General features: G+C 46.0%; 2 protein-coding genes across 2 annotated transcripts; one reads left to right on the top strand and one right to left on the bottom strand.

The window, feature by feature from the left end:
• Positions 1-7,910: 7,910 nt before the first annotated feature.
• lima1a (LIM domain and actin binding 1a) lies at positions 7,911-19,278 on the top strand (the record flags this gene model as incomplete). The annotated part of the gene is made up of 11 exons (XM_080534422.1): positions 7,911-8,032; positions 8,948-8,993; positions 11,767-12,144; positions 15,930-15,996; positions 16,568-16,662; positions 17,112-17,189; positions 17,309-17,360; positions 17,578-17,645; positions 17,820-17,953; positions 18,207-18,859; positions 19,109-19,278. The coding sequence occupies 11 exons, from the start codon at positions 7,911-7,913 to the stop codon at positions 19,276-19,278; spliced, it is 1,863 nt and encodes a 620-aa protein (XP_080390548.1).
• A 3,187-nt stretch (positions 19,279-22,465) lies between these two features.
• On the bottom strand, positions 22,466-62,509 carry spryd3 (SPRY domain containing 3). Its single transcript, XM_080535205.1, has 11 exons — positions 62,394-62,509; positions 61,570-61,697; positions 60,237-60,312; positions 56,019-56,143; positions 51,745-51,880; positions 51,220-51,408; positions 38,001-38,150; positions 31,430-31,487; positions 27,330-27,449; positions 25,157-25,293; positions 22,466-23,115 (listed from the first exon to the last, which is right to left on the bottom strand). Exons 2-11 carry the CDS (start codon positions 61,695-61,697, stop codon positions 22,981-22,983), a joined length of 1,254 nt encoding a protein of 417 aa, XP_080391331.1. The 5' UTR covers positions 62,394-62,509; the 3' UTR covers positions 22,466-22,980.
• Between the last annotated feature and the right edge of the window lie 4,278 nt (positions 62,510-66,787).

Below are 66,787 nucleotides of genomic sequence, written 5' to 3'. Positions count from 1 at the left end.
CTACGTGTCTTGCCTTAGTCTGACTGGTCCGACTATGGTATCCGCTTAAGCAGATCCCTGTATGGTCAGCAAATTGAATTAGAAGCGTATTAGCAGAGGGTAGTGAAGCTCATGTCCTACTGAGCCCTGCAACCTGCTGTATAGGTTTACGTAGACACAGAAAACACTGTCACTTTCCTATTCACCCAACATGAGACCATTTCATGAAACAAGTAATTTAGTATAGCTGGTATTTGTGACATTTGTGTTGAATTACTATTAGACAATGTAAGGGTGCTATCTCTGATATACTGTACATATACTATTAGGTGTTATCAAACTTATAGGCCTTACAAGCAACATCATTCGTTACCTCTTGAACAATTTGTTGTATTGATTAGAAATACACTTCTTGCTAGACTTCTTTCAATAACAATAACCTTGAACTAATCTAGCGGTGATGAATGTACATAATGGTCATAATAAAGGACACTATTACATTTTTTTACAGGCTGCAGGTGTAGCTATGGGTTGTATGACCACTTCACATCAGGTTATAGAATAAAACAAACAAACACATACATAAACAAACAAAAAGCCCAATCATAATCAATAAATAACACAGGACAATTAGTGATCCCATTAATTTGATAATTGTTTGGCCTACTCAGAACATCACAGGTTTTTGATACCAATGTTTTTGTAAATGTTTTGCCATAATTGGTTAGGCTACTATTTATATACCACACACATTGCTGCGATATTGATGGTGCACATAGACTACTGGTCATCAATTTTGAGAAGAAAAAAAAACGTACCTGAAATGAGGGGTATATCCTAGTTAGAATTACAAACACATGTAAAGAAAAACCGAATACTATTATACAATTTATGTTGAATTCAATAAGCGGTTGAATTATACAACATAATTTAAATTGAAAGTTGTATGTTGTTCGTTCTGTTATCTGGTGCAACAGCCTCAGCACCCGATGCTCATCTGCGCCCCTCTCATTAGTACGCCTCCCGGACACTGGAAGGAGCCTACGTAGGCTACTTAACAGGTATTTGCACAGCATGTGTTTGTGTCTGTGTGTTCCTAGCATGAGATTTAAACCAATCAGGAGTCACCTATGCGTCACATGCCCAGCAATACAACAGAAGCCTGAGAAAAGCATGCCCAGCTTCAGACAGCTCTATCTCAAAAAAGTATAAGTGTCACAACTTAGATATTCACACCGTAGGAAGCCTGGGAACCAGATGCACATCTGTCTATAATATGTTTTGTGTACCTTAAAAACTGTTGTCGCGGTTACAAGTTAGAAATAGGGTTTGAAATGGAAATTACCATTTAAATTCCGTTTTATATTAATTCAGAATAAATCATTTGAAAATAACAATTCACAAACAAAATCACCCCAGTTAAACATAATGGGAATTATTTATATAAATGATTATTATTAATGTTTAATTACATAGTATTGTGTGTATCAAAATAAAGTAGTTTGGCTCTTATCACTGTAATCATCGGAATTCAACTTCCCAATACAGCAATGATGTCATAATGCCCACTGTGACAACTTCATTACAACCCTCCAAACGAACACAACTCAACTGTCTCTCTTCGAGTGCAGCTGCTTTTTCAAGTTACTGGATGATTTTAGCTCTTTTTAAATATGACTAGGAAGTGTGCTACTATAGGTTTATTATTGGTTATTGGTGTTTTGGTGGCCCTCCACACTCTGGAGCTCCCGCATGGTGAGGTCCTTCTGGACACACTTACACCCCCCATGGTGCTCCGGCATTGGGCCAGCACCCCTCATCTCCAGGCGGACACCCACACAGCCAAGAGTGACCTGGTCAACCGCCGGCCAAGCTGGACGACCGAACTCACTACGGTACAGGCTCACCAGAGGACCAGGGTGGCTAAGGCTACTAGACCCACCATCAGTGCCTCGCGTAGCCAAGAACAACAACAACAACAACAACAACAACAACTACAACAACAACAACAACAACAGAAACAGCTATCTGTGTGGAGGAAGGATGGAGAGGTTAATGGCAGGCCAGAGTGGACCAACCTGGCCACCACAGAGCACATTGCTAACGCTCACCAGAGGACCAGGGTGGCTAAGGATCCAGACACGGTCGGTGTATCTGACCTCACAATTGGGGAGAGAGAGAAAGCCAACGGGGCTTGCTGGATGAGGAAGTTTGGAGAGATCCTTCTGCAGGTACAGTGATGTGATGAGGCTAGTGGGGGTCTGAGAGGGGTGGAGGAGGGCTAGGACAGAACACCACGTTTGTTATAATTCACATAGTAGATGGACAGTATTTGTAGTAGTGCATCTAAGTGTTCATCGATATGTGTGTGCCACAACACTCTTCACAAAAAAGAAAAGAAAAAACAACACCATTGAAAAGTCACCATTGACTACAGAGTCAATAATATTAAAGTGAAGAGAAGGAATTATTATTATATAACTACAGTTGATGAAGGGAAATCTTACACAGCTATGAGGGGTCATTTGAGTAACATTTTGTATACCGGTAGCTATCTTTGCACTCGATCAAATTTCAAGTATTCTTACATTTTCAAAATCACATCAGGATAAGCTAATATAAAGCTATTTTGCCGTTTTTCTGTGTAGGAAGCAGGCTAATTTACAAGCGGCCAACTAGTGGTCGTTGTGTGTAAATAGCAGTTTAGCATTGTAAAAAGTACAAGTGTCACAACTTCTCACGTCTCAACTTATTCCCGTGCTCCGGCAGTGGGCTCCTCATCTCCAGGTGGACACCCACACGTCTCCAGGTCTCCAGGTGGACACCCACACGTCTCCAGGTCTCCAGGTGGACACCCACACGGCCCAGAGTGACGACCTGTTCAACCGTTGGGGAAGCGAGATGACCGAATTGACGACGGAACAGGCTCACCAGAGGACCAGGGTCCCTCGTAGCCATGTACGGACACCCAATATGGTGTACAACAACAACAACTGCTACAACTTTTTTTAGTTATTCCTATTTGGATTACTTTGGATGGACAGACAAGCAAGACAACTGTTTTAATGTTCACAACAGACAAGGAGTGCGAAGTGTGCGTTCATTATCCAACCAAACCAACTATTTTCATGCCGTGGTCGAACGGTCTTTACATAGAGTCTTCTCTTACTTTTCACACACTGCCCAGAGAAATAGAGAAGGTCCAAAAACATTGGTAGATCTATTTCAGTGTAATACTTTAAATAATATCGATATCACATATTAGGGATCCCTTGATTGGATTTTTTATATGCAGTTTCAAAAAGAGCAATTGCAAATCATTTGGCATGGCTTTTTGTATTGAATAAAAACATATATTACAAAATGAACATATAGAAAACTCGTGAACTATCCCATCCTCTGACATGTTAATCAAGATATCACATGAATATATAAAAAGCTCATTAGCTTGTGAAAAATAGACAAGATAAGAAAAGATATTCCTCCAGTTGAATATAAATTGAATTCTAACATTGACCGTAACTGTAGAGTTTATGATCCACTAGCGCCATCTAGTGGAATTGTATTCACATTGCATTCTGAATGCAATCCACATGTCCACTAGGGGGGTCTCAGATGATTCGACCTACTGTTTTGATTGATTGATTGAAAACTTTATTAGAATGTTTGCAGAAGTAGGTACATGAAAGTACATATTACATACAAGGTCAAACTAATAGGATAAAAACCCAAGAAAGCCACTGGCTTATTTCAATTGGGGTCCTTGATTGACTTGACTGTCGAATGAATTGCCACTTATCTGTCTCCAAACTGTTCTCCATTCATTCATTCATCTAACTTTTGAAAAAATATAATTGATAGAAATTTACGCAGCTCAGTAGGGCGCCCTTGAAGAAATGGATCCAGTAAAGTTCATTAACAAGGATCTGCGATCACTCCTTCCTTCATCATACATCAACATGTATCATTCCACCAGGGCTTCACCGCCGCCTGCTGGACAGTAGGGGGAACCGCATCGTGTTGGGAAAGACTCAGCAACCGGGTGGTGGAGCGACAGCCTGATCATGGTCATAGCTAATTAACAGCAATTCAATTGTTTTAGCAATGCATTGAACTAATAGCTAACTCGTTTATAGCTGATGGTTAATGTGCATCTGTTCATGTCCATCCAGCCAGACAAACGTCACGAGTGAGTGAGTAGTTGTGAGTTACTACTACCCATGACATGAGTGTTGACTTGTTGGTGACCACCTTGAAGTTGTTTCTCAAGTGTAAATGTATGGGATAACTATATGCATATTGCTGAAGGACTCCATGAATGCTGTGTCTATTCCTATTCTCTGAAACAGAGGGGGGAAACCTTCTCTCACTCCCCATGTTGTCAATAATAACACAGATTGCTGCTGATGTATGCAGGCTGCAGCTTGTTCTGGCCGTCATCAATTAGTTGAGTAATTTTGAGACTCAGCTCCAAAGAGACAGTAGGCCTACTGTCTTGTTCATGGGAATTGGTTGGCAGCCAGCTAAGAACACAATCTACACCATACTCATTATTGTGTGTCACTGAAGTGACATAAACTGCCTCTAATGCAGGACTGAAATGGCTCTGGCTACATTCATAGCTAATTGGATGCCCAGTACTGGGGCATTATTACTTATGCCAGTTCTTTGCCCATCAGTAGGCTAAGATATGTTGATTTATTTTGACTTGATTTCATGAGCTGGTATATGTGACATCAGGCGAAGGCTTACGTTCCCCTGTACTCAATGTGTGTTGGTTTGTTTGGCTTTGTTTAGTTTCGTATTAGTTAAGGCTCTGATGTCTCTGTCTAAATAGGTCAATCTGTGAATTGGATTTGAGAATCTCTTCCACAGAGATATCATATGTTGATGGTATTTCCTGTCAACGGATCACTGTAGGCTACATCACAAAGGCAGACAGTTGTCCTGTTATGATGATCTGGGCTGATGTCATGTTGAGATTGAGAGGAACGTGCCCCAGCCTGCATGAAGGCATGCATGCAGCTTATTGTTGAGCATAGAGCCTGCATGGACCACAGATCATGTCAATGATAGTCATGTTATCTACCATGTTGAGTCATGTTAGATAAGGATGATGTCATGTATTTGTTCATACAGTGGCCTAGTAGCAGTGCCATATAAGGATAAAGTGAAAGAAAGGTTTCACTGTTGGAATTATATGGGAAACATGATCAGGGTATACTTTCCTTCTCTTCCCAAAACTTTCAGTTTTCCTTTGTAGTGCTTGGATCATCTTTCGAGATTTCAGGGAAACTCACCTCTGCTCTGCCCAGTCAAAGGAAATGGCCTCTAGGCCTATTCTGTTCTTCTGACACAAGGGTTTTGCTGTTACCCAACACTCCAAATGAAACCACAGCCTGTACCTTATTTTCTCTGAAATTCCCTGTGCCATTGTTAAGTGGACATAGCTACGTGTCTGGAACATTTAGCTTAAGGAACGCCAAGCAGCAAGCCCTCCCCTGCACCACTGAATCATGTGGTTGGGATTAGAGTCATTGTGATGTGACACTGATGTAGACCCTGGCAGCCCAGCTATCTCAGCCTCAAACTCCTAATCTAGAGGGCAAAGTACCTGAAATGTCTTCGATGAAAGGAATTGTTTTGGCCATGGGTTATTGAGGATGATCGGCAGTCATTGGACTTGTGATGGAGGCTAGATATCTCTCCTGAGGGGAGCCTTGACAAGGTGGGTTTTGGCCTCACCATACACTCCAACATTTAGTTTTTCTTCCTTTTACTACCCTCACTGCTTTTGGACTTTAAAACAAAAGTAATTGTCTTATGTCTTAAACTCATCAATCCTCCCCCTTTACATAGTCTACTGTCCTGAGTCAGAATGGTGAATGACTCACATCCTCTCAGCCTTTAACCTTGTGGGAAAGAGGAGGCGGGGCCCGCCGCTCCAGTTCCAGGAATTGTGTGGGATTCCCCGCCTGCCAGTCTAGCTCTCTGTCATATTATTTACTGCACCACACTCACCTGGTAGCCCACAGATGGTGCACTCACTCACAGACAAACACATAGTGGTTTGGAATGGGAGGAGGTCTGCTTTTACCTGCCAGGTGGAAGTGAATTCTGCATCTTGATTGGTTGAGAGGAACCTCATAGTGTTGATTTGACCCCTCCCATTTCCTTAGGCGCACTATAAGACCTCAGTTGCAGTGTAAACTGAGGAGAGTGGGAGAGAAGACTAAGAGGGAACTGTACACCTGAGACTGTGGAATAGAAACTTACATCAAGAACTAAGAGAGGAAGGAGAAGAGAATCTCAAAGGTATGTAGCCTATTTAAAGAGGGTTGGGGGGGAGATAGAGCTTGTAATTCCATTCCAAGCCAGTGAGTTTGTCTGAGCTCTTTGGATATAGGCTACAATGGGAAGAGGATTGGATTGGGTATTCTTCAAAAGCCTGTTGTGGTGTACAACTGTTTGTCTGCTGATTTTTTCTCTCTGGAAAGGCTACAGTTTTTTTTGTCTCTTACTCTCTTTGTTTGTACCCATTAGACTGTTATGGAGAGTGGTGTTTAACTGCTGCTAGCTACTTCTTCTTTTTTATTGAGTAAGCTATGTTTAACTCTGTTTAATGCTGTCCATACAGATTTGTTTATGCCATATCCCCTTTGGAAATGACGTGCCTTCTGGCCGTATAGATATAGGCCTAGGCTGTTTACACGTTAAACTGCTGTTTGCTTTCGTAGCTATAGCTTGTCTGACACACAATATGAGGGAAAAAAGGATGTTCTATGCCAGGAGATATGTAAAATAGGCTTTGCATACCTTTTGAATAGCCTAGAGTCATTGTCCGAGATGCAGGTATCTCGATTTAACTTCTGCTGCGTGTATGAGCAGCGGACAAACCAGACCACCTGTCTAAGGCATCTATGAAAGAGTTGTTCCCCCCCAACCATACCTGCCAAATATGCCATTCACCCTGTCTCTCGTGTTGGGATTGATGTTATGAATCAACACAGAGGAAATGAAGTAGTGCAGTGCATCCACACGTCCTCCTAAGGGTGAGCCACTCATCTCACTCTGGGGGGATGAATGGATGGTGTGTCTAATCAGTCTTTCTCCTGTAGAAAAGAGGAGAAAGGACAACCCAGATGACTCAGTACTGTACAGGCTTGGTTCATTAACTGTGCAAACCCCCCAGAGGCTGCCCTGTCACTGGCCTCCTCATCGAGCCGCCTAGCTACACATTGTTTACGTCCGCTGGAGCAGATGTAATCCTCAGATGACAGTTACAGTGACGCTGACCCTGTGGGTGCGTGTCGCTGCTTGCCCGGCCTTCCAGACAGTGACTGCGATGATGCAGCATCCTGGCATGGAGACTGGTGGAGAAGAGACCTCCCTGTAGGTCGGAGATATGGCAGCCTGGGGGGCGCCACGAGGCCACTATCTGGCCGGGTTTGGCTGAGAGGCCTGGCTGAGAGGCCTGGCTGAGAGGCCTGGTTGAGAGTTCTGGCTGAGAGGCCCGGCTGAGAGGCCCGGCTGAGAGGCCCGGCTGAGAGGCCCGGCTGAGAGGCCCGGCTGAGAGGCCCGGCTGAGAGGCCTGGGATGAAACAGCTGGTGTGTGGAACAACTCCCACTACTGAGTCATCTACAGAACTGCACTCACATTTCCCTCCAGGGACAATAAAGGGCTAATACAGTATTGCTCTAGTCTAATGGCTGTAAAATGACAGTCACTCTTTGGTTTGCCTTGGGGTTAGCCTAATAGGATGACATATACACAGTTAAACATAGCTAAACAGAACTGTACCATGAATGACACAGTATGTTTGCTTGGCAACTTTTCTTTATGCTTTTCTGTTTGTGGTTAAACATTCTCTTCTCTTCATCCCTCCAGCCATTTCCTGAGAGACAGACAGACAGACAGACAGACAGGACAGATGGCAGTAGCTCCGTTCAGTCGCAGGCCGTGGGCGTCTCAGTCCCTGAGGGTCACAGCCAAGGAGATGTCCATAGTCGGCTCCAGAGGCCAGAACAACGCCATCGCAGAACGCTTCTCCAAGTAAGTGTCTCTGCCCAGTCACCTTATTACTGTACCTACGTAACATAGGTAGCATTTCATTTTGTAACATTGCTGATAAGTTATTTGAGCAAATCTGGCAAATAGCCCAGGTTATTACAGTGATGGATGCTGGATGCCCCCCCCCCCCCCCCCCCCGGCACACACATACACACACACACACACACACACACACACACACACACTCACCTGTCTAACTTTTTGTTTCGCTTTACCGTTGAATCTTGTTTATCTATAACATCAGCACAAACCTGTTATTCTAGTAACGTCTGTAGGCCATGTTTATTTTAGTAACTCTGAAACTCTGAAATACCCCTCAATTCCCAAACATACTCATTCTTCATTGTAAAGTACACATTTACAAATGACAAATAACATTTTTAAGTTACGTCTTAACTGTCTCCTCTTCCTTGGTACGTTCGTCATTCTACCTCTGACCACTTGGGGGCAGTGTTGAGTGCATGGATTTTGAGGGACAACTTGAGAAACTCCACAGTGGTCCAGACGTGTACTCTCCAAAGTCTTTCCCTGATTCCCCACTTCCTCTCTCCTCACCGCTTTCTTAAAAGACACATTGAAGGAGAAGGTCCTATAGGAGGAACCTCAGACCTTCTCCACCAATGTGTTTTAAGGAGGCGGCGAGGACAGAGGACGTCAGGGCTCAAGGAAAGACGTTTGAGATTTGGTTTCCCCTCAAGGCAACTCATGGGTTGACATAACAACACATGCACGGATCTAGGATCAGATTGCTCTCTCCCCAATCATAACTTAGACATTATGGCCAAGGGGGAAGAACAAGATGTCTGTTCCAGTGTCAAGTGGTTGGGGCCCAAATCATCCTAGTCCAGAGAGTCTGACGTGTCTCTGCCTCCCCTCACACCTCTCTCCTCTCCTCAGGTATCAGATGGCTGCAGAGGAGGGGAACGTGGAGAGGAAGAAAGCAGTGAGTCTCACACACACACACACACACACACACACACACACAGTAGATCCCAACCATGCCCGTCCACATGTTGCACTTGGAGGCCGGTAAAGCTTTAATCCTTATTTAGACATCTTAATCTGTAGGTAATACTGCTGATGGTGAACAGAGAGCAGCTCTTAATGCCTTACATGTCTAGTGCTGCCCAGGGACTAATAAATGAACTACTAATGTATCCTAGCATAGACGGCTACAATGTAAGACCTCTCCCCCCCAGCCTACGGTTCCACTCTGCTCAGTGGTCAGCAGGCTGGGACAGAAAATTGACCCTAACCCTATACCCAAGAGGATTTAAAACTACAGGGAATTGAATTGTTTATAAAGCTTCAGTCTCAGGTACGTCTCTCTAACTGTTAGATAAGTGCTGTACTTGTGTGATCTGTATTTAGATATATACCTTTTGGTTACAAAGGGAGTCATCGGGTTTCGAGTCTAGCCCTAAGCAGAAGAGTAGAATAGAATTTATTCTTCTTCTTCTTATTATTATTATTATTATTATTATTAAGGAATGTTCGCAACTCTGGTATGCTCCCATGGTAGTTTAATTCAGACATACAAAAAGCTTTGTGGATCCAAACGTTGTCTGTAAAGAAATGGTACTGGTGCTATTACTGGTGCTACCTAAAGACCCCCTGCTGTCTGGACCAGGTGAACCATGGAGGAATCCTGGCGGTGTAGGTCATGTGATCTGTAAGCTCCTGTTTTGGCATAGCCTAAGGACTTCATTACATTACATCACATTAACTATCTCCAGCACCTTACCACTACTGTGAAAATAGCTTTCTACTATACGTTCTCTAGTCACAAAGATAAGCTCCTAAAAAGGTCCTAAGGAAATTGCCCCTTGTGTTGTCATTAGGATTAAAATGAGTTTCCAGCCAGGTGGATTGTGGCTGTTGTTTTTGAAAATCTATGTAATTTCCATAGGACCTTTTCTCTTATCTTTTTGACTACAGACCGTACAAAATCCCAGTTTTCACATAATGTAGACAAAGGTATGGGGGTAGTAATAATGTGAATGAATGTGTTAAAAATGTGTCCCTTTAACTGCAGTGTAAGGCTAGCTTTACATTTAGTGTAAAAACATAAACAATTTTGGAATATATATCATTATATTTTAATAGAAATTATGGCACATTTATTGTCAGCCATTTTAGCACACTAATTTGATTTGATTAAGAACCGAAAGTGAGGAAATCACGTAAGTCCTTTCCAGTTAGGGAAAGAGGCGTGGTACCACTGCTCTGTATCAAATTATTGTTTCCTTGATTTTTCCCCCCTTCTTTCACTGGCCGTCTCTTTCTGTTTCTGATTTTCCCTCTCCCTCTCTTTCACCCTCCCTTCCTCTATGTGTTTCTCTCTCTCTCTCTCTCTCTCTCTCTCTCTCTCTCTCTCTCTCTCTCTCTCTCTCTCTCTCTCTCTCTCTCTCTCTCTCTCTCTCTCTCTCTATCTGGCATAGGGGGGTGGGCTATAGCTCCTATCCTTCATACTGATCTGTTCTAAAGGCTCACATCTGGAGAACTTTTATCATTTCCACCCGGCAGACACAGCCAGGCAGACACAGCCAACTGGATCTCCAGGTCACCAGGCTTTCCAAGGTTTTTATCCTTCTCTTTGACAAAGGGAGACAGAAGTTTAGTCTGACTAAGTTCTCTTTGTTTTCTGTACATCTTTCCTCTCCTGTCTGTCCTTCTGTTGTTTCTTCTTGTTTTAAGGGTTGAGATGACATTATACTGACAATGAGTCAATTGTTTACTTGAAAGAAGGTCGACTGACAGTGCTGGCAGGATTGTTCCACTTCTCAGGAAATATGTTTTCCATACTCTACAATTTCAATCAAATCCATGTTTGACAGTGGTCATAGTGACGTTACTAGTGTGTTATCTGATATGGTCCTGGCAGTTTAACGGGCATGAGAAACTGCCATGTCATGACCCCAGGTAGTGGGGCTTTAGCCAGGAATGCTACATTTTAACTGTGGTTGCCAATCTGAATGCTACAATATGACGGTCTCCTGTGGCTATTTCAGTGACTGGGTCTAAGAGTGTTCTTGGCCCTGGCCCTGGGAGTCCTTACCTCCTCCTCATTCTGCTAACGTCATTGCGGCATCACTCCTCTATCTAGCATTCTACAGAGTTTCTATTCCAGAGCACACTGCTGGACTGAAAAAAAAATCAGGTGTAGTGCTGAGGCACAAATATGTACATTTCTAGCCTGCAAACTGCGACACTTCAAATGAATGTGCAATAACACTATGTGCAATATGACAACCCTAGTCGTCTATCTGTACAGTATAGTATAGTGGATAGTGTACATAGCCTTTATTTATGTAAACCAGCTCCTTCCCTTCTTGTTTTTTTTCTTTTCTTTCCTAGCACCAGGGGAGCCACCCCTCCTAAATTTCGTTGTTTGGTACCTGTACTATAGCAATGACAATAAAGACCATTCATTCATTCATTCATTCATTCATTCACACACAGCAAAGGAGTCATCCTTGTCTTTGACTGTGACCAATTATGCTGATCTGGGCAACCCTTGTTTCAAACCACGTTTCTCGGAATTGCTGAAAAGAAGTGTTGTCTCATATTTAAAATTAGTCTGACTCTCTCTCTCTCTCTCTCTCTCTCTCTCTCTCTCCCCTCCTTTCTCTCTCTCTCTCTCTCTCTCTCTCTCTCTCTCTCTCTCTCTCTCTCTCTCTCTCTCTCCCCCCTCCTCTCTCTCCCTCTCCACCTAGGTAGCCGAGCCGACCGTCCGCAGTGGCAACCTGAGTGTGTTGAAGAAGCGCTGGGAGCAGCCCGTTCCCCGAGACCAGCCGCTAGACACGCCTTGCGCCCCGCTACCCTGCGCTCGCCTCGCACACCCACGGGGCCTTAAACCCAAACCCACAGCCCAGCCCCAGACTCCTCTCCCGGAAGAGCACGGAGACGCCCCCAGCGCAGCTCGGCACCCCCCCAGCCCTGAGGCCCAGACCCAGGCAACCATGGACGGGAGGCAGCAGCAGGGAGACCCTGAGAGGCTGGAGGCAGCAGAAGTGCCTTGTGTCTCCATAGAGAAGCCCGACGTCCCCCTCAACAGCCTGAAGATGATGTTCGAGAAGGGCGAGAACAACAAAGTAAGTACAACTTCAGTCCCATCTTGCTTGTCAGGTCCATCAATGCCTCAATGCCCTGTGACTCAGCTGGTAGGCCTTTCTGTTTAATCGTATGCAGTGAGAGTGACTTATGTGTTTGCCGAAGCAGGCCCCGTAAGAAGGGCCAACAGTTTCTTCTCACTAGGGAACACTCTGGGCCCTAGTGATGAGGCACACGTGGAAGCCTTGGGGACTCTCAAAGGGCTATGGTTTTGTTCTGGTTCATGCAGCATGACATCCATCATCTTCTCACAAACTGAAGAGTCTGTTTGTTCTGTGGTGGTGGTGGGGGGGGGTCAGAAACCCCCCAGGCTCCAGTCATGCTGCTAGTCACATGGACTGGCCTCATTTCAGTCATTTGACTGAACACTGAGGACATAAACATTCCCACGTTTATGAACACTGAAATGAGAGCGGAAAAGAGAAGACGGGAAGGCATTCTGAAGCATGCTAATCATATTAGGCCGTGCGTTCCAGAACAGTCGACCAACCTGCGTCCCTAAACCACGGTGACACTGTGTTTCATGCATTCCAGAACCGTCGACCGACCTCCATCGCTTACTAGAGTCATCTTTTATTTTTATTTTTTATTAATTAATTTATTTATTTTAAGGGCATAAACCAATACAATATGTACTGAAAACAAAAACCTACTAGCACCATCTATTGTTGCCTGAAGTGTTTCTGTCTGTGTAAACCTGTTATACCTGTGTATAAGCACTAACACGCTCAAGGGTGTTCTATATCTAGGATATCGGTGCGGCTGTGATGGTCAACGGTACTCAGCCGCGCCTCGCGCCTATAACCCGCGTCACAGCCGTCCCAAATCAATATCCCCGATATAGCACACTTGGGGGGTTATTGCTTGATGCGTCCAGACCCGACCCTCCCTGGCTACGTCCAGAACCTCCCTGGCTTTTGAGATGACCCAGTCTTGCCCAACCTTGAGCCTATCAGAGAAGCTTCTTGAAGACTCCACACCCTCGCTAGTTTTCCTAACCTAAGCAGCACACAGAGCAGGCCTCTCCCAGCTGACAGGAAGTGCCCTGGCCCCAGCACTGCGGCTGACCTGCCTGTGTGCCTGATCCCCTTCTCTCCTCCAGCTTCAGGGATGATGTCATGGGGTAGGCATGCACATGACTGGAGACCGAAAGCTGAGACAATGACCCTCCTCTGATCCCCCCACCCCCCGCAAACCTCAAAAACAGGCCTACCCCCTCTCCTTCTCCCTTACTGGAGGAGCCAGTCATGAGGCTGAGCCACTGTGAAATGAATTGACCTGATCTCACTCACACACACACACACACACACACACACACACACACACACACACACACACACACACGCCTCCCTCCCTAGTCCCCCTCCCCAGCCTCCCTCCTTAACCCCCCACCCTAGCCCCCCTCCACTAGCCCCCCTCCACTAGCTCCCCTCTGAAGGCCTGCCCTCTGCACCTCTCTCTCTCTCTCTCTCTCTCTCTCTCTCTCTCTCTCTGTGTCTCTCTCTGTCTCTCTAGATAGAGCAGGGATTCAGGGAAGCGGCAGGCTCCACGTCGGCTGTCCCTACCTCTGCCATCGCAGCCAGAGATCTAATGAGTAGGATTGAGTTAGTTAGCTGTCGGTTAGGAGCTCTTCCAAGAAAACCATGAGCGCTCCAGTGTAGGGCTCTCCTCCCCTCAGTCTCCACGTCCTCTCTTCAGGTCCTGGCGTTTGGAAGAGGTAGATATGCGCTTATTAATTTTTCTTTGTTTGCTCTCTATGCCCGCCTGCCTTAAGCCCAGTTTGATTACTCGCGTCTCTTAAACACTCTTCGCTTTATAGTGTATTTGCTTACCTTGCCTAGCTGGGTTGCTGTCGGATTAGTGGGTTGCTGTTTTTATTAGGTTATTTACTGCCACCACGCTTTGAATTAAATCCTTTGATGGGCGGGCTTCTATACTTGACTCAACTGTAGGTAGCCTATGTGGAAATCCCCCCCCTGCCCCTCTCTTATTTAATGGGTTTCTCTAGGACTTTTTATAATGTTTTTTTGAAAGGTTTTTGACTGTGGAGCTCACTGTGATATTCTGTTCGAAATAGCCTTCTTGTTGTTTTAGCTTTATCAGTGCACCAGGGAGGGGGGGCGGTGGCGGGGCCTCTAGGGAGCGGGGGAGAGATGGGAGGGGAGGGATGGACAGGAGGGCTAGGGAGGGGGTTCAGCGGGGGCTCAGGAGGGGGGGGGGGGGGCCTGTGGGTTTAATTGTATCTGGGATTAGCAGCAGAGCCTTTGTCTGGTCACCATCTGATCAGCTGCTCTGAGGCTGGCAGCTGCTGCTGTTTATTTACCTCCTGCCCCCCCCCCCCACGACCCAACCCCCCCCCCCTCCCCAGGGGGAGCCCCATCCCTTCTCCAGTCTGGAGACAGAGAGAGGAGGGGAGACTGTTCCCCCGCTGCTCTCTAGGCTAGATAATCCTGTACTGTCTGCCGGATGGAACTGGGCCGCTTTATTTGTCTCCTTTTTCTGTATTGACAGGCTGTAGTGGCGAAATACTCCTCCTCCTCCTCCTCCTCTTCCTCCTGTTCCTCCCATCTCCCCCACTGACTGTCTGTGTGTTTGTGTGACTCTACTCTGCCCCCCCAACCCCCCCCCAACAACCCAACCCAACCCAACCCAACCCACACCCCACATCCGCCCCCTATCTCCCTGGCACCCTCCCTGGCACAGTTAATCTCTGATACCGATCATCATCATTCCCCTGTCAGCTTATACGCCTTCGTAGGCTGTTCCCGTGCCTGCGTCGTCTTGGGCTTGTGACCTTTTGTGAAATCCTCTCGTCAGGGATTTGGATCCTCTCGTCAGGGATGTGGATCCTCTGGTCGCGGGGCGGCAGTGCAGGCAGGTCCGTCTCTGGGTGTGGTGTCTGTCTGTCTGGGTCACTGATGCGCGATGGAGTCGCTCGAACTGGATCAGTTCAGTTAGCCAGTGTCTGTGGCTGGAGGAGGACCATATGATTTTTTTCGGAGGGGGTGGGGAGGGGAGGGGGGGGGGGGGCAGGGGGGGTTACATTGGAGAATGTGTTGAGATTAGATGGAAGTGACCTAATCCTCAACTCCTCGGAACATAGTGGGAAGTCTGCAAGGTAATACTACTAGATGGTTCGGTGGTGTCGGATGTGTGTTTGTGTGGCTGACTGGCTGGAATTGTGTGTGTGTGTGTGTGTGTGTGTGTGTGTGTGTACTGTAGACTGGTGAGTTGAGTGTGTGAGTGTGTGAGTGCATGCGTGCGTGTGGCAGGTGTGTACATGTCCTGGCTGAGCGGTGTGGACAGACGGCGACATCTGCCTCAGTCTTGCTGAGCTCATAAGGGGATTAGAACACACTGGACGGGACAAACACACCTCTCCTCCCCTCCCCTCCCCTCCTCTCCACCCCTCCACCCCTCCTCTCCTCCCCTCTCCTCCCCTCCTCTCCACCCCTCTCCTCCCCTCCTCTCCACCCCTCCACCCCTCCTCTCTACCCCTCCTCTCCTCTCCCCAGCTGTCTGATACAGCCCTGTAGGCCTCTCTCACCCGTGTCCTTGTGCTCAAGCTGCTAACATTGTGATGAGCATCGTCACTAAGGCTTTGTGTGCAAGCCATGAGAAAAGCCACGGGCTGACAAAGCCCCTGGCTCTGTCAGTATGATATGTTAGCCTCAGTAAGTACATTTGTGGAAATCTCAAATTCGTCATTTGACCCGTGAAGAGGACCCCCCCAGGTGGTGACCAGCGTCTGTGTCTTTGTGTCCAGGTGTCCAGAGAGGCGGTGAGGAGTGGAGGGAACGGAGGCGTCGCTGACGACATGGAGGCTCTGGGAGGTAGTTACACACTCACACTACTGACGACATGGAGGCTCTGGGAGGTAGTTACACACTCACACTACTGACAACATGGAGGGCCCTTTCCCGCGGGCCCTTTCTCAATTGTTAGAAACTCTGTCTGCGTCCTCCACTCACTTCCTCCTCAACACGCATTGGGAAGTGAGTAGCGAGGACCTGAGGAATCAAGTTTCATAACAATTGAGAGAAAGGGACACAGTCAGCAGAACGGTGCTGGGGCTGCAGGAAGTGACCCCCCCCCCCCCCCACACACACACACACACACCTTACAAATGCATGCTTCCTTCCTCTCTTCCTCTGAGCCACTACTGATCTACTTCAAATGGATTGGTGACAGCGACATGTAGAGGAGCATTGGCTTCAAATAATCATGTCAAAACAAGCAGCATTTTCAAAGGGCCTCTGTCTGTCTACACACTATGGTGAACGGATACAGTACCGTCTCTAATCTCTGTAGTCTGTGACTAGGGCCTGGGCTTTTTCCTGACCATGTGACCTGACCAGGATAACTCCTGACTGTGTGTGTGTGTGTGTGTGTGTGTGTGTATAGACGGCGGGCTGCAGGATAGCACCCCTCTGAGAGACAGGATGGCCCTGTACCAGGCAGCTGTGTCCAAGCAGGAAGTCCTCACAACCTCTGTCAGTGTGAGTAGCTACAGTGAACACCCCCGGACACCACAGGTCACTATACAGCTGTGCCTGTTAGAGATGTGTGTACTGTGTGTACTGTATGTGTATACTACATTTACATTTAGGGAATTTAGCAGATTTATTTCAAAGCGACTTACAATCGATACATTTGACTAAGCAAGTGAATCATCAATTCACCAGTCGTAGCAGGAAGAGTAATCTAGCTCAGGCCAGGGGCCATTGGCAGTCGTCGTGATATTTTAAAAAATAGACACTGGAGAAACAGTACAAGGGGGGAAGTAGAAATCTTAGGATATATATACTGTATATATGTATACTGTAGGTATTATATGTGTATACTATACTGTATGTCTATACTATGTACTTTGGCTCACTTTTGAGCTGGGTGCCATGTTGTTTTTCTCTGAACATTCCAGTCATCTGTCTCTCTGTGTGTCTGTCAGATGGATCAAATGGACACAGAGCTACGCAGCTACGGTGGGAAACAGAAGGAGAATGTACCCCCAAGTAGTATGGACATGGTGAGAACCTGTGTGTGTGTGTGTGGGTGTGTGTCTGCGTGCGTGCGTGAGTGCGTGCGTGTGCGTGTGTGTCTGTGTTGCCCCTCACTCACCTCTTCATCGTCTTCTTCTTTTCTCAGGGTCCGGACTCTGAGCCCAACAGTTGGAAAAGTTCCACCACTGACGGCAATGGTACCTCAGTCTTAATGTTCTCTTTTCATATCTTTGGGATCATAAACGGCATTTGACTCATTTCACTCGAATCCCTGTTTTGTTCAACCGCCGTTATTTGCATGTCATGTTTGTGACGTCTACACTGTAGGCTGTGCACCTTTTCTGCTTTTCCTTGGGCAACAGCTCCCTCTAGCTGTGCCATTGTCGTTTTTTCATGCTAGTCTCGTATCACCAGCAGGGTCCAGTACTGGTACCTCTGTGTCCTCCACTCAGAAGGACCCCTCCCAGCCCAAGACCACCAGGGTAAGTCTACTGGATCTGCACTCTGAAAATCACTTACTGCATTCACTACGTCTATAGAGAAATGACAAAGGCGTTCACTGACCGTGTGACATCCCAACCTAGTAGTGTGATGAGTATGATGCATCTATTTGTATGTCTGTTTATGTTTGTTTGTTTGTTTGCGTGTGTGTTCAGGGTTTCCGCCCCCCCGTGCGAGAGAGCTGTGTGTCCTGTCAGAAGACTGTGTATCCTCTGGAGCGGCTGGTGGCTAACCAACAGGTGTACCACACAACCTGCTTCCGCTGTTCCCACTGCAACACCAAGCTCAGGTGAGGGGGAGAGTACACATGCACACACACACACACACACACACACACACACACACACACACAATAAATAGATGCAGACCAGGTGGGTATTCCATCAACTCTTTAGAGTCTCGCGAAACGTATCAAAATAAGCCTGGATTTTCCTTTAGCGACGTTGATGGAATACCCCCCAGTTCTCTGGGTATTATGCTGTCTCATTGTAAATTATTCTTGCTTTCTTACTGTATTTTTTCTGTCTCCCTCTGCTGGTCAGCCTGGGGAACTACGCCTCCCTGCACAGCCACGTCTACTGCAAGCCCCACTTCTGCCAGCTGTTCAAGGCCAAGGGCAACTATGACGAGGGCTTCGGCATGCGGCCTCACAAGGAGCTGTGGGAGACCAGAGGGGAGGCTGGGGAGGAGCAGGGGTCCGTGCCGGCCCAGACCCCGGTGAAGACCCCCACGGAGCAGCTCGCCAGCCCCAACGTCGAGGAGTCTCCTCTGGCCAAGGTCACTGATGTGACGGCCTCCCTGGAGACCCTCGGCCAGAGCTCGGCAGACAAGGCGGAGAAGCCTGTGGAGACTCGCAGGCTGAAGATCTCCTGGCCCCCCAGCGCCGAGGCAGAGGAGGGCCACGCGGCGAGCAGCCCCGTCTCCGAGGAGGGCGCCTCCAGGCCTGTCCGGGCCAAGTGGCCCCCCGAGGAGGACGTACCCTCCCCAGACCAGAGCCTCGCCGGCCCCGAGTGCAGCGAACTCTCCAGCCTGCGCAGGTCCGCCTCCCTCAAGGAGCGCAGCCGGCCCTTCTCGTTGGCCGGCCAGGCCCATCACCCCGCCCCTGTGGCCAGAGAGGCGCCCCTGCCTGAGGAGAGACCGCTCAACCCTGAGCCCCAGAGCATGGAGCTAGAGCCTGATACCCACACGCCTACTGGTGATGACGTGGATATACAGGGGAGCTCAGAAGAGGAGAAGGAAGAGGAGGAGAAGGACAAGGAGGAAGAGGAAGAGAGAGATGCTAGTCTGCAAGAAGATGACTCTCTAGGAGGGGGAGACCAAGAGGAAGCAACAGAGGAGGACAAAGAGGAGGAGGAAGAAGAAGAAGAGGAGGAAGGGGAGGAGATGGAGAGAGAGGATGGAGGAGAGGACATGCTCCCTCTAAAACCCCAGACTGCCTCCCCAGAGGCCACGCCCCCCTCGTCTCCTGAAGCGGAGGCCAAGCCTAACCGGCAGTCCCAGGATGTGGGGTTCTGGGACGGCGCGGAGGAGGGCCGAGGGGAAGCGTCTGTCGAGGACATGATCAAGAGGAACCGTTACTATGACGACGATGAGGAAGAGGACGAGGGGAACTGAACGGCCCTGTCGTCTGCCATGAACGTAATAGCCATAAACATCAGACTGTTTCCTTTTCCTTCTCCTTCCTCTTCTTTTGAACTTTTTAGATTCGGTCTCTTACGTACCTAAAGAAAAGTCTGTTTGTTTTTGTGAAGTGACAGGTCAGGCGTGTGCTCACCGAGTGTTTTTATTTGTGCCTCTGGACTATGACTGTATTTGGAAATTGTTCATGTGTAAGTCTTCTGAATGATTGACATGAAACGCAGAGCAGTGTGGTGCGTACCATTATAATGCTAATTTTAAACAAGAATATCCCATTTTTATAAAATATTGGAATGTTTTGGAATGTGTCATGAAAGAACTAAATGTAACTATTCATCTTTGTTTCACCTGCATCTCTGAATGAGAGAAGACAGAGTCACATGATCATCTGAGATGGTTTGTTTTATAAGAAAAAAGCAGGAATACTGGTCATGTCCTGTCAGGTCAGAGATTATGGAGAAAAGAAAGAGGACACCATTGAGACAACAGTCTGCTGTTGCACATATGACTGTACTGTTCAACTTGTTTGATGTCAAGTCTTCCTGTGGGGTATGTTTGACACACACGTTCTTTGTGAAACTGGAAACAACATTCACAACTAAGTGTAATTTAGTTTTCTTTCATTGTCACTGAAACATTGGGACAAATGGTCACTGCTTGTACACATTAGGTGAAACTAAGAGGGTCATTCCATGTCTCTGAATGTTATCGGAGGGTTTGTAATCGTACGTTTTACACTTTATTTTCAAGGGACCAAATCTGGATTGTTATTGTTCATATGAATAAAGAATTGTTGTACACAAAATCCCGATATTTAGGCCTCTCATTTAACCCTACGCTGGCACAGTTTAGTTAGAAGACGGAAGGTCTAGGAAAACAATTCCAACAACAAAACGACACACATGGAAATAACCATTTTTATTATCAAGGTATTTACATACAATTGGCAAGACCATCATTACATGCTGCACATAAGCAAGGTGCTAGATAACATAACATTACATTAAGAGCCCAGTTAAACAAGGGGCTGTATGTGACCATTCATCATGCACAAGTGGTTGCATTCATCCTTCCATAAGCTAGGAGCACAGAGGCCAGTTCATAGCCCTAGACATGCACTACGACAAATGCCAGACAGAATGTTGTTGAGGTATGTGATTGTATTGATACCAGTGAGTGAAATAAATGCACACGCTCATCAGCATCAATAAGTTATTCTTATCCAGCTAGTAATATCATTGCAATTAACATTATGGACATGGAAAGACAGCCAACCTACAGTTTGTCAATAAGGAAAACATTTCCATGAAACTTGATGCTTTTAACTAGGTGATAGTTGCTGTATCCATGCATGGATGGATGGATGGATGGATGAATTCATGAATGAATGAATGAATGAATGAATGAAAACAAGGCTCGAGGTCTGGGATTGTATAAACATGATTCAAGGAAGGTCAGACATGACAAGGTGAAATGAACATCATCATTCATTGTTGGGTTAAATCATCCAAAAGAGATATGATATGTCATGTTAGTTAATCAGATTCCCTTTAGCATGATTGTGGGAAATACAGTACATGACACATATAAGCTGCCAAATCAGACACATTTGGCATAGAACCGAAACAAGCTTCTCTCATCCTTTACGAACATGTACGTTTAATTTACTGTGAACACATACAGACACCCCTGTCCCACCCTCTCTGTGAACACATACAGACACCCCTGTCCCACCCTCTCTGTGAACAGTTACAGACACCCCTGTCCCACCCTCTCTGTGAACACATACAGACACCCCCGTCCCACCCTCTCTGTGAACACATACAGACACCCCTGTCCCACCCTCTCTGTGAACACATACAGACACCCCTGTCCCACCCTCTCTGTGAACAGTTACAGACACCCCTGTCCCACCCTCTCTGTGAACAGTTACAGACACCCCTGTCCCACCCTCTCTGTGAACACATACAGACACCCCTGTCCCACCCTCTCTGTGAACAGTTACAGACACCCCTGTCCCACCCTCTCTGTGAACACATACAGACACCCCTGTCCCACCCTCTCTGTGAACACATACAGACACCCCCGTCCCATCATCTCTGACCAAGCAGCAAAGATGCGCCCCCTGCTGGTGCTGCTGTGTACTATTCTCACCCCTAATCATTATCACACACGTCTAAAGTGCTTGTGACAACAATATATCGTATCTTTTCACCATTGCAGCAGACATTGGACACAATGTCATTGTCATTCAACAGAATAACAGTCTCTTATTCTTGACTAAAATATGGAACTTAGCTGTGGTTGCAATATACAACACATACTTACAAGAGAAATACATCTGAACGTGATATCATAATTTAGCCCTCGTATATTGATAAACCGTGAGACTAAAATGCTCCCTGAATCAGAAGGGGCATTTTAATCTATGTATGTCTAAAGCTTTTCCTCTGATTGAAAATGGAGTCGTTGTCTTTTCGACAGCTCAAGCAGTCTGAGGAGGTATCACTGCCATTTTAGTTGGAACAGCATTTCTTAACTCCCATACGTTGTTTTTTTTTGTCATTATCAAAATGGCACTTAATTGGGATACGTCTCTGACAAAATAACCAGTAAGATAATCCTCCATAGGGAGAGCAAACAATCACTTACAAAGTGCTCTGGCATAATGAGTTACACCTTAACCCTCCGACTATCTCTCTCCGTTGGAGAAAGCCTAACATGCCAACAGTCTTCCCTTACATGTGACCAGCTACATGTTTTTTTATTCCATGTACAGAGAACCCTAAGAAATGAACATATTATTGGGGAGAGATATACAAATCTGTACATTCAAAAATATACAGTATATGGTCATTTACAGTATTGATTTTACATGTGTATTCACAGACATTTCAGACTCTGGACTCTTGGGTAAGGGCTTAGAAGTTAGTACAGAGATGCCATTCTTTTTGCTGTGCAGAAGAACACTATGTTCACCTCCAGCCAGCCCGAGGGGGGGGGGGCAGGGTACAGAGCACCCTCACAGGAGGGCTCCCCCCCCCCCGCCCCCCGCCCCCTCCACCCGTCCCCCCGCCCCCTCCACACAGAGATATGGGTCAAATCTCAAGACTCCTCCATTCCTCATGTCCTCTCCTTTCCTCCATTCCTCATTGGAGGAGGAGATTAGAGGGACACAACCTCAGACCCTCTCCTCCAATGAGTTGGAGAGGAGACGGGGGGATAGCGGACGCGAGGGTTCTAGGAAAGACATTTGAGATTGGAGAGTACGTAACTTAGTGCCTTGCGAGAGGAACTACCGGCAGGCTTTCTGACTCTGCACAAATGCTGGCCGTGCATTGCTATGTTTGGGTTGGTGACAGATGAAATAAACCAAGCGTGCCAGACCTCATGAGGGGAATTTAAGGGCTCACTGTTATAGAGCCCCTGGACTGGGCTGTTTGCTTAACAGAGAGGGGAAAAGGGAGTTTTGAGGAGAAATGATAAAACAACAAATTGCATAGAACTATCCAACTCTATGTCTCTGAGGAGGTTTTCTGCCAAGTACTTTACAGTATGCCTGACTGATTGCCACAGATCCTGCTGGTTCAGGTTTGGTTCTTCTTCTTGTACCCGGCCTCGTGTCGCTACTTGGCCAGGCCATAACATGTACATTGTGGGACAGTGGAGGTACAGAGGTTATCCACTCAGGGGGTGCAGGTCCACCTTGACCTTCTCTCCGCTGCTCAGCATCCCGATGGTGGGGTAGAACCCCCCCACCGGCACCCCCACCTCGCGACGCCCCATCAGCTTCCCATTCCGAGTGAAGAACACCTGCACGGCCACAGGGGGGCGACAAGTCAGTCTCCACTCATCCACAAACATTCACTACTTTCTAGTACACGTACCTCACAGACTCAGTCATATGACGCCACATATCAAACACGAACCAACCACTCTAAAGATTACGCTTCACATGTATTCAACTTCATATCTTGATGACTTCTATCTACAAATGCAAACAGCCGTTAATTTTGAACACCGCCGCCTTTCTATGCTCTGATGGCATGCAGCCTTAAGACTCCAACTGACACGTATTATGCTTTGTGGGTAAGGTGTCCTGCTGGATAAATATTGACAAATCCGGGGATTACGACTTGGCCTATTGTATTCTCACCCTTGAGTGTTTCAACAGCGCACACATGCACGAGTGTTAGACACACACACACACACACACACACACACACAAACACACAAACGCACGTGCAAAACAGCAATGTGAGACGCGAGGTCTGTAACTTCACTGCCCTTATATCAATCTAGCAACTACAGCGTATCAAAGTAACAACAAACAAACAAACGACAACTCAATCCCTTATTGGATGCTTTGAATGAGGTCGATACACAGGTGGTTTATTATCTGGGCCTTGTGTATATTGTCTTGTGTATATTGTCTTGTGTATATTGTCTTGTATATATTGTCTTGTGTATATTGTCTTGTGTATATTGTCTTGTGTATTTTGTCTTGTGGGGAATTTGTATCTACTGTACTGTACAGTGGCATTCACGACTTCAGTGTCAGTATAGCCCTGTCCGGATGGCATATAAATTACCTGAGGACCTCGGTAATATTTTTTTACCCTAGGACCCCAGTGATTTTAATGACCGATCCGGATGGAATAAAACATATCCATGCATGTTTGCGTTTCGGGTGCAAGCTGCCATTTAACATCACAGAAGAAGAAGCTGTTCCCGCCGGATGTTTTGTCAGACCCACAACACAACGCACGTGTAGCAACAACAAGTCATTTGATTACTTGATCAGAGGCATTCCATGACTGCTGATCAGATTTCCAGAACGAATTTACGAACGCAGCCGAAACCACTCGTAGACTCGGTTTTTTTCATAACATGAAACTTTACGTTTTAAAGTACCCACTCGATATAATAAACAGCAGTTTAACGATCACAAAATACTCATAATTTGTTGATTGGATTTACTATTCTCCTTTGCCATAGGCTACTGGTAAGGGAGACTTTTGTAAATACGTTCGTTTTGGGATGTGTTCGCGTTTGGGGCTGTGTGATCATCTAATTATGTGTAGTTATGTGTTTCTAGCATGTCGATGTTCTATCAGAATGTTGTGATGTTATAAAAATTAAGAAGATGAATGGCTGAAATGGCGCAAAGCGGGGAAAAACAGATACGACATCTCAAGTCTGGAACGATTATATTTCAAAACAAGGCTTCCCTTTAACTCGGGTACGGGGGGCAAAATATTGTACGGTTATCAATACGTGAGTTACCTTGCGATTCCCACCCCTAACTTCATCCCTGTGTGTTGTCAGACACCGTGATTTATAGAGTGCCAGACCATACAAACTGCACAGTTTACAAGCTAATGTTAGGTAAATTCGCTAGAATTAACCTTTTAGGTGGTTTGGTTATCCGATAGTGGAGATTCAAGGGAGTCAATAATGTCATCCACATCCATTGTTTGCACAGAGCTCACCTAATACCTTAGATCTCACAGCCCGGTCAAAGCGGTAAATTCTAGTATTAATATCACGCAAAATCATGCAATGCGTACCAAATACTGACATGTCAATCCGGACGGTAATATAATTATCAGAGGACCTCAGGGTTTGCTGAAAAACAGTAGGTAATTCCAGCCGGAATAATTACTGGGGTCCCCGGAGTAAATCACTGACATGGTCGGTCCGGACGGGATAAAAATGACCGAATTACCCCAGGTAAAACATATATTACCGAGGTCCTCAGGACATTTATATGCCGTCCGGACAGGGCTTATGTCAGTGTTTGTGCATGGAGACTTTAACAGGGGTGGACTTGGGGTTAAAGAGAGCCGCTCACCATGACCTTCCTGCCGTCGTTCTCCTGTTCCATGTCGTCACCCTCTTCCTCCTCCTCTTCGTCGTTTAAGTACAGGACATTCTGAATGCGCCCCTGCTTTGGCCGAACCTCCAGCCGGTCCCAGTCATCAAAGTCATCTGAGGACAGGACAGGACACACACACACACACACACACACACACACAGCTGAATAATCTCTCAAGCGGATGATAAGCGCAACAGCGGCATTGCACCATTGTTTTTCAACGGAGGACCCGGTTGCACTTCCTAATCAGCTGTTTCCTAAGTGGGCCGCGAAGGTTTGAGGTCGCCGCAAGCTGCGCCCAAGAGTTCAAATGTAAACGCTGCACCGTACCTTGACCTTGAGCCCAGATGCCCTGCAGACACTTGTCTTTCATGTGTATTTCTATCTTTTGTATTTGTACAGTCTGTACCTCCCAGCTTTGCCTTCTTGCAAAGGTTTTTTCGAACCTCAATAGCTTAAATACTGTCACATACGAGAGAAGCGCTTTATTTAGTTTGTGTGGAACAGTGGGACTAATGGAATTGCCTGAAAAGTGAAAATTCCAAGCTAAATCAAGCACAATAAGTATTGAACATAATGTAGTGGATTTGACCCAGGTCTGCCTCAGATAGCAACACATCATCATTATTGATTGATTGATTGATTGTACTTTATTGTCCCCGAGGGGAAATTTGTCTTGGGCATGGTACTTTCATGCTTCAAGTGCAACAGTGACGATACAACATACAGTAGACAAAGTAAACAACAGGACAGCAACAAACATTGAGTGACATTGGCAGCAGTTTCCACCTGGACATGGCATCATTTGGTATAAATATATATTGCACATAACCCTTCAAGTGGTGTTTTCGAATATTGCACATGGCCCTTCAAGTGGTGTCTAAGATAAAGTGCAGGTGCTGGTGATCATGTCCTAATCATCGTTTCTGCTTGAGAGAATTGATTAGTTTAATGGAGAATGGGACAAATGATAGTTTTAAGAGCTTATAGTTACATCTTGGCATGCGAAGCCTTCTACCTAGGGGGAGAACTTCGTATTCTGTGGAGAGCGGATGTTGGGGGTCTGCGATTATCTTGTTAGCCTTGTCCAGGACAGCTTTTTCATATAGTTTATTTAGGATCACATAGTCTCTTTCACCTACAATTTTCATAGCTGTTTTGTGAATGCTGACTAGTCTGTTTTTTTGTTGTACAGTTAAGTTGCCAAACCACACAATTATTCCATATCTGATTACACTTTCAACAATGGACTGATAGAAAATTCTCATGATCTGCTTTCTCACCCCATAAAGTCTGAGTCGCCTCAGGTGATAAAGCCTCTGCTGTAGTTTGTTACATAAGCTGTCTAAGTGTGTATTCCAGCAGAGATGGTTGTCTAATTGAATACCTAAGTACTTGTAAGAGGGCACCTGGATGATTGTTTGGTCTTTAACGACCACAGGCTCATGGTCAGTTACCTGCCTTGGGTCTAACACAACCTCCTGAGTTTTGGTGGGGTTTAAGATGAGATGGTTGCTGTCGCACCATTTAGTGAATATATTAATCTCATCATGGAGCACCGAGGGGTCTGTATCTTTATCAAGGAGACTTAGAATTGCAGTGTCGTCAGCATATTTTATAATATGGTTGCTTGGGTGGTTACTTTTACAGTCGTTGGTGTATACTGAGAAAAGATATGGAGACAGAACGCAACCTTGGGGGACACCTGTACTGCAGTGTTTAGTCACTGACAGTGTTCCATTGACTTTCACTTGCTGTTCTCTTTCTAACATGAAGGAATGGATCCATTTGATTAAAGTACTATTGACACCCATGTCTTTGAGCTTTCCTAAGAGTACGTGGGGTTGTACCGTATTAAAGGCGGAACTAAAGTCAACAAACATAATTCGGGCATAGGCCTTTTTGTTCTCGAGGTGCTTGGATACAGAATGTGTGATACAGAATGTTATGTCATTTATGGGGGTGACTGACCCGCCCTCACCTTCACCTGCCCTCACCTTCACCTGCCCTCACCGTCCAGTATGTAGTCACCTGACCTGCCCTCACCTTCACCTGCCCTCACCTTCACCGTCCAGTATGTAGTCACCTGACCTGCCCTCACCTTCACCTGCCCTCACCTTCACCCGCCCTCACCTTCACCTGCCCTCACCTTCACCGTCCAGTATGTAGTCCCGCGGGAACATGATGCCACAACCCATGATGTCACCCTCAAGGCAGCGAGGACCAAAGGGGTCCCCAACCCCACTGCCATGGAAGATCTTCCCATCATCTGTCACACAGAGAGATAGAGGGAGAGGGAGAGAGAGAGAGAGAGAGAGAGAGAGAGAGAGACAGAGAGAGGGACAGAGAGAGAGACAGAGAGAAGAGAGAGAGAGAAGATGCAAAGAGAAGAGTCAGAAGACACTGTTCATGTGGCTTTCATAAGCCTCTTAAAGTAGACTGGTGTTTCAGATAAACAACTTCACTAATGGGATGTTAAACATCATTCAATATAAATGACTGGACTAACTGGTATATCAAGGATGAATTAAAAACAATGAGTTCAGGTCCCTTCTTGCCTTTCACCTCACTGTTTTAACATAATTAACCTAAAAAGCCCTGTGAAGACTTAACCGCATCCTGAAAGTTCTCTGTACTATGTGGTTGAAGTTTCACTCCCATGTGATCTCAACAGGCCAGTGCCGTACTCCGGAAAAACACTCTGCTGGAAAACAACAAAACAACAAACGCAAAGTAAAAGAGAGAGACAACAATAAAAAATAAAAATAAAAAAAAGAGAGAAAAAGAAAGAAAAACATTGCAGAGGGTAGCCTGCAGACAGAATCCTCTAGCACGGCGTGGCTGGTAAATATTTGTGGAGTTGTCATGGGACCCGTCCCCGGCCCAGGATACTGTTTAAACAATCTCTATCGGATCACGGGGCGGGAGACGGAGACACTGTATCATTACGGCTCCCATGCGGGCCCTGTCACAACACCACACACTCTGCTAGCCCTGGAGCCACGCCGGCACAGGAGCGCTGCTAAAAATAGTGGAGTGGATTGTGGAGAGTGGAGGGGGGGGGGGGAGGGGGAGGTCGGGTCCTGGGGCTGGGTGGTAGCTGGAGCCGAGGCTGGGGTGGACTTGAGGCTGGGGGGGACTTGAGGCTGGGGGGGACTTGAGGCTGGGGGGGACTTGAGGCTGGGTGGTACTTGAGGCTGGGGCTGGGGGGTACTTGAGGCTGGGGGGGACTTGAGGCTGGGGGGGACTTGAGGCTGGGGAGGACTTGAGGCTGCAGGGGACTTGAGGCTGGGGGGGACTTGAGGCTGCAGGGGACTTGAGGCTGGGGGGGACTTGAGGCTGGGGAGGACTTGAGGCTGCAGGGGACTTGAGGCTGGGGGGGACTTGAGGCTGGGGGGGACTTGAGGCTGGGGGGGACTTGAGGCTGGGGGGGACTTGAGGCTGGGGGGGACTTGAGGCTGCAGGGGACTTGAGGCTGGGGAGGACTTGAGGCTGGGGAGGACTTGAGGCTGGGGAGGACTTGAGGCTGGGGAGGACTTGAGGCTGGGGGGGACTTGAGGCTGGGGAGGACTTGAGGCTGGGGGGGACTTGAGGCTGGGGGGGACTTGAGGCTGGGGGGGACTTGAGGCTGGGGGGGACCTGGGGCAGGGCTGGGCAGGGCAGGCAGCCTCTCTGGCACCTAAGAAGCCAGGAAACCTGGCGATAGAGAGCTGGGAACGGGGAAACAGGGCCGGCAAGATTTCATAATATGCCAGTTTGTCTGGAAAAGACCGGGCTTCCCTGTTGAGGAAACTTTGACTCGAACAGGTTCCTAAAACATGAAAAATCCAGGTTTTTTTGTTAACATCACAGTCGCGTAGAGGCATTAGGGTTTCACCCTAAGAATTTACTCTAAAAGGTCTAAGTCAGGTTCAGCTAGGCTGAGTGGAAGTGGTGGTGGTGGTGGTGGTGGTTAGGGCTGTATGGGGGTTGGGCTGGGGGGCTACGTTGTGGAGCTGGTCCATGTCATGGCTAGACTGGGCAAAGCGGTGTGGAGTAACGAGTGGATTAGGGTTACTGCCGCCTGAGTGGGGCGGGCTAGGCTAGGCTAGGTAGAGCTATGTGGTAACCAGGCCCTGTGCCAGTGAGGTTAAGCTAGCAAGACTGGGTGGTGTTGGCGGTTTAGAGCAGCATGGTGGTTGGGCTGGGTCCTGGTGCGGGTGTTGAGTCACAGCGCGTGTTAGTCACTGATGAGGAGCTACGATAGGGCGCCGTGCCAGCGCCACAGGGTTAATGAGGCTTGCTGAGTGCTGTTGCTGCTGCCTCGCTGGCTGGCGGCTCCAAACAGGGCGCAGAGGGTCCATGCTATGCCACGGCCCATCGACATCAACACCACCACCTCCACCTCCTCCTCCTCCTCCTCCTACTCCTCCCCTCATCACAGCCACACACGGGATAGAGGTCCGCACCGAGCCAACATCCAACATAAACACATACATAAATAAAGAGAGAGAGAGCGATACGCTGGCAGACACCTGCCCTCCAGGAACGTGAGGTAAACACATAAATAGATACGGTGGTGACCTGAAGAGCCAGAGGAGGTAACCAGCGGGCAGGGGGACGCTTTACATGAGTGCTCTTTGCCCTTCACTGGGGTTTGGTTGTACATTTAAAAAATATATGTTTTAATTCCCCACCCCAGCTTGCAGAAACCAAACAAGGGAACCAAATTGTCTTAAATCGTCTCTTCTTTTATGAGAATCTGTCCTTTCATTTGAAGAGTAGAAGTATTTAAGCGTTGTACACATAGGTACTTTGTCATGTCGCCAAAGTATGTTGTTGCCATATTCGAAAAACCTCGGCGTTGCTCTGTGAAAAGTATAGGATGCGTGGAGCGCGGGCAGTAATAAGGGGTGAGAGAGACGCCCGATGAGCTCTAGGAGCTGGATCAGAGCCTGCGCCTCAACCCAAGCATGGGAAGGCTAACCTCAGGCGCAGCGTGGAAAGCCACATACATCATTTTAGTCTCTAACAAATAAGATTAATGGGAGCTGTGCTGGGACGTGCACATTGCTGTGGCATCCTCCGTGCGCCAGCCAAACCAGGCAGCTCACATAAACACAGTCCGCTGGGACTGGCATGGCATGGAGTGTTGTGAGCCCCATCCCTCAGCACTGCAGCATCAGTCCCCCAGTAGGACAGATATGGAGCGAGTAAACAAGCTGATGCACTGTCAACTCTTAACATGCGTGGAGTGAAGACACACACACACACGCACACGCACACGCGCACACACACACGCACACGCGTGCACACACACACACACACACGCACACGCACACAGACACGCACACACAGACACACGCATACGCACACACACAGACACAGACACAGACACACGCATACACACACACAGACACATAGACACACATAGACAGACACACATACACACACACACACACACGCATGCACACACATAGAAACACAGACACACAGACACAGACACACAGACAGACACACAGACACACACACACACACACACACACACACACAAACAGACACACACACACACACACACACACACACACACACTTAAACAGCCATGGCTGAGGCCCTCTCCAACCCCCCCTGAGGTTTTAACAATCGGGCCCTTCATACTGGGCCATGCCAGATAAAGAACCACGAGCTCCTTCCGACAGTATCACAGCAGCATCACTTGATGGCTAATCTGTTAGCGATAGCGTACGGGTGGTGAAGACTGCATGTCGGCTTTGGGCAGATCCCTGAGGAGATAGCTGTCGTCACAAAGGGCCACACTGAGCAGTTACACAACCGTGATAACTCTTAACTGATTCTGTCTCTCTCTTGAGTTTGAGCGATATCTCGCACCGATTCCATAAAAAAAAAAAAAATTCTTTCTTCGTTTTTTTCAATCTTCAGTTTAAGAGATAACTCCCCGCGGAGTGAGATATGATCCACTTTGTTCTTCAGACGCTGTGCGATGCTTGCAGACTCTATCTACAGCCAGCAGAGATGGGTGCCCAAACATGTTGGTTTTTTAAACTGAATTGTAGATAGATGGATACACAGGAAATGTCTGTGAGTGATGATCCATCTAAAAACAACCTCCCACATACTGTATTTCGCTAAGGGAAAGTGAATGTGTATAAGCTAAGACAGGTAGATGGTCGGAGGGCCAAAACAGAAGACGATTGTATGGTACTACATACTGAGGCAACAGAGAGAAGAGTGGGGCGTGTGATGACTCACCTGCATGGTACGCCACTGAGCCTCGACTCCAGCCTGGGTGTCTGTTCTTGGGGTAGTCCTGCACACACAGAGACACACACACACACACACACACACACACACACACACACACACACACACACAGAGGTCACTACAGCTAGCATCCTCTCCCCCATTTACTCTTGTCACCAGAGAAACCCCAGCCCTGACAAATAGTCATTGAGAGAGTTAAATTACGCCACAATCGTTTCATTATAGTATTACATTCATGGTTCGTTCTGTGTGGCTCAGTTGGTGGAGCGTAGGTGCTAGCATTGCTTAGGTATGGGGTTCGATTCCCACTGGGACCGTTTTTTCGATTCCAGACCATTTTTCCTCCCCACTAGATTTTCATTTCCAGTGTTGGTTGGTTGGTTGCCACTTTGGGGCACAGCTGATACCTCTTTTCTATGCAGCTTCGTCATGCCAACAGAAATAATCAGAGGGCCAACATTTGGCAAAGATCAGAGAGTGAGTCAGAGTGAATAACCGGAGATGTTTTTTGTTCTCTCAGTCCGACATCCGTTAGGAGTCGACCACAGGACCGCAGACCCGAGAGCAGGAAGACAACTTGGGTCTAACCTTTTCATTCATCCCTGGGTCCAGTTCTTCTACTCCATTTCCTAAAAACAACCCAGGAGCGGTGGGATACGGAGGACCCTCCTAGGAGACCTGTCTTCTCCATATGAAGATTACAAACAATTCTAAATGATGACAAATTAAGCGACTGTAACGTCTATATAATAGCCGGGGTAATTCAGCCATGTGTAATTCCGATTACATGCAACAGGCTAATATGAATAATAATACAAAGTAAGAGGAAAGTATTTGTAATTTGTGTAGCCCTCCTCACAAACCCAAACATTGTGTGTATATACAGTATAGATTAGATTAAACTTTATTGTCATTGCAGAGTACAAGTACGGTACTAGACAACGAAATGCAGTTTAGCATCTAACCAGAAGTGCACTGCGAATAGTGATAAGAACATGATATTTAAAAAAAAACATGATATAAAAACATGACAATGACAGGTACAGTAAGGCATGTACGGTAGTTTAGAGGTATATACAGTTATGAGCTATGTACAGTTACGGTAGCTTATGAACAGTATGTAATGTACAGATGTATAAAAGAGGCTATATCAAAGAGGTAGGTGCAATGTGCGATACACAGTATATAGTATTTGACGTGTGGTTGATTTAGCGTTGCACTTTGGAGAGCACTTTTCAGAACCTTTCCCACTGGACCCATAGAACAAGACAAACACGATCAATCAGAGCCAAAGTATTTGACATTCTGAATGTGTCTGACCCAAGTCTGGTGTGTAAACTGACTTCTGATTTCCCCACAGGTGGGAATGGTGCAACAGCTCCTCCGGTCATAAAACAGAGACTTAGAGACCAGAGACCGGAGAGAGACCCCAGATGCTACGGGTCAGACATGAGGGGAAACACAGCCGTCCCGAACGGACTGACGGACGCTGCAGTCTGACAACCCCACCGGGGCGAGAAGAGGAGACAGACAGACAGGGAGAGGGAGAGAACGAGAGAGAGAGAGAGAGACAGAGTGAGGAAGAGAAAGAGAGAGAGAGAGAGACAGAGCGAGACACCAGTAGAGGAAGACTCGGAGACGGAGGAATGCAGCTCCCGCTCCAACGCTTCAGCCAAGTCTGCTCTTCTATTCCCTCTTTTCCCTCTCTCGACCACAAGCCCAGGGATTTCTCTGGCCTGCTCTCAGGATGACGAGACGAGACCAGAGGAGAGGATTGTCTCTCTTGTCGGTCAGGGGTTTGGTTTCACCAAGGGATGAGACTCTGGTCTGAATCAATTCTTCGGTGAGACCAGTGCTTATTGGATCTGTTTATCTGATGGACTTACAGTATTCCCTCTGAACCGCAGGCCTGGGTCTAAGATATGAAAGATATAATACCCCTCAGTTTGTATCCCTGCCATTTCAGCCAAGTTATTGTCTGGGGCTAGAGCAATGCAGCAGTAATTGCCCAAATATTGACAACTTGCTATTAGTATTAAACAACAACTGTAAGTAATCAAATGAGCTTACCAAGTACGGTATAATATGAATATTTGATATAATATCTCACATTTGTAATAACAAATAGGCATAAACTGTCAACAACTGTCTCTGTGTAAATGTACGTGCTGCACATTAACCTAAGCCCTTCCTAAACATGAACTTTCGACCACCACAAGTCTGCAGAAGCCATCGGTATCAAGTGAGCTGCATCCAAGAACAACAAACACAGTAGCTAGCCTTTGGTCCATAGCAGAGCCCTATCTGATCCCTAGGTGCTTTATCAGTGTCACAGGAGCAGCCTGCATTTCCACACTGTGACAGACTGAACAACAAACCGCCAGAGAGATGCTGCTGCTGCTACCCGTGGCCAACAAAACAGATACTCATCTCCCAGTCCCAGCTATAAATATCCCCCAAGGATCACCACAGGTGAGCGTGTGTGTGTGGTATGTGTGGGTGTGTGTATGTGTCTGTATGAGTGCCCACAACCTCAGAGAGTGGTGTTGTGTGTGAGCATGTACTGTATGTATGTGTATGTGTGTCTGTGTGTCTACAATCTCAGAAATACACGGAGGGTTGGGGTAGTGAGGGGGGTGTAGTCTTGTCTGTTTGTGTAACGTAACCCCTTGTCATCATGGTGTAAAACCACCACTTTCATGAAGTGCCCGCCAGCCACAGATAGATCGGCGGCTTGTCTTGATGGAGTTAAGTCAACAACCGCATGTTGTATTGTTGTTGCTGAACCTGGACAGAGAGGCCAGAATTCTAGAAATAGATTTCTCCCCTCACGCTCTACCCGCCACGGGCCGTTTGATTTGAATGGGAATGTCTGTTCTGTCAACTCTATTTCTACGCTTGGCCCAGGCACAGTGGTCTTTGTTCTGAACCTGACCTCTGTAGAATAAACATGTTCACACGCAGCAGACAGGCGGTGTGTGTGTATGTGTGTGTGTGTGTGTGTGTGTAGTGCTCCATCAGGGAGGGTAGTTCCCAGTCCCAGGTCAGAGGAAACTGAGTTCCTCTGGGTGGGGGGGGCTGGAGCTGAAACTGACCCCGTGGGGAAGGAAGAGGGCAGAGGAAAGGGCCGAGTAGGCCAGAACGATAACGGCCCGCCACAGTGGCTCATACTCACACACACACACACACACACACACACACACACACACACACACACACACGCACACACGCGCGCACACGCACACACACACACACACACACACACACACACACACACACACACACAGCTGAGGCTCCAATGCTGTTCTCCACCGCTGCCTCCCTCGGTCTAGATCGGTCTTTGTCCTGCACCATAGCAACCAGTGTGTATTCCGGATGCAAGCTGCACAGCGACCAAGCATACATACATACATCTCCACTCTTATCTGTAGAGGAAAGAGAGCGAGGGCAGAGGTAGCGCCAGGTCTGGGAAGTGGGGCTGGGGGGTTAAACAGATCTTAGATTACAGGCCCCCCCCCCCCCCACCTCCTTTACGCACAGAGTACATTAGCAAACATCCAAACTTCATAACACAAAGACACGAATGCCATGAAATAGACTGAGATTTGGAGCTCATTTTCACTTATTTCCACTAAAAGATTATTTAATTATTGCAAAAATAATAATAATTGTAGAACATCTAGGGTAAGAACCTTTTGTTTCTTTCTTTTTTTGGGGGGGGGGGGTTCTTGAAAAAAAAGATAGTTCACTGGAAGTGTAATAGGCCTTTAAGCTTCCACCACACCTGACATAGAGGTCTGCTGCTCTGCCATACTGGAAGTAGAGGTCTGCTGCTCTGCCATACAGGAAGTAGAGGTCTGCTGCTCTGCCATACAGGAAGTAGAGGTCTGCTGCTCTGCCATACAGGAAGTCGAGGTCTGCTGCTCTGCCATACAGGAAGTTGAGGTCTGCTGCTCTGCCATACAGGAAGTAGAGGTCTGCTGCTCTGCCATACAGGAAGTAGAGGTCTGCTGCTCTGCCATACAGGAAGTAGAGGTCTGCTGCTCTGCCATACAGGAAGTCGAGGTCTGCTGCTCTGCCATACAGGAAGTCGAGGTCTGCTGCTCTGCCATACAGGAAGTTGAGGTCTGCTGCTCTGCCATACAGGAAGTCGAGGTCTGCTGCTCTGCCATACAGGAAGTTGAGGTCTGCTGCTCTGCCATACAGGAAGTAGAGGTCTGCTGCTCTGCCATACAGGAAGTAGAGGTCTGCTGCTCTGCCATACAGGAAGTAGAGGTCTGCTGCTCTGCCATACAGGAAGTAGAGGTCTGCTGCTCTGCCATACAGGAAGTAGAGGTCTGCTGCTCTGCCATACAGGAAGTAGAGGTCTGCTGCTCTGCCATACAGGAAGTAGAGGTCTGCTGCTCTGCCATACAGGAAGTAGAGGTCTGCTGCTCTGCCATACTGGAAGTAGAGGTCTGCTGCTCTGCCATACAGGAAGTAGAGGTCTGCTGCTCTGCCATACAGGAAGTAGAGGTCTGCTGCTCTGCCATACAGGAAGTAGAGGTCTTCTGCTCTGCCATACAGGAAGTAGAGGTCTGCTGCTCTGCCATACTGGAAGTAGAGGTCTTCTGCTCTGCCATACTGGAAGTAGAGGTCTTCTGCTCTGCCATACTGGAAGTAGAGGTCTTCTGCTCTGCCATACTGGAAGTAGAGGTCTTCTGCTCTGCCATACTGGAAGTAGAGGTCTGCTGCTCTGCCATACAGGAAGTAGAGGTCTTCTGCTCTGCCATACTGGAAGTAGAGGTCTTCTGCTCTGCCATACTGGAAGTAGAGGTCTTCTGCTCTGCCATACTGGAAGTAGAGGTCTGTTGCTCTGCCATACAGGAAGTAGAGGTCTGCTGCACTGCCATAATGGAAGTAGAGGTCGGCACGGCGCAGCCATCAGTCACCAGGGAGACGACTCCCCTCCTAAACTCCAGGCCAATAATGACCTGATACGTGTTTGTGTTGGGGTCCCTTCTCTGGGCCGGGCCAGCAGCAGGATGCTGTGTGAACCCAGCATGCAATGTGACTAGTAAACAGTACTTTGACAAATGTCTAATTACCTGCATTATCACCTCTGTTGGCCTTTGCCACGAAATGTCCTTGTAATGAAACACAGATGGAGAGAGATGGAAATTACTGTGAAGGGAGGAGGAGGAGGAGGAGGAGGAGGGGAGGGAGTTATCACCACCCAGCTTCTTTAAGGTCTGGGTGAGGGAAGCAACGGCCTTGCTCAATCCGCCACAAGATAAGTTGGTCGACGGTGTGTGTGTATGTGTGTTTTTTAGTCTGTGTGTGTGTGTGTGTGTGTTTTCTTCGTGTGTGTGTGTGTGTGTGTGTGTTTTCGTGTGTGTGTGTGTGTGTGTGTGTGCGTGTGTGTGTGTGTCTAGGGGAGGCAGGAGAGCAGACCCAGTGGCCTTGTTGCTCCACTTTCCCCCACTAGACAAGTTGGTTAAAGTGTCTGCGGTCTCCAGCCTGACAGCCATTAGTCTCTGCCTGCGCCACGGCCTCGGACGCACCAGGGAGAGAGGAGCGCCACACAGCAGCAGCAGCCCACGCCATGGCTGGGGAGGCTTTCACTACTGCCCCCACCACCATCACCACCACCACCACCGCTGCCACCACCACCACCACCACCAGCACCACCAAGCACCCTACTGGTGTCTCAAGGCTAGAACATTCTGTACCTACAGAGGCCCATCCCATCCTGTCTCTCTGGTCCTCGAAATCAGAGTCCAAAAAAACAAACGAGGCACATGCATCAGGATTGGACCTTCTTCAGTCATTTCCAACTGTATTTCTGTGCTCCCTTCTGTCACACGATACTGTATATGGTCTGACCTCAACATCATGCATTTGTTGGTCCACTTGGGGATTTTTTTTCAGTGCCTGAAACATCAACTTTTTACCCACTGATATCCCATGCTGTGTTACTGTGTGCTGATCGGTCTTGATCAGTACCAAAACAGCTTTTTGGTTCATGTTGCGCTGTAAAGCCAGGTTATTATGGGAACTGCAACTCCTGTGCTGTGCTTACATTAAATGGGAACCTCATGTGCATTCTTTGGAAAAAGAAACAAGGGTTCCAATTAGACGTGCTAACATTTCTTAATTGTTTTTTTCCTCCTCTGCGTGTTTCATCTTACCAAGTCGCCATTATGTCCGGCGAGCACACAGCGTCCTACAACAAAGCTGTTTAGTAAATGGGAAAGAAATTAAGTAGGATGACCCAAAAAAACTAACTACGTGCAATCTCATGACACGAAGCGATCGTTATAAAAACAACAAGAACAACAACATGTGTACAGACTGTCCTGATCCCAAATCAGTGCCCAGCACCTACTTTGTGTAGACCGTTTTGTGAAGAAGAGGGATTATGGCAATAGCTAGATCATGTCCTCTGATAAGCCAGGTGGAATCTTGCCATACTGCTTCTTAAAAACCTATCCGATCCTCTTGAGATCTACTCAAGGGTGTAAGGAGCTAGGGGGTTGGCTGGGGAGATCCAGCATTATGAGTTGAGAGTGCTGCTTACCCTTCTCGTCAGGCCCAGGGCGATGTAGCACTTTTCTCCAGCGTCAACGATCTCCACTTCAAAATAGTGGCTGCGGGTGGTCAGAGGCTGGCGAGCCTGGGCCAGACCCACATCCATGATACTCTTCCCCTTACCTACGTACTCCAGCAGCTGTGGCGGGGGGGGGGGGGGAGACAGAGAGAGGGAGGGAGAGAAAGGTTAAGGTAAAGGTTAATCAGGCTATTTTGACAGTACTGTAAGTTGACCTCAGAGGACATACAGTACTGAGAGTATTCAGAGAAAGACACACACAGGTCAGAGTAACAGAGTAGACTACGGACGAGGACACGTGGTCCCGAGTCTAAAATAACACTGTATCCCTGTAAGGCGTAACTTCCCACATTCGCGTACATCGTCAATGAGAAACTTGCGTCATAATTCGGGTTACGCGCCGTTCTGCTCGCAGCGTACAGTACTACTTTGGACCAGAGCCCCAATCTTGACCAGAGAGAGAGAGAGAGAGAGACACGGCTCTGGTTGAAGGGGCTATATGGGGATACGGATGTCATTTGAGATATTCACATATTTCCAGTCCTACGAGGGGGCAGAGGTACTCACAAATGACAGGACGCTAGGTGATACTGGCGGACACACCCGTCCTCGTGAACCGCCCACTGGCCCACCCATGTTTACTACATGCACGTTGTGTAGACAGTCTTAGCCAACATCGTCTCTACATAGTAACGTCTCCACAAAAGGGGTTTGTTTACAAAGAGGGTGGGGGACAACAACAGGTAAGGATGGGCCAGTACTGTACTGTACTGTAGATGGGCAACTAGGCAACCAGGTGTTCTTTATGCTCCAGTAGTTTCCATCATCTCGTCGTCTGTCATGGTGAACCGCCTCCGCCCCCCCCGGGGTTGAAAAGACAAAGATGACAGGCATGGATGAGGTGGAATCCGACTTAACAGAGTCCTCTAATAAGCTTATTACAACACCTGGGCGTGTGGCAGGGCCTAGCCCAGAAGCCAAACCCGGGAGTGAGCAAAGGTTCCCAATTAGCAATCATTTCCATTTTCCTTTTCAGATTATTATGCGTTGGTTGCTTGGCGATCCATCGAGTGGAAATAACGCTTTGTTGTTGAGTGTCAGTCAACAAAACAAAACAAAAACACTAATTATTCTCATTTCTTGTTCAACCTGATTGATGGACCCATACAGGGATATAGTACAGTATCGTTTCTTTATGTGAGTGCATTACCTTTAGGCCAAAGTATTAGTTAGGCCAAATACAAGTATTAGTCAGTAAAACCACCATGTGTGAGAGATCAAAGTTGGTCAAATCCCCATCCACAATCAAACTGGAGAGAGAGAGAGAAAGAGAGAGAGAAAGAGAGAGAAAGAGAGAGAGAGACAAATTGACTGAGTCTGACTAATTTTAGTGCTGTGCTGTACTGTAATTACTAGCACTCAGATGTCCTTGCCTACCAGGTACCAGAGTTCACAATACTTTACAACTGTACCCTTACCGCCATCGGCTGTAATTCAAACCAAGCTTCTTTCACGATCACGGACCCGACACTTAACCTGACAAACCTCTCACCTACCTCTCTGCTGCTCAGATGAACAGTGTGTTCATAAATGTTTTCTCTCATCTTGTCACAATTCGAATACGATGATTTTTATTTATTTATTTTTGGTCAAAGATTATTTGCTGAATGTGTTTGTTTCTTCTCCCGTGTCCTCTCCACATCTGCTGTGGGCAGTGGAAACATTTCCTGGATAGCGTGACGTGTCACAGATCTACAGGGGTTGTTGTGTATCCTAGTGGAGCTGCGGGTCAGACAGCGCGGTGGCACCAGGAGAGGTGGCTCAGAAAGACTGATGAAATAGTGCTGATGGTATCCCCCGGGAGTCTACACTGGAGAGGGAATCTGCACATGAAAGCTACATTTGACCTCGAGTCATTGACCTTGCTTTCTCTATAGGAAGAGTAGATGCTTCCAGATTAATCAAAAAAAAAAAAAAACTTGGAATCTGCCTTATCATGGAGAGGGGGGGAGGAAGAAAGTTGATGATGCAAGAATGTCAGAAACTAAACCTTGTGGATAACAGTCAAGCTTAAACGGCTAATACAGCGACTAATACTTCTTAGCATCTCACTAACGCTCGTATTAAACTTATTTTAGACTTAGACTTATTTTTTTCAACATTTGACTTCTCTGTTACCGTACCTCTCTAGCAACTGACAAGACTTGTCTTTGAAAGATAACATTTCATTCTACTGTTCTCTCTGTACATCGACTAAGGTTACCATAAACGACTGGCTTGTACAGTACATGATGTCCCCAAGTCATTAGCCTCAATTCATGGTTACCCTCACCACCCACTTTCTCCATCTTTCTGTTTTTAGAAGCTCTCCTCTCCTCCTCCCCCCTCTCAACCTCTTCAACTTTCATGCCTGGACAGTCGCAGCTCTTTTGAAGCAGGAGGAGGGAGTTGCCATAGTAGTCACACCTTCCTGCCTCTGTGCTGCTGAGTAATGGATGGAGAGAGAGAGAGAGACAGAGAGAGAGAGAGAGAGAGAGAGAGAGAGAGAGAGAGAGAGAAACTGCTTTAATCTGCTCTCCCTGCAGCCTGGAGCAAGCTTCACTGAGAGCGCTGACAGATCCCGCAGTCTCAGTCTCTCTCTCTCTCTCTCAGTCTCTCTCTCTCTGTCTCTGTCTCTCTCTCTCTGTCTCTCTCTCTCTCTCTAGCTCTCTGATCCTGGCACCAGAGTGGAGGTGGGGGGCAGGGCCCTGTTTTGTTGACCTGCTGCCCGGGCAACAGGTGCAACACGCTGAGACGTCCTCCTTGTTTCCTTCCTGTCACTCCTGGAGAGAACTTGGAGAGAGGCTGGGACTCAGACCCAGGTTGGCCTGGTCCCTGATACTGCAATTGTTCATCTCCCCCCCGCCCCCCCCCCCAAAAAAACCACGCGTACACCAGCGACACACACGTGTGCAAGCCGTGGTCTGAGTTCTAGCCTCTCCAAGTTCTCAAAAACAAAACAAGGCCCTGCCCCCACCTCCACCCTGGCGCACACGCACACGCACACGCACACGCACATGCACACGCACACAGACACACACGCTCTCTCTGTCTCTCATAAATGACTTGTCCATCAATCGTCACTTAACCACTGGATCCTAAATAGCCTTGCTGAGTATTGCGATTAACTGAAACAAAAGCTCTCTCATTCTGACAGACTGTTAAAAGCATTCTTTCAAGGCTTTTGCCTCTGGCCAAAAGCTTACAGGTGCCGTTTTTATTTAATGCACCCAGCAGAACCAAAATAAAACTCAATTTGTCTCCACTGTTGACAGTACATCGGGGGGGGGGGGGGGGAACATAGCTTTAACTGTTGATTCTTTTTCCAGTAACTAGCCTACAACTTCTGTAGCCAGTCACACAGTAAATTCAACCCAAGACAAGTGCACCGATTACAAAGATAGTCAACATAAGAGTCAAAACACACTCCAGAAATGAGCTGTAACTCATTCAGTGATGTTTGGTAAACAAAACGTTTTCCAGATGCCAGATTCTTCGGGAATGTTTTGAACATTCACTGGGGTGTGTATGGCTGCAAGGGCGTCTTTATTTCCTATTGCTTACTAATAAATCCATCTGAACAATGACTCAACATCTTTCCAGCTTGAATAAGCATCAGGTATACAGTAGAGTATGTGGCATTAAGACAAGGTTAAGCTACTTGGAACAGTGGGTTAGTCATAGTATGAGAAGCACCCGGAGGTGGATCCAGCCAATGCCTCTCAGTCCCAAAATATACAGGTGACGCTGGTGATAGGAGCTTGACTCTCCCATGATGCAATGTCTTCCATCCATCATCCACATTCTTTTGTATTTGACTGTCCTACCCTTCTTTACGCATGCCGTGCGTGCAATCAACATTTAGCCGAGAGTATCAGAGTCAACTTTTAATCATCCACCCCCGTGGTTTTCTTTTTGTAAAATAGGAAAACCACCAGAGCATTGGGCCGACACCTCATCACTCACGGAGCATGTGGAGGTTTTCATCACCTTTTAATAGAGACAAATAATTTTTACCATCACTCCCAGGGCTGCAGGGAGGATGTTGCCTAACCGTGCCCCTGCTCCGAGGCCAATGCACTGCAGTGCCATCATTTCTTTTGATTTTTTTTTTTTTTTTTTACAAAGTAGTAAAATACGATGTTGGAAAAGCCCTGAGGCTATTTATGGGAAACACGTAAAATGCTCCACAGCGTAGATGCCATGAAGACAGGGCAGTACACATGCTAGGCTATTATCAACAAAGAATTCACAGTTAAATGGGGTTGACTGGTTAAAGGCATAACAGTGTGTGGTTCTGGTCAAAACAAGTACACTAGGTCTACATGGGGAATAGGGTGTCATATGGGACATGAAATGTAGACCAGACATTGATATTAACTCAATAAAACTACACAGCTGAAGGAATTGTAACATTCCAATCTATAAAAAAAGCTATGTGCAATGATACAGGAAAAAAGTAGGAAGTAAGAAAACACACTAAACTAGCTTAATGAGTTCTCCTACCTGTGCTAATTAGAATCAGCTGGGTTAGTGCATGTTGGTGGGTAAAGTACTTCCACTCTTTGAAAAACGCTTTCCCACCTCTGAATGCAACTAAATAAATATTTTGTCACAAAGCTTTCCTACAAGAAACATCTCATGATGAGTGGAGGCAAAGAGCTCTCACGATTGTTGAGCAGAATAGTAATGGCACTGGTTACTGACAGATTTCTCAACGCCTAAATGTTTCTATAAGCACCATTCGGGCCATTATCCGCAAGTGGAAGGAACATCACTCGACCATCAATCGGCCACGCACAGGAGCTCCTCCCAAGATTTCTGACCGAGCAGTCAGAAGGTTAGTCAGAAGAGATCCATGGACCACTCGAGCAGCGCTCCAGAAAGACCTGGAAGCAGCGGGTACATTTGTCACAAAGAAAACAATAGGCAATGCACTCCACCGACATGGTCGCGATCACCTTGGAAGACTCCATTTCTGAAGAAAAGGCATGTTGAAGCTAGTTTGAAGTCTGCTACAGAACATTTGGAGAAGCCTGTAGATTACTGAGAGAATGTAGTCTGGTCAGACGAGACAACATTTCTGACGAGAACTTCTCGTACAACAATACGACGCACCATGCTTGGAGGAGAAATGGTTCTGCATAATATGATTATGATCCTAACAATACTATACCTACAGTGAAGTTTGGAGGTGGAAGCATCATGGTATGGGGCTGTTTGTCTTCACATAGTGCTGGTGGAATCAAAATTATCGAAGGGAAGATGAATGGAGCCATGTACCGGGAAATTCTTGAAAATAATCTGTTGCCATCCACCAGGATGATGAGGATGAGACACGGGTGGATGTTCCAGCAGGACAACGATCCAAACCATAATACAAAGGAGTCTCTCGATTGGTTCAAGAGGACGAAAAATGGTGTTGGACTGGCCTAGTGAAGACTTAAATCCAATAGAACATTTGTGGAAGGAACTGAAGATCAAGATTCGCCCCCCGGAATCTTCAAGATTTAAAGACTGTCTGTGTTGAAGAATGGGCCAAAATCCCACCTGATCACTGTGAGAGATTAGTGTTTTCATAAAGAAAGCATCTTGAAGCTGTCATTTGAAACAAAAGCTTCTGCACCAAGTATTAAACACATTTAAGTTAGAGTGTTCAATACCTCTTTCCTGTGTCATTCCCCTTTATTGTACATAACTCTTTTTATGGATTGGAGTGTTACAATGTCTTGTGTAGTTTCATTGAGTTAATACCAATGCCTGGTCTAACTTTCCTGTGAATAGCTGCAATGGAAATATGTTGAATTATATGTTGATGTGTTGAATACTTATTACCTCCACTGTTATGCCCTCACTACTGTATGGAGAATGTCCTCCTCTTGCATTCAACCATGATCTCCAAAACCTGTATGCCTACTGCGGCAGTGGCTCAGGAGGTAGAGCCAGCATCTAATGATCGCAAGGTTGGCAGTTCGGCGGTTCGAACTCCGGCTGGCCACATGTCGAGGTGTCCTTGAGCAAGGCACGGAACCTCTAATTCCTCCAGGGTCGCCGTCTATGGCCGACCCCTTGCCTAGAGCATAAAATAAAAAATTTCAACAATTGACTGACATGTTGATTGCATGGCAATAAAACAATTATTATTATTATTATTATCATTTTCTTCTTAGGTTTTAAGTGTAAGAGCAGTATAGTCGACTATTTGCTTCAAAGACATTCAGCTGTTACATAAAAGTGTTCCAAAAAGTAATTATTACACATTGTTACATAAAACTCAATACTCTCCTGTTCACTCGAGTGTACCGAAGAAAAAAACCATAACTTTTCTTCTTTCTAAAATCTCCCAGTTGGGGAGTCCACGAGTGTCCTAGAAATAATTCCTCAGCTCTCCTCCCCACATGTGATATTAAGACCATAATTGCCTGCAGCAGCAGCAGCCTCTTCCTGCCCCCAACCCCCCACTGATAATCTGCTGGTTACCTCCAGGGAGCGCAGCTTAGAAGCGCTTTATGTGGCGATAGCAGGAAACAAATGAGCTGTGGTAGAACTCTGGGGCTCCTGCACACAAATCTGTCATTTCACAAAATGTTTTATTGCCTCTGCAGACGAAATGAGACAAAATGAGAGCCTCAAGAGAGAAACATGTGCTTAAAGTAGGAGAGCAACATCTCGTCAGCAGCGAAACTACTGTATGTCAAAACCAATATGGGCTGTTATTTGATTGAATACTGTATCATGAGACGCCCCAGAGTCTCACTGTCTCAACTGTAGCTGCTGTTCCTAATGTACAACAGACGTCCGAGTCATCGTCATTTGTGACGATTCCAGATATCACTCTCACCCATCTAGATATCACTCTCACCCATCTAGATATCACTCTCACCCATCTAGATATCACTCTCACCCATCTAGATATCACTCTCACCCATCTAGATATCACTCTCACCCATCTAGATATCACTCTCACCCATCTGGATATCACTCTCACCTATCTAGATATCACTCTCTCCCATCTAGATATCATCCTCACCCATCTGGATATCACTCTCACCCATCTGGATATCACTCTCACCCATCTAGATATCACTCTCACCCATCTAGGGACCAGATATCACTCTCACCCATCTAGATATCACTCTCACCCATCTAGGGACCAGATATCACTCTCACCCATCTAGATATCACTCTCACCCATCTAGGGACCAGATATCACTCTCACCCATCTAGATATCACTCTCACCCATCTAGGGACCAGATATCACTCTCACCCATCTAGGGACCAGATATCACTCTCACCCATCTAGGGACCAGATATCACTCTCACCCATCTAGATATCACTCTCACCCATCTAGAGATCACTCTCACCCATCTAGACATCACTCTCACCCATCTAGAGATCACTCTCACCCATCTAGGGACGCTTTCGGAAATTATGCAGACGAAGCGGAAGCTTTCAGACTGGTCTTGTTAAAGCAGGTTGGCCCAGCCTGAACCTCCCACGACAGACAGATAACTCATAGCTTCCTCCTTTCTCACGCTGCTGGGGTTCCCAGAGAGGAGAGGAGAACAGGCATTCAGTCGGTCGGTCGGTCGGTCGGTCGGTCGGTCGGTGCCACAACAGGTAGGCAGGGCCTAGCGGTGATCAGGGGTGAGGGGTGGGGGGGGATTCAAACAGTTTATGGGAAAATGATGAACTCCACCAGATCAAACAACTGAGTCATGATGGGATGCAAGGAGGAAGGAAAAAAAAGGAAGGAAGGAAGGAAGGAAGCCGGCAACCTTAGAAGGGTGTTCTAGAAGGGTGTTCTCAGCTAATGGAAATGGACATGACTGGTGTGGTGGTGGTTCAGACTGTGCTGAACTCTCTAGAGGGGTGGATTACATGTATTGGCAGTAATATAAACACAAGCTAACCCAGATGATACATTGTAAACTGTCCCGTTTTAGGGAGTTGGCACAGCAGCCTACACAGAAAGACTATGATCCTCCATTGAGATTAATAGGCTGTGGTTAATGCTCAGTAAAGCATGATGAATTGTTTCTGATAGATTCATTATGAGCAAGACTAGCTTGGGGATAGACTCTGCTTCTCCTCACACGAGACAGGCCACACTCAAGACAGGGTTCCCGGACCCCGTAGACACCAGCAACAATCAGAGGGGCTACGTGACCATACATGGTACACAGGTGGCCTGCGGGTCGTCTGCAGAGGCACGGACAGCACTGTAGGCAGACATGTGACGGAGAGCAAGGGAGAGAGGGCGAGCAAGAGGGAGAAAGAGGGGAGAACAGGGAAGAGCCAGGGGACGGCGAGGGAGAGTGAGGGATAACGAGAGAGGTTAAGAGAGAGAGAGAGAGAGAGAGAGAGAGAGAGAGAGAGAACTGAGAGGGAGAGATAGGCTCATTCCTGCAGACCCAGGTGCTGGCCACCCGCTGCAGCGCTGGGGGGGATTAAGTTGGTGGGCACAGCCGCTGCTGTGGCAACAGGGAGAGAGGGATTGGCGGCTTGCGTTCATATCGAGCGGCACGTACGCAGCGGATCCCAGCCAAACGCCTCCTCACAAGATAAACACACAGAGGCAGGAACACGGTGGTTGACACAAACGTATAGCATTACTGAATGTATTTCGGAGTAGTTGTCATTTATCATTTATATGGATTACTCAAACGTGTTTTGTTGGTTTTAAGTACCTGACATTGAGAATTATGACAAAGGCACTAAGCATAAATCAAAACTGAGGTAATATGGAAATGTATGCAATACAACAAGGCAGATTTCACATCGCCTGTGAAAGCATGGTGGGCCTATTAATACATCTATTCCAAAAGGGGGTTAAAAGGTGACTAAGCAAACAAATTAATCAACTCAAAAGTGCCTGAGTCATCGGGAGAGCACTCGTCAAGGCCAGTGGTGGGTCACTGAGCTGCCTGTGGAGGAGCCTTCGGTGCGACTTGTACTGTTCTGTAACACGCAGGGCCTCCAAGGACAGCATGCTGAATGAAGGCTCACTCAATTCAGTGAGTGACGGGGGGGGGGAAGGATTCATTATCCTGAATAAGTGGCCTTCATCCAAGAGACAGGAGGTTGTGTGAAACGCTGATTTCATATTTCAATGAAAAGGAGGAAGAGGGGGAGGAAGACAAGACAAGAATAATATACACATAGCTAGAATGGTATTAGGTTTCTAATAAATCTTTTCCACCACACCAGCGTCAAGGACAGCCTAGGCCGAGATAACGGCCATGTAGGCTACATTTGAAGATGGGAGGAGGATGGACGGCAGACAGAGAGAGAGAAAAATGTGGCAGGCGGGTTTGGTGTTTTGCTAGACATGCATGATGACAGTTGGCACAGCGCTGGGATCTGATACCCACTTATCTAAACAGGAGCGGCCGTGCCGCCGGTTGCAATGTAAACAGTTCACAAAGGCAAGGACTCGGTTGCAGGCAAGTCAGTGCCATCGCCATTGTCCTCCGCGCATTCTGCGGCTTTGCACTTCTCAATTCCGCCTCATAAATAGCATACCATTCAGAAAAGTCATTTATCTTGCGGGAAGTCTCTTTTTCTGTTGGAAACCATCCGAAGGCATGGACAGTTATTATCCTGGACAGTTATTCCGGTATATCAACACTTACTAAAATAGCAACACGTAAAAATGAATTCCAAAGTTTACAAATGCGATGCTGACTCAAAACAACCCAGGGTGTCGGCCTGGTATTGTCGGTATGTGATCGGAAACATTCACTGGAAATCTCTGCTGCTTTCTCTGTCTCTCTGTGCATAGATAAACATTCGCATGGCTTTCCCCTAACTACCACTAACACTCTCCACCTATGGAGACAGTGATATGGCATGGGAACTAGAAAGCTATTGAAAAACATCAAGGTGTTTGGTTTGGAACAAGCAGAAACGCATCATGAAAGGGGATCGCTTAATTCCTTCAACAAACACAGGTTAAAAATAGACTGTGGAAGGTGGAAGAGTTTCGGTATTGGTTTCCACCAAATATCTCACGGTTCAGACCTCCAAACCAAACACCAACTTTAATCATGCCTGATCAAATATCCTCTGCTGCAATTCTACATCACACAGACAGTCCAAGTACTACTGTAGCTAGTCTTAGTTAGTTAATAACTGGGGCTGTCAAAGGGAAGGTGTTAATTCCGGCAATAAAAACAAATTCCATAATGTGCGTTATTATATTTTTAACGCCCTTATTGCAATATCCCCAGTTTGTACCATAGTTTTGTTTTCACTGAGCGCATGCACGCAACGATGGAGAAGGACAGACGTGCTGATGAAGTGCCTGAAACCTTGCGGCACTTAGCCAAGGGGTTTTCAACGCCGCTCTCCGTGTTTGAGATGACCAGACTCAGCAAGCCAGTGCGCAGTTTCGCTGATATTGATCAACAATCCGTGGTTATTTCTGGCAGCAGGGGGGTATTCCATCAACGTCACTGAAGGAAAATCCAGGCTTATTTTGATAAGTCTCACGAGCCTTATCAAAATAAGGCTGGATTTTTGTCAAAGTCTCGCGGGATTTATCAAAATAAGCCTGGATTGTCCTTTAGCGACGTTGATGGAATACCCCCCAGGTGACTTGTAAGATCAGTGATTCTGCGCATCGCCTTGTTCAAACCCACCATCAAACGGGGAGCAGTCTTGGAGGGAAACAGGCCTGTAAACAGTGTGCGGTCCAGGGCAGATGCTCAGTCTTGCTGTAGTCTTGCAGCGGCTACTGTATGGTGTAACATGTCTTCTAGGTCTCACTCCGTACATTGTGGTATAGGCCTATAGTTCTTGACATGAGAAGAGATCTGAGAGTTTGTCAAGTTCCTACAGTGCAGTAATTCAATCGGAACCATGGGAGACTTATTATTCCCGTTGAATTTATGGTGTTGTTGTGACTCTCCGCTGAGAAGATCCATGTGTCCCATCCCCGTTGTATAATAGCTTGTCATGTTGAATACCATGGACATGGGGGGAGTAGATTCAAGTGAGATTTTTAAAAAGTATTTATATCACTTTAGAGAGGTACATAGACGTTTACCACACCTGGCTGAATTATTATGTGTTGTTATTTGGTTAAGAAGATGTTAATTAGACATCTGATACAGATTATTTTGTGTTTTCTCCCCTTTATATGACATCTACAACCCAACATAGAGGTTATTTCAACAAAGTTATCCTTAATTAGGGCTACAAAACTGACCAAATAAAATCGCGATTAATAACAGATAACCATGCGATTGACTTAATACATTTTCTAAATCATTTGATAGCCCTAGTAATAACCCTCAAGACCATTCTCCTTCCCTTACACTAACTGCACTCGCCTCCCTCTGAGAGTGCTACTGCCGAGAGGACATATTGAGAGGCCTCATTCTCTGCTACCCACGCTGGCTAAGTCCTTGTGCTTGTCAAAACTCAACACCCTTTATCAGCTCAAGCATCACCAACCCCAGCCCCAGCACCATTCTCTCCCCACAACATGCTGGTGAGGGCTACTCAATCACTCCTTAACTCAGATCAAAAATAAAGACAAACAAAACTGTCTGCAGGACTGGCCTAACTGAGCACCCCAGCTGTGAAAACCTCCAACCACATGAGAAGGAGTAAAAGATTCCTTGGAGTCCCATTACTCCCCTTATTGAATTTTTACACCCTGGTGAGCTGCCAGCCCTTGGCTCCACCGACCTGTTCCCTGCCATTGCCAGCCTTCAGTCCAGGAAAACAGAGAGCGTGTTAATTCATCTCTAACCCGCAGCACTGCTTTTATGACCTCAGTCTACCTTCAGAGGTGTTGATGATCATGATGGTGGTCCTGTGTGTGTGCTCCTGGCTGGAGGTGGAGGTGTGGGGTCACACACACACACACAGACACACAGACACACAGACACACAGACACACACACACACACACACACACACACACAGACACAGACACAGACACAGACACAGACACAGACACAGGGGATGAACACATCTGTCACGCAATCAATAACTGGGCCAAGACAGCCTCTCTCCACTCTCCGGTATTAACCTTGTCTCCAGGCTGTGGCACACAGGGCATATAAACCTGGAATAACACCGAGTCCGATTTAGGGGAAGGTTGACGCTAAGTTAAAGGCTATGCGCCGGGAGCTTTTCCCGATCTTCGTATTGGGGAAACAAAGGCCGAGTTCGACGCATCGGTCGACAAGACCTTACTGTAAATTCCAAGCATAGTGGTGGGAAGAGTCTGGGAATGAGATTACTCCAGTATCAACATCTGTATATCTGCACTTTGTTAATCTCACTGTATTAAAGAGGGGGTGGAGGGTGTCGGTGGTCTGAGCTGCATACTGTACACGCAACACAAACACAGACCAGGATGTTACTTTTAACTGTCCTAAACAGTGCTGGGAAACGTTACGGTGAAAACAGAAAACATTCCACACTTCTCAGCAGTGAGGCACGCACATACACACTAATACACACAGACACACACAGACACACACAGACACACACACACACACACACACACACACACACACACACACACACTGTCTGCAGCTGGACCCCCCCCCCTCCCGCCCACGCCCCTGGCAACCACCCCACTCTGTCTGTCCTCGTAGCCAGGGGCACACACACACACACACACACACACACACACACACACACACACACACACACTTATGTTATCAATTCACATGAACTCTGTGGTCTTTAAGAAGTAAATAAGTCTTAAGGGGGTGGTGATGACTAGGGCAGAATCTTTTCCCAGATCCACCCCCTGTTACCACTTCCAGTAACAGACACCAAACAGCAGTATATTAGCCATACCCACGTAGTAGTGGGACGCTGTTCCTAACCGGCATGTGACCTGGCCCAGATACTCCAGCTCCTAGTTCTAGTCTATGGAGCTTTTCCTGATCAGGAAAAACTCCTGGACCTCATACCATATACTGTACATTGTATACCTGCGGTTTGTCCTCACTATAGTGTAGGTCTACAGTGTGTTCTGGAGGTGAGACACTGACTGACAGAGGACTCTGTCCATGTTCTAGAGTCTTACCGCCCACGTTCTAGAGTCTTACAGTCCATGTCCATGTTCTAGAGTCTTACAGTCCATGTTCTATAGTCCATGTCCATGTTCTAGAGTCTTACCGTGCCGCTGACCCTGACGTCGTTGAGACGCCCCCACTCGTCCTCGTGGCCGTCCACCATCATCAGGCTGTCGTCCTCCTCCAGGGCCCACTCTGCCTGCAGGTCCACCCTCACCTCCTCCCCCAGGGAATGCATCCCCACGGCGGGGAACAGACCCTCCACAGCCACGGGCACCACCGCAGAGCCCACCTTGAATACACACACACACACACGCGAAAACACACATGTAAACAAGCACACACCCACACACACACACACACACACACACACACACGAAAACATATGTAAACAAGCACACACACACACACACAAAAACACACACACACACGAAAACATATGTAAACAAGCACACACACAAAAAAAAAACATGTAAACAAGCACGCACACACACAAAGAAACACACACACACACACACACACACACACACCTCAACTCTGCTTAACCTGTATGAAGTTCAGCCATTTCCCTTAATTTGATAATGTCATTGTGTATGTGATGCAACGTGGCCAAAAGCAAATAACTCACCTCTTTACCATTCTTGGTGAAGAACACAGTGGTCAGCCCAGCTTCAACAGTATCAGAGTAGATCCCACACCCGATACGGTCACCACGGTTGCATTTGGGTCCAAACTGCTGCCCCACAGGGTTGCCATTGTACAGCCTATCGACAGGTACAATATCAGTGCCCTTTAAAAAAACGTTCAAAACAAAGCACTGGCCGTTCTGTTTGACATTCATTGGAGGTCACTTAGAGGTTGCTCTGCGGATGTCTGTTGCTCTGACTCATAAGTCATGACGATGATATGTGTCACAACAACATCTGGGGCCTAATTTATAAATGTTGTGTACGCACTTTTAAGCTAACTTTGGGATTTATAAAAAACAAACTTGGCGGGAGAATGTGCTGTCCTCCACGGACACTCTGACCCATGCGTACGCACATAGATTGGAGAAATGAGCCACTTAATGGCAGAAGGATAAAACTCGAGAAACGTTTTGAAATGTATATTTATTGATTGTGTAAAATAAATGTAAATATTACCTCACGTATTAGAGTATCCTGGAGTGCACACAAACACATTTATTTAGAATAATAAATACAAACGGAGATATCTATTTTGCAAAACAACCCCTCAAGTTGTACAGTTTAATTGGGAATCATATTTAATTGGATCTGTAAACAATACTTGCACGTTATGAAATGTATTCTCATAAATAATAAGGTGAACAGTAGGACAAAGTTTAAACTGATGCCGTTTTCGATGCCTCAGTCGGGCAGATAAGAGTGCACAGTTTCATATATTGTTTTCACTTTCGTTGAGCAGAATTTCACTGGGTGAATTTTTTTTGCCTTTCTGTCAGGATTTGTCTTCATGATCATCATTCATTAGGGGTGTTTCAATTACCATTTATAGGCAACTATGGGTGTTAAAAGGGTGGGACAAGACACTCCTTCATGTGCGCAACATTTTGAGTTGATTGTAATTTATATAGGGAAACCGGCGTGGGACGCGCGTACACACGTGTGTTATAAATCAGAATATTTTTGTGCGTAAACTTTCTGTCTTTCGTACGTACACAAAATGTTCACGTCAACACAGACTTTTATAAATGATGCCCCTGATCGCCTGCAGTCGGATGATGATGACTCACACCATGTCATAAACATGTACATTGTATCTGTCACATACTGTGTACAGCACATTACATTTTACATTTTTGGCATTTAGCAGACGCCTTATTCCAAAGCGACTTACAATCAATACATTTGAATACTAAGCATGTGAATCAGCAGTCCACCATTCTTTGCAGGAAGAGTACTCTAGCTCGGGCCCGGGGCCACTGATAGAAGGAGAAACCTTCTCCCTATTATCGCCTTCTACTAAAACTTTTTTTTTTTTTTTTTTTTACTGGAGAAACTGAGAAACAGTACAAGGGGGGCAGTAGAAGTTCTAGGGACACAGTAGAGGGGAAAGCGGGTGTCTTTAGGAGACGTAGAGGTGAGGGTCGGAAGATGTCTCAGGAGGAGCAGTTAAGATGTAACCTGAAGAGATGGGTCTTCAGTCTACGACGGAAGATGGGTAGTGACTCTGCCGTTCTGACAGCCGTGGGGAGCTCATTCCACCAGCGGGGAGCCAGTGTTGTGAAGAGACGTGTACACACAGTGGAAGTATTCAACATATCAACCATTTTTTAATTCAACATACTGTATTTCCATTGCAGCTATGAAATTTCAACCAACTCAATAAAACTACACAGATAAAGAAATTGTAACATTCCAATCCATAAAAAAGCTATGTGAAATAAAGTGGAAGGACACAGGAAAAAAGTATTGAACACAGTAAGAAAACACACTAAACTAGCTTATGCCACTAAAGAGTTCTCCTACCTGTGCTAATTAGAATCAGCTGGGTTAGTGCATGTTGGTGGGTAACTACTTCCACTCTTTGAAAAAGGGTTTCCCACCTCTGAATGCAACTAAATAAATAATTTGTCACCAAGCTTTCCTGCAATAAATATCTCATGATGGGTAGAGGCAAAGAGCTCTCCCAAGAGCTTTGCAACAAGATTGTTGAGCAGAATAGTAATGGCACTGGTTACTGACAGATTTTTCAACTCCTAAATGTTCCTATAGGCACCATTGGGGCCATTATCCGCAAGTGGAAGGAACATCAACTTTTTAAAAATAGTTTTTAACATAACATGGAGTTTTACAATTTCTTTAGCTGTGTAGTTTTATTGAGATAATGCCAATGTCTGGTCTATATTTCATGTGAATAGCTGCAATGGAAATACTGAATAATTGTTGATTTTTTTTATTTTTATGTATTGAATCCTTATTTCCCCCACCGTATATATACCGGTACACTCACCAAACACTTTGTTAGAAACACCTGTACACCTTCTCATTCATTCACCTAGTGTAATGGTGTGGGAACACTTTGGGCCCGTTAATACAGTACTAATCAATCATCGCTTGAATGCCACAGCCTATTTGAGTATAGTTGCTGACCTTGTGCATCCCTTCATGGCCACAATGTACCCATATTCTAATGGCTACTTCCAGTATGATAATGCACCATGTCACAAAGCAAAAGTCATCTCAAACTGGTTTCATAAACATGACAATGAGTTCAGTGTTCTTCAGTGGCCTTCCCAGTCACCAGATCTGATTCCAATAGAACGCCTTTGGGATGTGGTAGAACGGGAAATACACAGCTTGAAATTGCACCTGAAAAATCCCCAGGAATTGCGTAATGCAATCATGTTATCATGGACCTGAATCTCAAAGGAATGTTTCTAGTATCTTGTGGAATCAATGCCATGAAGAATCGAGGCTGTTTCGAGAGCTAGCCCTACCCTGTATTAGTATTGTGTTCCTAATAAAGTGTCAAGTGAGTACAGACACAGACACAGAGACACAGACACAGACAGAGAGAGACACACACACACACACACACACACACACACACACACACACACACACACACACACACACACACACACACACACACTTCCTTCCATAGGTATTGGAAAGAGGAAGCATGTTGTCTTCTTTTATCTCTACACTCCAACAGTTTGGATTAGAAATCAAACAATGACTATGGAGGTTAAGCTCAGCAGTCAACTAATGACGAAGGCTGCAGTACATTACTGTCGTTACGCAGGGCACTGATAGACAATATATCTGTATTATTTATAAACAGTACATATACAGTGCCCTGCGTAAGTAATGGGACAGCATTTTTATTTTTTTGGGCTCTATATTCCAAAAGTTTTGGATTTGAAATCAAATAATTTTTTGGGCAAGCCTAATGTTTTGTCACCTTTGACACCTCTTTGGTCCTCATGTTGAAAGACACCAATAACCAAAGGCAAAACGCAAAGCCTAGACCTTGACAGCTCTGTTATTCCTGCACAAATGATGCGATGGAACACACCTGACTTACCGGAAACAGCTGTCAAACCAATTGCCCCATTACTTTTGGTGCCCTGAAATATGGGGACTATGTATATAAAGTGTTCTAAAATGGTGAAACCAATAGGTACACAAATACACCCCCAGAATCTCTACTTTAACCTCATAGTCATCGTTTGATTTCAAATCCAACCTTTTGGAGTATGGAGCCAAAAGAAGAAGCAATTCTTGACTGTCCCATTACTTACATAGGACACTGTATTAAAAAAGCTTAAGATTCTGGTGTGACTCATATTCTGGTGTGAGTCATACGGTATACTAAATAAGATGTTTTATTTGCCAGGCAATCAACTTGTCAATCAATTGTTGGAATGCGGTTCTTTTCGCTCTAGGCACAGCGTCAGCCATAGTCGGCGGCCCTGGAGCAATTAGGAGTTAAGTGCCTTGCTCAAGGGCACATGCAGCTCCCTCCGGAGGCGGGGATCGAACCAGCGACCTTCCGATTGCTAGCCGGCCTCTCTAACCTCTAGGCTACCAGCGCCCTATACTTCAATGCAAGGTATTTTCAAAATGTGATTTACCCCTTTATTTATCCAGGGAAAAAACACTAATATGACCAAGGTCTCTTTTGTAGGTACGTCCTGTCCACATATAAATACAATTACAAACAAACACACTGAATATATAACACACTAAAATACAAAATACACACCATTATTAAATCAAAACAAGCCTCTGTGAGCTGGTCCCTAAACAAGGACTTAGAACAACTCTGTGGACCACAATGAAGAGACTCAATACACTGTGATGTCACTGACATGTCTTATATACCTGTATTACTACAGACATTCTCTGTACATACGTTTCTGGGGTGACTTACTTGCCGTCGTCAGCGTGGTAGGCGATGGAGTTTGGCAGCCAGCCTGGCTGGTGATCCAGCTTGTAGAACTGAGGCACGAGGCCCACTGCGATGGTCCCCCTCACCCCTGTGTCCACTATGGTCACCTGGAACACACACAGCCCACTGTAACACACACAGCCCACTGGAACACACACAGCACCACTGGAACACACACAGCCCACTGCGATGGTCCCCCTCACCCCTGTGTCCACTATGGTCACCTGGAACACACAGCCCACTGTAACACACACAGCCCACACACAGCCCACTGGAACATACACAGCCCACTGGAACACACACAGCCCACTGGAACACACACAGCCCACTGGAACGCACACAGCCCACTGGAACACACACAGCCCACTGGGACACACACAGCCCACTGGAACACACACAGCCCGCTGGAACATACACAGCACCACTGGAACACACACAGCCCACTGGAACACACACAGCCCATTGGTACACACACAGCCCACTGGAACACACACAGCCCGCTGGAACACACACAGCCCGCTGGAACACACACAGCCCACTGTAACACACACAGCCCACTGCGGTGGTCCCCCTCACCCCTGTGTCCACTATGGTCACCTGGAACACACACAGCCCACTGGAACACACACAGCCCACTGGGACACACACAGCCCACTGGAACACACACAGCCCACTGGAACACACACAGCCCACTGGAACACACACAGCCCACTGGAACACACACAGCCCACTGTAGCACGCACAGCCCACTGGAACATACAGCCCACTGGAACATACACAGCACCACTGGAACACACACAGCCCACTGTGACACACACAGCCCACTGGTACACACACAGCCCACTGGAACATACACAGCCCACTGGGACACACACAGCACCACTGGAACACACACAGCCCACTGTAACACACACAGCCCACTGGGACACACACAGCCCACTGGAACACACACAGCCCAGTGTAACACACACAACCCGCTGGAACACACAGCCCACTGGAACACACAGCCCGCTGGAACACACACAGCCCACTGGAACATACACAGCACCACTGGAACACACACAGCCCACTGGAACACACACAGCCCACTGGAACACACACAGCCCACTGGGACACACAGCCCACTGGGACGCACACAGCCCACTGGGACACACAGACACAGCCCACTGGAACACACACAGCCCACTGTAACACACACAGCCCACACACAGCCCACTGGAACACACACAGCCCACTGGAACACACACAGCCCACTGGAACATCCACAATAATAGAATAGAATACTGGTATATGCCATTTATCAAACACATTTATCCAAAGCGACATACAGTACAGTGAGTGCATACATTGTTGTGTATAGTGTGTAAGACACACACCATCACAACAATCTGTGTCAAAGAAAAACCATAACAGATCCCACGAGAAAATGTTATAGCATACAGACAAATAGGCTACATCTGTTTGATTCAATAGTTTATTTAAGCCTTATTTTACTACGTAGGTTGACCTAGTAGCCTATACTGAAGCACAGACGTTGGAGCACACACTATATGTTGAAAAGTGATCCTCTGTTTAATGGGAGTGATCGTGGCATGCTGCCAATGCCTATGTTGATGTTTCACAATAATCTGATCGCGAAACGAATCAAAAGCAACAGAGAATTAAAACACTCAATAGTTGCTGTGAGAACTTTCCTGAGTCACACTTTCAATGGAAAACTGCTGTCAGAAAGGGGGCTGCTATTAAATCACTGACTTTCCGAGCTCAGCCCAGCTTCTCTACCAGATGCACAGAGCCTGGCTGACTGACTCCTTCCCTGTCTACAGCTGGACGCCCCCACCACCCCGCTGGCCTGGGCAACCACCCCACTCTGCCTGTCCTCTCAGGCACAGCAGCGCACCACACACACGGCCCAGCAGAATTAGGTGAAGGGTGATACAGGCCCATACAGGAGTGGGTAGTCCTCCTGACTGCATTTCTGGCAGGTTACCTATCCAACTTTTCTCTCTCTCTCTCTCTCTCTCTCTCTCTCTCTCTCTCTCTCTCTCTCTCTCTCTCTCTCTCTCTCTCTCTCTCTCTCTCTCTCTCTCTCTCTCTCTCTCTCTCTCTCTCTCTCTCTCTCTCTCTCTCTCTCTCTCTCTCTCTCTCTCTCTCTCTATTTCTCTCCCTCTGCCACTCTCTCTCTCTTTCTCAAGCATAGACACCCAAAAACAGCTCTCCCACACAAGTATTTATTCACAGTCTGAAACTTAACTCCTTGGGTTTTCCTAAGTGAAAGTCAAGGTCTTGTTTCCCTCTTTCGAGGATATTATCTGCTCGATTCTGTAAAACTGAATATTTTCAGCTGTCCTCTGTTTTAAACTACCTGCTTTGACAGCTTATGCCTACTGCACTTGACAAATGTAGGCCTATCTACATTAAAATACCCAAGAATGGATATAAATGTCTCCATGAAAGTTAAAATAAAAATGCATAAGGACTTAGAGAGGCCAATGAAAGTGTGAATAGGAATATAGCACATGTGGTTGGATGGATTTCAAATAAATCTGTAGAAATAAGTGAAATGGCACAGATGGTCGATCTGGATCCACAGAGAAGATAGATGAGATACATCAGACCAGCAACTGACGAAGGTGAAATGAATCCCTTGTGAAAGCATAATGAGGAAACATGAGGACACTAGTGACGCATATTCTGACAGGGGTGTGACCTTTATCGGGAAAAAAAGCCCCCAAAACTTTCAAGAACTGCGGGAAGTTTGCAGGATGTGCGTCACAATGGGGAGAACCGCATCACATAAAGAATGGACATGGAGTTCTTTAATGACCACTCTAAACTGCTCTACTGTAAATGTCAAACTCATCTAAATCTAACCTGAGTTATCCATAAAGACTCCAAATGAGACTCTCATTTGAAAATACTTTTGTTAGCATTTGCTCTGACAAAGAGGATTCACTTCCTGGAATGAGAGAATGCATCTGAATGGGCCATTTTTGGAGAAAACGTCCTCCGCTTCAAGCCCACACATCTCTACGGTCAGGGCAGGGCGGGACATTACCTTCAAAGAAAATGTCAGAGTACTGGAAAAACACCTTGAGGCACCAGGAAGAATTTTACACAGTAGTGTAACTAAGTTTACAGTTGGTTGCACTACTGTTAACTTGAGTTTTAGAGTTAAACTTAAAGAGTCTGGGTTACTCTTTTATTGGGATTGAATGAAAAGAGACCAGTGTGTGTACCAACCAACGTTGGTGTTCTTGGTGAGGGTTTCTGCCTGACCCTATGTCAGGCCTGGATGACAGGATAATGAAGCTGGCCTACACTGTAAGCTGAATAATGTATAGACCGAACATTTCCAACCAAGTCTAAAGCCCAGGAGAAGAGGTTCATCAAACCTGCCCAACCTGCCACTACTAGACCACATCCCACTTGGCCACTCGGCCTGCCTCACTTTCCCCCTGCACACTCAGACCCGTCGTCTCATAAATCTCACACAGCAACCCTCTCCCATCCCATTATTTACGACTGAATACTAGCAGGCCTTCCCGTGCTAAATCACCAGGACACTTTTTCTTTCCTGCAAACTGTGCTGTTGGACAGGCTAACGTATGAGCATCGGCTGAATAAATGAGCAATATTCTCACAGTGAAAACACTGTGCATGTTAGATTAATTTCAGGCTCAGAGATAGGCTGCTACCCCCCTAACCCACCGCGCCGCCGCCTATCCTTCACCCCACGACGCTGCATGGACATTTTTGAGGTAGTGGTTTTGCACTGATGAACAGGGACAGCAGGGGGCTTTCAGAATTTAATATGAAGTTAGAAAATTGTCAGCAATAAGATTCCACAGGATAAGATTACTAAGGATGGATGGAAAAGCAATCTTGGGCACAACCAAGAATGATGGTATGTACTGACTAGAAACCCTCTCATATTGTGTGTAATCCCCCAGCGTTTCAAAAAATGAATGATCGGAGAACCAAAATATTTACTGTGTGAAATGCACATATGACATTCCCTTAAGATGCAAAAAAAATGTGGGACCTCTCTTTGGATGCTGGGCAGATGGAACAAGAGTTATAGACAATAGCCAGTCACTCATGGCTAATAAAAACTCCCGTTCCCATCCCTATCTTAGGTCAGAGATATGACTATCATCAAGGATAGCTAGCAGTGTTTAAACAGGTGTCAACACTTACCTCAAAGTAGCAATTTCCCTTTGATAAGGGACGCGGCGCCACGTAACAACCCACTTCATCAGAGTTCCCTTGGTAGCTGAAAAACAAAGTACAATCAATAAACACCTCCCTCTCATCAGAGGAACAGCTTAGTGTTACTGGAGTGGAGATTCTTTCAGCACCACCACAGAGAGATTATTCATAAAGCTTTTCACACAAAAGAAATCCACGGGATCAGGAAACTGGGAGGAACATTACGTACAGGTATTGTAATGAGGCATGTTTCACCACTTGAATATCAAAGGTTCTGAATTTCCATTCCATCCAAAGACTGTAATACACATTAAGAACATTTCCACTTCTCCACACGAGAAGTGCATTGCTACAACGGCCTTCTCCTGAGGTTTTGGAGACTCAAACAAAAGCTAAATTATAGTGTGGCTTATTTTCCAACAGGGGGTGATCTTTGGCATGCTTTTGCTTTCATCTTTCGCTGACCAAAAAAACATGCTTCCACTGACAATCCCTGGGATTATAATTGTTTCAATCAGTGGGGTTGAGAGAGTCAAAGCTGTTTGGGTTTTTGGTGCAGGCTGATCGACCAACTGCACGCACACACACCATGCCCTTTACTAGCCGGTCTACCCAAGTCTGTTTCCAACAGTGACATGCACGCTGCTCCTAAAACGTATTGGTATGGTATTATCAGTGATGACATGTAGGACATGAACAGCATCCTGATGTCATTAACCGTCTTGATCTTTCTTTTCTGTGGCAAAATCTTGCTTTAATGAAAAACCAGAGCATGCAGTGAACACATGATCTGGTAAATGAAAGACATATTTGAATGAGACATGAACGTCTCAGATGATCTGCTACACGTAAGTCAATGTAGCTTGTTGCCTAGGCTACAGTATGTTTTGTATGGAATTAATCTAAATCAATACAGATATTTATGTAGATATGAAGGTTAGTGAAATGTATATTCAACAATATTGCAATTGAATGTCAACGAATAGTAAGAGACTTGTAGTGTTTCATACTAGTAGGCCTATTATTTAATCTCTTAATATCGGTATGTACTCTATGTAAGCCAGTGAGTTATAAAGGTGTAAAACATGGGTGATTTAAGTCACACATCTTGACATTCAATTTGCACAAAGAGTCTAGGGTAATAAGTGGAATCTTGAAATGTCTCATTTGCAAAAGTTGCAGATGCAACACGTGTTTTACAAACAACAGACAATGTAAACAGTCAATATATTTTCCATCAGGGTGGTACAACAAATGGGATTCACTTACTGCTATGTATTTGTACTACCTTTACAAGTTAGCTAACTCATAACAGGCTCACCTGAGAGTGTCCCCGTCCTTCAGCATCCTTTTGTAGCGTTCCTGGAAGCGCACAGCACGCACATCTCGAATCTCCCTGATCCTACGCCTCCAGTTCAAAAACCTGTAGTGTAGGTTGATGTCATCCATCTGCAGGGCAAAGAAGGGACAACAGAAACTCATATTACTATTATTGGGGGAAAGGGTTGACCTACTCTGAGTGCTGATGCCATGCAAACATTGAATAGACAGAGACTTCATCCACATTTAGGGAATTGCAAGCACTTTGTTCTGAGAATATGAACCATGGTTATAAACATAATGTAGGCCTAAGGGATTAGTTTATAGACACCAAACCCAACGGTTCCTGTTGTAACATACCACATTGAGAATCTCTCATTGCAACAAGAAATGTCACAACAATGGTACTGTTGAGAATGCACGACAGCAACGACACATGTGGATAATCAGCCTGGTCCGAAGTGCATGTTGTCATGTGTCAAGTGTTTCATCAGAGGAGAGGGTGTGTCTGACTGAGTGACAGCTGACCTGTCAAATTGGTATCTAGCTAACGTTAGCTAACTAGCTCTCCTAATCTTGGCTTTGCTAGATAAGATATTTCTTTGCTAGGTAGCTGACAAAATTGTTGTTTACAATAGCAGATTTGATTAGCTGCATTTCTTATAGCACACTGACATATTTAGCTAGCAGAAGGCTAACATTAGCATGCTATCAGGCTACAGTGGTGTAACAGTAGCTAAGCTAGCTAGTCTGCTAACTGGCTAACTCATGTCAGACAAGCTGATTTCACTATGTTATAACTATTTAAAAAATGTAAACGCTTACCTTTTGTCCAGTCTGTTAATAATTCATTTTAAAGGCACTTGTGTTCACTTCTAGCTAGCTACTCCAAAACCTGGAAAAACTTTGCAAAGTCTATGGCGCTTCCTAGTGACGTCACCAGACACCGGTAACTACAGTAATCAGCACCGAGGTGTGTCGTCACTTCTGGGTTCACACGCACGTTCCACATTCAGAATATTCTCCGTCAAGATTCTTTCGAGTAATTATTATAAATTCAGTGTTCAACAAATGGTTACAGGGATTTCCCGGATTATCATTTTAGTCAGTACTCTAGATTTGCTAAATTAAAATATAATCAAAACATATATAGAGTCAAGAATACGAGTCATAACAAATGTTAGTGATTTGGGACCCATGTAATTACCGGGGTATTGTGTGCAATAACCCGGGGAAGGTATTTTGCAGCATAATAAATGCACGTATACTTACCTTCCTTAAAAAGCACAATACCTTGAGCGAATTCCAAATTGACTTTTTTCCAAAACACAGCACGTTGCACCATATTTACTCCCTCCACACCCTCAAAATCCAAACATAAACATTTTGAAAAAGTAGTATTTGCTTGCTACATATATATTTTGAAAAAGCCTTTGATCCAATATGGCAAGGCAGTTTACGTTACACATTTAAAAAGTGTGTATAGGAGGTAAAATATTTTATATTTTGAAATCGTTTCACGTAAACAACAAATGTGGAGGTAAATTCGTAAATTCTTCAATATATACAGAAAATGTATAATTAAATAATATTTGATCATATCAGCTAGAAGTGATGTTGGAACAATCTGCAGCTCCCGGCCTCACCCTACACGACTCAGAGATCAATGCTTGTTTTACACAGATGACCTGGGGCTGCAGCAAAGTCTGTCAGTCAGATGGTGGAACAGTGCTGAAACACAACTTTGAAACAACTTGCATTAATTCACATTTGCTTGACTGAGTAGTTCTAAGGGCAGGGAGTTAACACTTGCCTTGTTCTACCTGTTCTGAGACTACACTTTTGTCCCATATGTAGTTGTTCTTAGGGGAACAACTGACACCTACCAACTCTATTGGGAAAGCTTTTGCCCACCTCCACTGTTGTTTTTCTTTTTCGTCCTAGAGTTGTTTAGAGAAGCTAGCCTGTTAGTAAGAATATAACAATGGAGATTTCCCAACAGTCTAAAAACAAAACCCTTTCATTTCAAAATGGGATGTTCTCACTTGTGATATCTGATTGGTGCTATCAGTCATTTTTATTTTTCGAACAGCCCACCCACTTCTGACTGCTCAGTAACCATTGAACAAGCTACATTTGACAGACTTTGAGTCTGTTGAGTCTGAGTCAAGTGACTTGCTTTGGTATAATGTTGAAAGATGGGTCTGGGGAAATGTGACCACTCTCACATTTTTAAACAGAGCTCTGGATGCAAGGTATAACAGCCCATGAGAATTAATATGTTAAGGTTATGATAAGGACAGTTGTTCTTGGTATTTATAACTCATTCTTTTAGAGTCAAATGGTATATACATAATGAATTGAAATGACCATTCAACAGAGGCATAAATCCCAGGTTGTGTATTATTATTGAGATCATTACCATCACACATTTCAGCCCTGTTGTATTGCATCATTTCAGCCACCAGACACTAAAACTGCTTGTTGCAACAACAACAAAAATAGCCTTTTATTGGATCGGTACTCGATATCGGCTGATACTCAAAGTTCAGTACTTGGAATAGGTATCAGCATTTGCATGGAGTGCTGTTAGAGTAAGCTTGTAATTTCATTGGCTGTTACATTCCAAGAACCCTCCCCTGTGTTGCACTATTAAGCATTGGCAAGTACAGTGTGGGAGTCCTTTCTGTCATTCTGCTGCATTTGCTGTCTAAAATGTAATCTATTTACATGTCACAGCTCAAGAGGATGTTGTGAGTGAGCCTTGCAAGTTCTGGACAGGATGGGAGTCGCTGCCTCTCTTGAGTACAGTTCTGACACTCATGCAACATGTTTTCAAATGGGGATTATTCCCCTCCTGCTAACACTAAAATATATTTAAGGAGGAATTGGTGATGGCTCTCAAAGTAAACAGATGCAGATTTGGCAGTGATGTCTTCTAAGACAGCCAGAGCAGTCTAAATATTCTTAGTGTTTGTTTCTGCTGTTGTTTTGTTCTTGTTTCATTATGTTGACATCATTGCTGATACCAGTGCTAGAGGTACCAGGTGTCAGTATAGTGTTGGAGGTGCTAGAGGTACCAGGTGTCAGTATGGTGTTGGAGGTGTGATACTATTTATGAAAGAGGCTCAATCAAGGAGAGTCGACCTCTAGACATGCAAGAATGGGCAAAGAACATGCTCAGATAGGCTTAGCCACAGAACATCTCGCTAGCCAAGCTGTGTGCTTTGACTGCATTGTGTGTGTGTGTGGAACCATTCTGTTTTCAGTGAGAATGTGACACAGGTTTGCATTGATTTGCCTTGCATCCTTCTGGAGCCTATTACAACATTATAGAGTTTTCGGATCAGAATGTTCCGTCATTAGTGTGGTGTGTAGTAGACAACAATCATATTTATTTCATTGTAATTACCAAATCAGTACAGAAGCCTAAGACTACAATGATATCACATAAATTAAACTCTAAGATTAACTAAGATTTTCATTTCATAGTGCATTAAAACATTCTACTCCCCAACTGGACTGTGGATCGGGGCAAGGTTCAAATCTGTGTCACAGCTGCAATAGTAACTGGTTGGTTGCAGTTTGAATGCTGTGATGATTCCATCCATCCATGAAGACGGAGAGCCATTGACGCCCTAACTCTTGGTAGAAATGCCCAGCGAGATACATCTCGTCATCTCATCATCTCGTCATCTCGTCATCTCGTCATCTCGTAATTTCGTCTTCTCGTCATCTCGTCAGATGGATCTCGTCATCTCGTCATCTCGTCAGATGGATCTCGTCATCTCGTCATCTCGTCAGATGGATCTCGTCATCTCATCATCTCATCATCTCATCATCTCGTCATCTCGTCATCTCGTTATCTTGTCATCTCGTCATCTCGTCAGATGGATCTCGTCATCTCATCATCTCATCATCTCATCATCTCGTCATCTCGTCATTTCGTCATCTCGTTATCTTGTCATCTCGTCATCTCGTCAGATGGATCTCGTTATCTCGTCATCTCGTCAGATATATCTCGTCATCTCGTCAGATATATCTCGTCATCTCGTCATCTCGTCAGATGGATCTCGTCATCAGGACACAGCGAACCTCTCTCCTCCAGTTCATAGAAGAGGTGGTAGAATGGCTCAGACACACATACTGTAGGTACACATCACAGTTATTCTATCTTGTTAAAAAAACATTATTAAGAACATACACTGGCGCATACAGTAGATCAGTTTCATTTTATTTTTGACTGAATACTCTGACCTCTAGTATCTGCCCTACACCACTAGGCCTACATGTTTCCATGTTTTCTTTTCTGCTCTAACATAGTGATATTCATAGACTATGCAGATTTACTGTTTTTAATTTGAGTAATTTACTGTGTCAGTTCTTATCCTACTTTTGCACATTTTAAATTGTAACACAGTTCTCAGTAGCATGGTAGCATACACATAGTATGCCTTTACACTTCTCCCTAACAAGAAATGTTATTTTGGCAAGTTGGATAATAACAAGGTAAAGTAAGGGTAAGTTGTCTGGGGAAGCAGTGGCGTGTCCAGACCTTTTTCACTGGGGTGGCCCAGGTGGGGCACCTTGTTATGCATGGGTGGCACAATTTTGAGAATTTAACACTTAATTCCCTGCATTCTGGTGAATTTGTACACACCATTTTGTGCTTTTTATTACCATTTCTGTCTCCACTCCCCATTGTATACTTTAATTGGGCTACTAAGGTCATGTTCTTACATGAAAATCTGAATCATGACCCAGAGCAAGCGGATAAGTTTGCAACATTGTTGCATAAATTATTTCTGATTTGCGTTCTCACAGCCCTTTATGTAAACAAAGTAACATAGGCAATTGAAGCAACAGATGTGGTAGTTGATTGGTCAGGAAAATAGAAAACTGCCCGTTCGTCCCGCTCTTATCCAGATCAACACGCATGCACTGTTGTTTTCCTATGGACAGCCTCGATGCGTCGTTTCTAACCGGAGCGAAACCACCCTTTTCAAGCGCCGGAGCATGTGTTGGTTGTTTGCTCCGGGAGTGACTTCGAATGTGCGTTCTCACAGCTCCAAACAACGCAGAGCAAAGCGAATTTCATCCTAAACTCTGATTCCAAGTGAAGCAAATGTTCTAGTGAGAACACACCCTAAAATAACAATCCCTGTTTAAAAGTCCCAGTGCTACCAATCACAACACAACAGAGTGGCTCCATACAAATG

This window comes from Nansenia antarctica, assembly GCF_963989245.1.
Source record: "Nansenia antarctica genome assembly, chromosome: 6".
Classification (NCBI taxonomy): Eukaryota; Metazoa; Chordata; class Actinopteri; order Argentiniformes; family Microstomatidae; genus Nansenia; species Nansenia antarctica.
The sequence above is the reverse complement of the archived record's forward strand: the minus strand, read 5'-3'. Positions and strand labels throughout refer to the sequence as shown.

What these genes read in the sequence shown, in the direction of transcription:
- spryd3 (XM_080535205.1), bottom strand. Translation starts at nt 61,697, where the DNA reads ATGGATGACATCAACCTACACTACAGGTTTTTGAACTGGAGGCGTAGG. An exon ending in CCCTGGGCCTGACGAGAAGG is followed by an intron (nt 31,488 to 38,000) that starts GTAAGCAGCACT and finishes CTGTGTGTGCAG; the next exon opens with GACTACCCCAAGAACAGACA. An exon ending in ACGACGGCAGGAAGGTCATG is followed by an intron (nt 23,116 to 25,156) that starts GTGAGCGGCTCT and finishes GTGGCCGTGCAG; the next exon opens with GTGTTCTTCACTCGGAATGG.